Source organism: Quercus robur, chromosome 7 (genome assembly GCF_932294415.1).
Source record: "Quercus robur chromosome 7, dhQueRobu3.1, whole genome shotgun sequence".
NCBI lineage: Eukaryota > Viridiplantae > Streptophyta > Magnoliopsida > Fagales > Fagaceae > Quercus > Quercus robur.
In genome coordinates, this window is record NC_065540.1 from 492846 (window position 1) to 543941 (window position 51096).

The following is a 51096-nucleotide window of genomic DNA, read 5'->3' on the forward strand; positions in this document are numbered from 1 at the left end:
AGTGCACATAAGTTGTATTCTTCTTTTTTTGAAACTAAGTTCTATTCTTCTTTTTGTGTTTTCAAATTGAAAACAGTAATTTTATGTCACGGTTTTAATTGCTTTTTAGGTTATATATAAAATATTCTGCGTAATAAACAAAACATTTAGTATACACATCGTCCAAAAAATAACTTAATCATTGACTTTCTTTTCTTTTTCTTTACTTTTTTTTTTTTTTTTTTTTTGAGAAAGAAGATTTTTATTGAAAAAACTAAATAGATTTGGCCTGAACAAAAGGTAGAATGTGAGATGGAATATCCTCCATTCACACGATATAACTTGGTGATGTCAAAGTTAGTCTAGCTAAACTGTGAGCAATTTTATTATCATCTCTCCTTATATGAGAGTATGACAATTCTAAAAATAAACCAAAAAATAATGACATGTCATTGACTTAAAGTCATAATTTTTGAATTGAAAACAATAATTTTACACCGAGGTATTAATTGCTTTTTGAGATATATATAAAATAGTGTGTAATAAACAAAACATTTTGCTAAAAACTTCCTTTAACCTACTATATATGAAAGTTAAAAAGATCATTTAACAGTCCTATAACTTATTTAAATTATATATATATATATATATAGTCTTATAAATTCTCGTGCAGTGTTTTGGGTTGGAGAAAAACCTTAAGCAATATGGCATATCTAGAAAGCAGAATGGGTCGCTGAGAAGAAGACGAAATTTGAATTGGTATGCACCGGCACAGTCAGAGAGAGAGAGAGAGAGCAGTGGTTTGCACATTAAATTGCGTGTCCCCCGTAGCCGTAGGTTGACTCGCATAGTTTTTGGTGTTATGTGACGTGCAGAGATAGCATGGACTTGGCTAGTGCTAATTTTCACTATAAAGGTAGGGTCTGGAATTGAAGTGGACTATGGCCAGACCATTGGAACATGTTTGTTGATTTTCTTTTTTATTTGTGCGTAAACATGTAATGGGTAGTCAAGATTATTAAAACATGGTGAGACTTTGGGGTTGGGTTTTTCTGGATGTTCAGTGCACGTGGTCACAAAACATCACCCCATGTTTGACAAACTCTCCATTGTTTCCTCGTGACAGCGGTAAATTAAGACTTTGCAATTGTACTTTGAATTTTTTGTACGAGGAAAGGGAAGGTGTGAAACAGTACTATACTACTATTTAAGTATTAAACTTATGTTTGTCTTCTTCTTCTTCTTCTTTTTTACTAAATTATTTTTTTTATTCCTTTATGCTTGGAGTATTTTTATTTTGATTCCTTATGACTGAATTTTTTTATTCTTATCTTTAACTTTTGTCATCATTTTTTTATCTTATTCTTTCATTTATATTTGTAAGTGATGTGATGTGATCATGAAGTCTCAATTAAATGTCAAAATTTCTTATTTTATAAAAGCATTCACATCTCAGTTTTTTAAAAAATACTTATTTTATACTTTAAAAAGCTATTTTATCTATTCTACTTATTTAACAATACACCAAATCTCATTTTTTATTTTTACATACAGCACAATAAAATGATATAAAATATACAATCAAATATTATATATAAAAATGAATGAAAGAGTCAGGGAGGAGAGAGGAGAGAGAAGTGAGAAGTGAGAATAAAAATGAATAAAAAATAAATACAAACTTACTATAGTAGTTGCTATAAATACAAATTTACTGTTCACAATTGCTAAAATCTTTTATCAATACACATCCGGGTAAAACTCAATTTGTTGTGTTGCTAAAATAGCCATTTGGGGTGTAAAGGTTTTAAACCCCAAATGCTAATGCTCTTATAGGCATATTATCTTGGTAACCTCAGTTTAAGCAGTCATTGTATAATTGAAGTGACACTACACCAACTTCTAATTTTGTTGGTTGTAGGGCATCAAATCTAAAACTTGTTTATTCGTAGTAATTAGCAACTGTCTTTTTCTCGAGCCCAACCAACTACCAGTCTAGCATTATCCAACATGCTACGTTATGTGAGTTATAGACAATATTATATGTTGAGAGTAGATGAGACGCAGCACAAGATCAAAGCTGATCTTCATATGTAATGTAACAAATGATATCCAGTACAATCCCAGGCTATGAGTCATTCCTCAGCAAGTAAGGAATTGACTGAGCTTTCTTTTCTTTTTTTTAAGAAGAAGGAATTGACTGAGCCTTTTTTTTTTTTGGGAGCAAAATTGACTGAGCTATATAGTCATTAATATATATATATATATATATATTGGATAATTTGGGCATAGGGGGAGGGAGCTAGGGAAAGGAGGATATGTATTTTAAAAGTATCTACTAAAAAAACTAAAAAATAGTAGTTGAATAATTACAAGACTCTTTGTTAAGTATTTTTTTTTTTGCTGAATGACCCTTTGTTAAGTTATTATCACCTCATTGTGCGCCTAGACATTATTAATAACAAAGGGCTAAGTGAGAAATTAAGTAGTTCACGTCAATACTTATAGTGGTTTCAGTTATGGTAGTTTAAATTAATTAAAGTAAGTTATACGTTTGTTATTTTTTTTTTTTTATTTAGGGTATTTTCATCAAGAGTTTTGAAAATTTTAGCATTTAGCACCTAAAAAATCAATTTTATAACATTTAACACATCAATTTACAATATACCTAACATCAAACCTTCTATTTTTTTTAATCACTTCATTAAAATATTATTTATTTATCATTTTTTATTCTTTTTGAGATATTTTAGCACCTTGCTACTGTAGGCTGTTAGTAATAACATCCTACTGTAGCAAGGTGCTAAAATATTTAAAATTTAGTACAATTGATGTAGGGGTTTCTTTAGATTTTGTTGCTAAAAATAGCTTTAAGCATTTATACAATCTTGGATGAGAATGCTCTAATGGTTACAACTTACAACCAGAATTGTACAGTTGACCGGTTAGTTAGGCTTAGGTACGTGTGTAAACGCAAATCATTGTACGGAGAAACGTGTAATGAAAGATTGAATATGAGTGATGTTTCTCATTCATTTGTGCCTCTTTCTTCTTCTCGTTCTGTTTCTATTCCAGCTACTTTGTTTCCTTTTTCTCTGTATTCTGTAATACTCTTCATTTTTCTTCATTAATAAAGACAAGGTTGTACTTAGGATCAACATTTGTGGGGACTCAAACCAAACTTCAACGTCATGGAGAATGGAAACATTTTCAACAGCAAGCTACCATTATTTGTATCAAACATGACTAAAGAAGTTAAACATGTTGGTCTCACCGCATTTGTGGATTTCTTGCTTAGAAAGAAGAGTCAGTCGTGCAGAATGTCATCTTTGCATTAATTTCTCCAAACAACTTTCAATCACATCTAATGTGAAGTAATTTATGTTGAAGAAAAAGTCCTGCAAATGCTGCTGTGTTGAAAATAAGTTCTGCAGAAGCTGCTGTACTGCACGCAATTTTACTAACAGGCAAAAATGCTACAAGTCGTTTTATAGTTTGTTATATAAGCATGTGATGTACACGTAACTATGTAATTAGTTGGTTAGTGGAGTTGGTTATTTTCTGTTAATCAAGTTAGTTACGCACTCTGTTTTCTGTGATGTATCCTCTCTTTGGACCAATAATATTCAGTTAAGCATTTTCATCATTTGGTTCTAATTCCAAATCTCAATATGGTATCAGAGCCGAGTTAGCTCAGTGTTTTTTGTGCATTGATTTCCTGACTCAACTCGTTTCACCATTGTTCGTTGTTCTCCAAGTTCTCATTGTTGAATTCACCTTTTCTTCTTCAATCTTTCGTTTTCCTGGTCTTTGTTTCCATTTCAGAATCTTCATTAAAATCTTGCTTTAAGTTTCTTGAAGTTCTGCAATTATTTCCCTTCAAAACCTAATTCAAGCTTTTCTTGAATTTTAATGGCTTCCGTTTCTACAACTCCTGATTTTGCACCTCAAGTTCCCATACCTGCTTAGGAAAAACCTTCCAGTCCTTACTACCTCCATTCTGGAGAAAATCCTAGAACAATTCTTGTCAAAGAACCTCTCACTGAAGAGAATTACTCAACTTGGAGTAGGTCCATCTTGTATGCTCTTGATTCAAAGAACAAGACTGAGTTCATTGATGGTACTATTCGAGTTCCTGCAAATACCTCAGATACAATCTTTCCAGCTTGGAAATGGTGCAATAGGATGGTTCTTTCATGGCTTCTCAATTCCATGTCCAAAAATTTGCTTTCTAGTGTTATCTACTTGAACACTGCACATGAAGTTTGGACAGATTTGAAGAGTCGTCTCTCTCAAGGAAATGGACCTAGGGTTTTTGAGCTTTGAAGAATGGTAAGCAATCTTTCTCAAGATAATCTTTTTGTGAGTAGTTATTACACAAAATTCAAGATTGTGTGGGATGAATTGGCCAATTACAAGTCTATTCCTTCCTGTTCATGTGGAGTCTGTACTTGTGGTTCTACGGTTGCTTCTGCACAATATCAAAAAGAGGAATGCACTATGAACTTTCTCATGGGCCTCAATGAAGCTTTTGCTACAGTTAGAGGTCAAATTCTGTTAATGGAACCTTTGTCCTCACTGAACAAAGTGTTCTCTCTTGTTACACAAGAAGAGAGGCAAAGAAGGGTTGGCTCTAACCCAATGCCATTGAGACTGTTGTTGCTCTTTTCTCAAAAGGTCCTAATGGTTCTAACAAAGGCAATTATTCTGGTAAGCCTAATGCCAAGAAAGATAGGCCAATTTGTTCACACTGTGTTGTAACTGGGCATGTGGTGGATAAGTGCTATAAAATCCATGGTTATCCTCCTGGATATAAGTCCAAGGGAAAGAGTTATTCAGCAAACCAAGTTGCTTTCTCTCCCACTGGTTATGCAAATGGTATGGAAGAGTTAACCACAATAGCACTCACTTCATCTCAGTGTCAACAGCTGATGACAATGCTTCAATCTCATGCTTTGGGATCACACCAACCTAGTCTAGAGTCATCTCTTGGGACTCATCAAGCAGCTACTCTCATCACTCAACCTTCCAAACCATCTCAGCTTTCTGGTTCTTTCAACACAGCAGGTATTGTCTTTATGACTAAGGATAAAGATTTCGATAAAGTTGATTCTCTATGTTTGCATACTTCAATCACTTTAGAACATTCAATTTTTTCATCCAATCTTGTTGTTCCTTCTGATATTTTCCCACAAGATTGGATTATTGACAGTGCTTCAGACCACATGGTCCATTCAATTTCCTTACTCACAAAGATTACCTTAATTGTTCACATATCTATTAAAGTTCCTAATGGTGAATCTGTCTTACTTTTAGTTACTCACATTGGTCAAGTTCAACTCTCTACTAATTTAGTCCTTGATAATGTGTTATGCGTGCCTTCATTCTCTTTCAATCTCATTTCCATTGGCAAATTGACACACCATCTAAGGTGTTGTTGCATATTTATGTCCAATTTTTGTTTTATCCAGGACTTAGTGCAATGGAAGACGATTGAATTGAGTAGAAAACATGGGGGTTTGCACATTCTACAGCAATCCAATCCTGATAAGCTTTCTGTACCATTTCAACTCTCCACTTTCTTGCCTGCTAACCTATCTCATCTTGGTGTCTACTCTTGACGCAAGACAACCAGAACAAAACTGAAACAACAATAAAATAAATGGATATGACCTAGGAGTCAGCACCTAGGCCTTGCTTGGAGTCAGTACCAAACGGAGAAACCACTAGGAGTCAGCACCAGACCAAAAAAGAGACCAAACAACCATTTTTTCATTCATGAAAATATCAACTATCTCCTCAAAAAGTACAATAGGTTGCTTATAAAGAATTGTTAAACCCTAGTTCTAATTGGCAAGGAAACCCTAATTGCCTTATTACAAAAATAACCTTGCTTCCAATTTAAAATATTAATAGCCTAACTAGGACCTAAAACATAAAAAATACAATTGACTTGCAAACATAAATAATACTAAATAAAAATCTTCTTGTGTCTCCTGCATCAACTCTCCTCGAGCTTCTTCAGCTAGTTGTTTGTCTTTTCCATCTTGTAATAATGTTGGTATTACTAATAAGTCTGTTCTTTGGCATAATAGATTAGGTCATCCCTCTCTATTGAGAATGCATAGTGTTACTGCTATTGCTTTTGATGTGACCTTCTCTACTTTTGATTTTCTTATATGTACTATTTGCCCTCTTGCAAAGCAAAAAAGACTTCCTTTTCCTAATGAGAATAATGTTTGTTTCTCAATGTTTGATCTTATTCATTGTGATATCTGGGGTCTCTTTTTTGTACCATCTTTGAATGGTTTCAAGTACTTTCTTACAATTGTTGATGATTGCAGTAGGTGTATTTGGGTTTATTTGATAAAACTCAAATCTAATACACAAAGCATTTTACATTCTTTCTTTACCTTTGTTGAAACTCAATTTCAAGCAAAGATTAAATCCCTAAGATCAGATAATGGTCTTGAATTCTCTATGTCTCAATTTTTCACTGACAAAAGTGTCCTCCATCAACTGAGTTACGTTGATACTCCTCAACAAAACTCTGTGGTTGAGAGAAAGCATTGGCACCTACTCAGTGTTGCTAGAGCACTTCGTTTTCAAGCCAATCTTCCTTTAAAATTCAAGGGTGATTGTGTTCTCACTGCAGTTTACTTGATTAATAGATTGTCTAGTCCCCTTCTGCATAACAAGTCTCCTTATGAAGTCTTACTTGATTCCATCCCTTCTTACTCTCGCCTCAGGGTTCTAGGTTGTCTATGTTATGCTTCTACATTGTCTAGACATAGGTCTAAGTTTGATCCTAGAGCTAAACCCTGCATATTTCTTGGTCATCCATATGGTGTTAAAGGTTACAAACTTTTTGACTTAGAGTCCAACACTATTTTTTCTTTTCATTTTCTGGTTCTCTCTTTCCATCTCCTCCTCCTTTTGTTTTTAATACTAATTTAGATTCACCTACTTCCTCTATTCTTTCTTGTTCAACTACTGATGTTATTCTAGACACAAACCCCACTATGGATGCTTTTCTAGACACAAACCCCCCCTTCCATGACCACATCCTCTCCATCCAACAATGATCTCCCAATTACACGTTCCAAATCTAGTGACATTGTCCCATCTATTCTTGCTACTCACTCTCAGGTTCAACCCACTAGGCACCATAAAGCTCCTGCCTATCTAAAAGACTTTCATTGTAAGCTTGCTATTGCTGCTAATTCCCCTTTGCCTATTCAGCATTTTCCCATTGAATCAACTTTATCCTATGATCAGTTATCCTCTCCTCACATAGCTCTTACTATTGCTTTGCCTTTGCTACTGAACCTTCTTCATATTCTGAGGCTTATAAAGATCCAAGATGGCATGATGCTATGGATGCTGAAATCCAAGCCCTTGAAGCCAATCACACTTGGGTGCTCACTGATTTACTTGTTGGCAACGTTCCAATTAGGTGTAAATGAGTGTACAAAATAAAGCATAGGACTAATGGTAGTATTGAAAGGTTTAAGGCTAGGTTGGTGGCCAAGGGTTATACATAGCAGGAAGGACTTAACTATTATGAAACATTCAATCCTATGGTTAAGTTTGTTACTGTCAGAACCTTATTGGCTGTTGCTGCTGCCTTTAATTGGCATTTGGTGCAGCTAGATGTCAATAATACTTTTCTTCATGGTGACTTGGATGACGAGGTATATATGCTACCTCCATCTAGTTTTGGTAGCAAGGCGAAGAAGGTTTACAAACTCACCAAGTCCTTATATGGCCTTAAGCAAGCCAGCAAGCAGTGGTTCTCTAAACTGTCCACTACCATTGTCAATCATGGTTTTAGCCAGTCAAAGTCAGATTACTCTATGTTAACCAGGGTCCAAGATGGAGTGATTCTTATACTCTTGATTTATGTGAATGATATCTTCATGGCTAGCAATAATCTAAAGGTTGTTTCAGAATTCAAAACTTTCCTTCATGATCAGTTCAAGTTAAAAGATCTTGGACCTTTAAAGTATTTTCTGGGATTGGAAGTGGCAAGGTAGTTTGGGTGAAAGGAAGTATGTTCTAGAACTTCTTGCAGAAGGTGGTCAATTGGTAGCAAAACTAGCTAAGTCTCCCATGGAACAACATGCCAAACTCTCAAATTATCATGGAGAGTTACTACTAGACCCTTCTCAATATAGAAGGTTGATTGGCAAGCTATTGTACTTAACTTTAACAAGGCCTAACATAGCCTTCAGTGTGCATTAGCTCAGAAAACCAATTTCTTTTGCAACCAAGACAACATACTTGCAGGCAGCTCATAGAGTGTTGAAGTACTTAAAGAGATCACTAGGTCAAGGGCTGTTGTTCTCCACAAGTTTTGATTTGCACCTAAAAGGTTACTGTGACTCAGATTGGGCAAGCTGCCTAGATACCAGAAGGTCAATTACAAGATACTGCGTCTTCTTGGGTGAATCTCTCATTTCTTGGAAGTCTAAGAAACAACATACAATCTCTAGGTCCTCTGCAAAGTTTGAGTACAGATCCATGGCAGCTCTAGTTAGTGAGTTTGTGCCCATTTGGTTTGGACGTTTTACTGCGTTTAGCGTTTGCGTTTTGGGCATGGGACCCACGCTACAGTAAACGTGTCCTTCTTCTTTCTTTTTTTTCTTTTTTTTTTTTTTTTGTTTTCACGCGTTTCAGAGTGATGCGGCTACTGTTCATGCACTGTTGCATGAACAGTAACCGCAAATGTTGACTTTCCACTGTGAACAGTGATCTGTGCACTGTTCACGGACCCACAAATTCCACTTTTTAGCAACTTTTTCATTAAAAATGGGTCCCACGGCACTATTCACACATTTAAAAAATGTTTTGCTACAGTGTTTTCAGTTTCAGTTTTCAGTTTCAGTAAAAATAAGCTCAATCCAAACAGACCCTTTGTGTGGTTAATTGGTTTGTTGAAAGACTTTACCATCAATCATGATCAACTTGCACTTCTTTATTGTAATAGCCAAGCTGCAATTTATATAGCAGCTAACCCTGTGTATCATGAAAGGACAAAACATATCGGGTTGGACTGCCATTTTGTGAAGGAGAAGATTCAAGACAATACTGTGAAGACTTTCCATGTCTCAACCAAACATCGGCTTGCAGCCATTCTAACAAAGCCTCTTGGACACCAGCAATTCAATAACCTTCTTTCCAAGATGGGCATAAATAATATTTATGCTCCACCTTGAGAGGGAGTGTTGAAGAAGTCCTGCAGATGCTGCTGTGTTGAAGATAAGTTCTGAGAAGCTGTTATACTACACACAGTTTTACTAATAGGCAGAAATGCTACAAGTCGTTTTTTAGTTTGTTAAATAAGCATGTGATGTACATGTGACCATACAATTAGTTGGTTAGTTGAGTTAGTTACGCACTCTGTTTTCTGTGATGTATAGAAACCCTCTCTTTAGATTAATAATATTCAGTTTAAGCATTTTCATCATTTGGTTCTAATTCCAAATCTCAATAATTTATTCCCTCCCTCAATGTGAATCAGACCATTGAGTCATCCAATTGTTCCATGGACTTTACCAAACCGAGATGACATACATCAAATTAATCACAAATTAATCAGAAAAATGTAGGCTTTAGGACCCATTTTTAGAATAGGAAGGGGGGAGCAATTTGCGAGTATAAAAACCAACAAACGTGAGAAAGAGGTACACATTTGAAAACCCAAATAATTAAACTATCATTCCAAAAATCCTATGACTTTATCTTTGGAGTGACACTAGTGAACCCTGCTGAAACAAACTGATATAAACAAGAATTACTGCAGGAAATAATTGGGAGTGCTACGTTTTTTTTATTTTTTTATTTTTTTTTACTATTAAAATTTAAAGACAAATTAAAAGAGAATTTTACCCAAGATGCAAGAATTAAACATATATTTTTGCTTAAAATATATTTATTTTAGAGAAAAAAACAATGTTCGATATTAATATGTTTTAAGTTAAATTTCCATTAGTCACATAGGGATCACTGTATCTTCAGCCCATGTCCAGTAGAGTACAAAACATAAGATTAGGATAATAATTAACCAATCCTCCACTAAGGCCACTAAACGGGGCCTAAGTGGACTTCATATCACTTTCAGCAAGAAGATCTTTGCCTGTAATTATCTATGTCAGGCTTGGAAAATTTACAAGGTTAAAGGTCATTTCCTTGTATTCAAAGTTAAAACACTGGTTATAAGAAAATCAAGCAAAGCCAGATTATCAGGAAACATTGGTTTGTACTTCGTAAAAAGTAAGAAAAAAATGGCATTGAAAAATATAGTCCTGGTGATTAAAGAATTTATATACAACAGAATAAATTACACTGAAAAATCTAAATTGCAGCAAGGCAGCAAAGGAATCAGAAAAAGAGAATTCTTGAACCTTTACAGTGAATTTGGTGACTTCTAAGCATACTGCCATTTCTTCAATAAATCATGTACAGATCAACCAACCCTTCATAAGGAAAAGAGTGCTGATTTGTGGATCAAGTGAATATGAACATATTGCATAAACTTTCATTTACATAAAATTTCTATTGTGTCAATCTTTCACTTAATAATAACAACCATAGATCTAACTCTAACCCTTTTTCTACATGCTCCTTTGTACTTCTCAAGAACACAATGCCTCAGCTGTTTTGAGCTGTTGTCTAGCCTGATGCTGCGACCAGTAGGCATGGGCAGCTAGGACCCTGTCCAAAAGCTCTTGAGGAACAGGCTCTCCCCTCCTTTGATGAGGGGAGATTCTTGCTGTGTGCACCAATGTCTTCCATTTATCCTGCACAATCCCCATAACCCATACATTACATATGGACAATCTAAACCAACCATTATCATTTTACTTCAAGCGGCCAGAGTGATGCAATTGAAACCTCAACTACTAAACTCAACAAAGCATTGACTCCAACTACAGAGCATTTGAGAAGAATTAAATAAAACATGGCAAAAACACTAACACCAAAAGTGGAGTTATTTTTTTCTCCCATCTAGTCAAGAAATTGCATAAATAAAAACAATAACCAAAGAAAAAAGAAACAAGCACAAAGAAGTCCAGGGGGGTATCAAATGAACCATTCAGCTACAAGTTAAATATTAAATGAATCACTAACCTTTAAATCAACATAAGTTCGATGCTTTGCACTGTCAAAAGCACGCAATTTAACATCACGCCACCTAAAACCCAAGAAAAAAGCTTATCATCCAGACACAATCTAAGCAATAAAAGTAATCATAAAAAGAAAATAAACCTTCCAGTTCCAAGTTTCTCAACCGCCTGAACCAATGCTTCTACTTCTGAAACAGAGAATGGTCTCCTGATTCGGCGCCGTACAAACTCAGGATGTGATTTCTGATCAAATGGAACCACAGCCAATGGCTCCATGCTGGTAGCTGGAACTGCAACCAATGCCTGGGTCTCTGGTATGGCATTGCCAGTTGAACTATCAGCAAGAGAGGGAACAATATTGAGGTCTCTTTCAACTGAACCACCTGAATTCAACAATTGGCAATCTAGGGATGCATACGATGCTCCTGGTTGTAACGTCAAAGGTGCCAAATGCCTGATAATAGAACATAATAAACTCATTAGTAACACAATTAAATGCCTGATAATATAGAACATAGTAACACAATTAGAAGGTGACAAATCATAAATTCCCAGGCTTGTGAAATGTAAAGAATGAGTGCAAAGAAAAAAAGAGCAACTAAAAGATGATACTAACCATAAACTTGACATACGATATTGTTACCTAGATAAACTGCGAGGTTTGCCCCCAGATACCATAGAAGGGTGTTCAGTGCATGCAGGTGGAGTAATTTGTGTATGTCCGGGCTCCAATATAAAACCCAAACTATGACGCTTCTGAACTTGAGAAATCCCAGTCTGAAGCAGACTTTTGTTGTCATCTCTGATCTCCTTTCCCTGAAGCACGATACCAACATGCAATCCATCTCCAAGCACAGCAGTCACTGCCTCCATAACTGCCCTCTGCAGAAATTTAAATATCAGACACCACTGATACAATCAGATACGCACATGATGCTTGCACAGAAAAACTTTTTGCCCCCTTCCTAAGTGTTACAAAAAATGCACTTTGCAATAAGTTAGTGCTAAATTTTATACCAAAAAAACCAAAGTACCATTCAACAATAAGAAGTTCATTATTTTCCCAGATGACACAAGTATTATATGATCTTAAACCTGTTATGTGACATTGTTAATATATTTGTACCCTGATGAAATGAATGAAACATCCACAGCCAGCTTATTTCTCTTAATCGGGCATCAGAAGGAAAAGGCACCACGACAACTCCAAAGGTACTAATCCTCCAGTGCTGAGAATAAATTGTACAATAACTAATATCCTGGACCTAATTTTCCCCAACAAAGAAGACATAGAATGAGACAGAGAAGTTGTAACATAATATGAGAGAAAGAGAGAGAGTGCATAAAACCTGTATATTATAATTAGTCCTTGATTTGTGCAATTTTACAGTTATTAACTATCTAGAAAAAAAATCATAGACACTGCTGAATCTATAAACCATGCATCAACCTAAGCAATCCATCTAACTAACAACACTTCAAAGAAATTACAATCATGAGTGACAGAGACACTTGTGTATGTGCAACCATTTGTGGCTTTGAAACAAAAATTTTATTCAACTATATTCTTTGTAATTTCTAAAAGCCATACGTGTCTTTCTTATTTTACTGGAACTAAATTTATACACGCTGTTTTGACATAAAATCTCAATAGAAAAAATTTTAAAGGAAAATGATTTTCTTTCTGTTGTTTGGTTCAGGCATTGAAAAAAAAGATTAGAGTACTTTGTTGCATCAATAATCTCTCCAATAAATCCCACAAAAGCCTAAAAATTAATCGTCCAATGGCACTAATGAGTATGGTGGCAGTGTAGGGGTAGGGAGGAAATGAGGGATGGAGGGGGTGGTGGTGGTCTCAACACAGAGAAGTGGAGAACAGGAGTGTAGGAGGTGGTCACGGTAACGAAGGAGAATAAGGAGAGATGGTGGTGGCAGGGCTACTATGAGGCTTCATATGAGCATGTCTATGTGTGCATACATATATAAAATATGTCAAACTTAGGTACAGTTCCTTATGTATTGTACATTAGGTTCTCCAATTAAATCTAAACACGTGATTGCATTGAGCAATGAAACACAAACAATATTATCTTTTCCAGGGACAGTTAAATTCAATATATCAATTTATTTAAATTTAATTGAGGAACCTAATGTACTACACCTAAAGGATCATACCTAGGATTTTTCTTTATAAGATAGAACTATACCTAAATTTTACCCTATAAAACATACTTATATAATCTTAAGATTAGATTTCTAAGTTCAAAAGATATCAAAAAATTATTTTCAATTTATTAATAATGTATATATAATCCATTTCGTAGTAGAATTTATATAGGATTTATAAGAATACAAGGTTGGTGAATATAACTTTTACAAATTAATAGATAAAAATTAATCTATCTAATAATATAAACTTAACTACAATTTAGTTATTAATAATTACAATAAATTTGTGAAGGTGTAAAAAATTCTAGTCATAGTGTTTACTTTATATGAGAAAATAATAAGTTAATCAAGTTTAATGATTAACCTGCGCTCAAAAGAAAATTAAATAAACCAACACTAACTTTTAATACTCAACACGATTATAACCCCCAAAAAGATGGAAGCGGGGGAGGGAGTTGATGGTGGTAGTGCAGTGGAATGGAGGAGAGGTGGTAATGGCAACATGGAAGAGTAGGGGACAAGAGGTGGTAAAAGGCAATGCAGGAAGGTGGGGAGGGAGGGAGATGGCTATAGCAGGCATAGAGAATTGAGGCGAGCTAGGGAAGGGGTATAAGTTTTTCTGAAAAATGGTTTGCACTTCACCAAAGCATAAGCTGTTTCCACCTTCTTTAAGCATAATTTTCTGTTGATTGTGAAAAAAAATTTCTATTGATTTACAATTTTCAATTGCACCAAATACAAGAAAATAAAGAAAACATTTCACAAAAGTATTTTATACCAAAATACTCTTGGAGTTCAGCTGAGATGGTACTCCACATGATAAACTACCTAATAAAAAAAATATGACAAAACCTCCAAAATTCATGTCAAAAAGTTAAATTTTTTGCTTTTATTAATATGGAGTACAACGTGGCTGTACTTTGGAGTACCTAATAATTCTTCAAAAAATAGTATGACATATTCCAAACAGAAGGAAATGCATACCTTGAGAGAACCAACAGTTGCAGTTGCAGGAATCTCTATAAAGAGCTCTGGAACCTTGAATGATTTTATGCTAAGCTTCACTGAATAACAAAGAAAAATGCATAAGAACCTATCAAAGTGAAACCAGATCCTAAAGCTCAGTACATTACAGGATTTCCTACCATCACAACCCTTGGACTCATGAGGTACTTGTTGACTTGCTACTGAGGATGATGCTCCAAATGCTGCAATTAAGAGTTAGGAATATTCAGCCAAAACTGAATATATTCCTAAAGCCTAAACCTTGAACACAAACAGAAAATATAACAAAAAAGGAAAGCAAGCATCCATGTGTTGTGAACCTGCAGAGCAGCTGTCACCATTTATTCTCTTGTTAGGAAAATTAATTACACCTTCATGGTGTAATCCTCCATCAGATGCAGATATTGGACTTTGACTGAAGAACTTCCTCTTTTTGAAAGGATAGATATTCTGTGGTCTTTCATCTATATGAAAATTTCTCCCAGTGCAGTAAATTGGCTTCTTTTTTCCATCTGAAACATCAACCCAAGTTGAAACTACGAGTAATTATAGATCATAAATTACAAAAAGGATGATTGGTAATACTAAAAGGACTTGCACAAACAATAGTGTGTTATTCCTCATAATCCTCAACCAAAAACATCAACAAGAACCTATTATGAATTGAATATATATGAAGTTCAATGGACTGTATTATTTTACGTAATTTAATTTCAGTGACAGTGAGTGACCCACTAGTAACTAAAACATAAAGCATATTTCCAGTTCCAAAAAACCCCTACCCTTCAATTTTTGAGATTTCCTCCAGTGCCTGGAAGGAAAGAGTTTCTTCATTCTTCTCTGTTGAATATCTGGTGGTGACCTATAGGCTTTCGTTATGGTGCTGGTTTGAGTGCACCCAACAGAATTTTCGTCATCATCTCTACTAACTACTTTCATATTATCACAATGCCTGGGAAAAGGAACAAAATTTACACAGTCCCTTGACAATGTCACCTTTACATCACTTTCTGAATCGACCAGGGCAAGAGGCTCCCTGTCCAGTTTCATTGGATCCTCTGAACTGCCTGCAACAGTTAGACTGTGGTCTCTCCCACTTCTACTTCTATATGGTCCATCTTCTAATTTACTCTCAAGAATACCTCCTAGTTTGCCTTCATTAAAGTCCCCAAAGTAAGGGGGTCCACCCACTATTCTGCTTGAGGAATATCCACAATTATTTTTCCTACTGATTGTAGCCAACTTCTCAGCAGAACATGTCACCTCTGAATGATCATAAGTATTTGATGCAGAACCAACCTTATGACTAATATTGTCATGGGCCTGGCAAAATTCATTTAATTTATAGCTTTTATGGTGCCCTTGGAAACCTGGCACACAGGCAAAGGATTTCTCATCAAAATTTTCCCCTTCACAAGGATCTTTCTTGATTGATCGTCCTTCATCTTCTCTCTCTCCTTTAGAGTTAGCGTGGAAAATGTGATTCTGATCCTTAACTCCAGCAGTATTGCTTTGAACAGAACTTTCACTCTCCTGCAATATATTGCCAGCTACACTAGCTAAAATTTCAAATGCATGTATTTGATTGCCATCACACTTCTTCCTGATTGGTCCCCTCCCCTAGAACCAGGAATTAAAAAAAATTTATAGAATCAGGACACTGACCATTTCCATACAAAAAAAGGTCAATAAGCAACCTTGGAATGGAAGCATTTGTTTACCCTAACTGATCTTGAAGCTCGAGGAACAACAGGAACCTGGTAGCCATCAAAACCGTACTCTATCCTCCTTTGCAAGACCATATTTTAGACATTCATTACAAAAAGAAAAAATCATTAGATGAAAATAACCAGCTTCCTTGAGTTTGCAGACACCAGAACACCTGCCAAACCAAAATTAGTAATCATCAGGGGCTTTTAGACAACATAAATACCAAGCATACCAACATTAAGATGAAAACAATTACATAGATTCTTCAACCGTATTAAATAGGTAACAATATTTAGTACATATAACAATTTCTATATAAAAAATGTCATAATTCCAAAATGGCAAAGAGCATTACAGCCTGTGAATGCATTCTCTACTTCAGCAAGGGCATGAGAGTCAACAAAAACGAATAGATATTGGGGGAAAAAAAAGTCCACCCATTTAATAAAAGACACTTGATCACTTGAAACTTAATAATTTAGAAATAAAAACAGAGCCAATCTATGGACTCTGATTCCATGAAGAAAAGGAAACGACAGAAATGCAATAATTTAATAAAATTACATTAAAATTTACAAATGATCTTAGAAAATAAACATGATCCTATTATAATATTACTGGTATTGGAGTCTGTCTACCAGTTCCAATTTTTGTTTAAGTTCCTTGTTTATTAATAAAACCTTTTAAATTTGACTTTACCAAATCACCAGACAAATATAACAATACAATTTTTTTTTTTTTTTTTTAAGATTTCACGGAAAATTTTGCAGCCAAATGCTGCTTTATTCATGAATAAAAATAAAATAAAATATGCTCAACAAAAAATTAAAAAATAAATAAATAATAAAAAAAGAGTACCATTAATACACTTTCATATTATCCAATCTATGGATGATAATCCAAGTAGGACTTGAAAGTTGAAACTTGAAACAAACCAGGAAAAAAAAAAAAAAAAGTTCATTATTCAAGGAAGAACTAAACAAAAATCTAATCTTGCACTTAAAAATCAAACACATTTGAAGCAAAATGTAGTAACTGTCTGTTTGAAGCAGACAAAAAAAAGATAAAAAAAAAACTTACATTTACATGGGTATTTGAGGAACCTCCATTTCACCCCATCCTTGACGACAATTTATGCACACTTGAGCCTAATACATACAACCTTCAGTCACTGCAAATCCAAACAGAAATGACAATAAAAATCTTATCTTTTTAAAAAGAACGCCAAAAAAAAAAAAAAAAAAAATCTACCACTTTAAACCGTGACAGAGCCTGCAGCGCACGAAAAGGGGGGAAATTTTATAAAAACACAAAGACGCCAAAAGACATTACCACTTACCAGTGATAGAATAGTCTATGATTTTTCTTTTTTGTCCAAGTGGGTTTTGGGATCCTTAAACCCTCATGGATAACAAGTCCTGCCAAAACCAATTATTTTAATACCATTTAAGGTTATACACTTATTATACTTAAAGATCACACTTTTCTTTGTATATCAGTGAGAGAGAGAGAGAGAGAGTGAGGCTTTTACAACATGAGTCCATTAAAAAAATGCAACAAAAGAAAAAGGGTTCCAAAAATTTTATGAAAAACAAAACTACAAGAAACCAAATAAGATATGACTAATGAGTCTCCCTCAAAAAAAAAAAAAAGAGTCTCCCTCAAAAAAATAATAATAATTTAAAAAAAAAATGAAAGAAACTGAAACCGGTGAAATTTTAGGACAAAAAATGGAAAGAACAACAGTCAAATTCATCAAAGTTATTATCATTAGAAGTAAAAATCTTTGTCTGTTAAATTATCATATTATTATTTTTATCTGTCTGAAAACAGAGTTTGGTAAAAAGGGATATAATATAATTCTCACCTATGAAACTGGGTTGTGTCTGATCACCAAAAACCCCCTGAAAAACCACCTCAAACTTTTTTTTGTGTTTCATATAATAAAATCTTAAACCCCCACAGACAAAAAGTACACGTACAACCCCAAGCTTTATAGACTTTGACCTTTCCCAAGTAACTGTACCTGGGTTAACCGGTAACTTGGTGTAAAGTTTACTGGCTACAGCAGGTTGACAAAAACCACTTGGACCAGTTCCTCCGTTTTGGATGATCCACTCCTCTCCGTATGAGTTCTATGCTCACCACGTGGGAGGCTCTCCATTCATTTGCCTTCATCTTATCTCCTTCACATAAAATAAAATTCACTCACTTTCAACTTTCAAATTTAAATCTTTTTCGCACTTCTCAAAAAATAAATAACTTTTTCGCAATTTTTTGCTCCAAACCAAAGACAAATAATTATTCCTTTTTTTCTTTTCTAAATTTTATTGGTATTTGTATATGAAAAATCTCACTCTAATAAAAATGTAAAATGAATTTTAAATATATATATATCAATTTTTTTTTTTAAGTACTGAATTTTCCTCTTGACTCAATGGAGGGAGGGGACCATGGCCAGTTGATATTTCATTCCCTTCATATTGTTCTTAAGACAAAAAAAAAAATATTAAAAATATTTGTTAATTTGTTTTGTGTGGTTTTCCTCTCAACGATATCTCTATTTAGACTATCTTGTGTGTTTAATAATGTGTAATTTTTTTTTTATCAATATTGTATTAAAAAAAATATGGGATAATTACAGTAAACTCACCTGATGTAAGGCCCGTTTGCGCTTTGCCTACCCGTGGTTTAACACTTTACACTTTGCCCACCTGAACTTCAATCTGTTACTCATCTGTTACCCACCTCACTCCTCGCCGTTAGAAAAACACATTTTTAGAGAAAAACAAACATAACAAAAATAAAAAAGCTAGGGTTTTGATTCCTTAAGAACTTCTATAAGAACAAAGTACATGGAGCAAGGATGGCTTGGATGTCGATATAAAGTCACGAGCGTCCAATAAGAAAGGCCAGGCACGGGATTGAATGGAAGAGGGGCTCTGGAAGTTCTTGCAGCACTCCAAAACCTCTTGGGGTAGACCCAACTCGACGAAGGACTTCAAAGGAGCATTCTTACCCAATTTCACATTATGCCAGCTCACCACAACCAGACCATCTTTCACAGTTTCATCCTCTTCTTTTCCTTGGTGGGTTTTGCTTTCCTTGTCATCCTCTTTCAGTTTCTTATTCTTACTCTTCTTCTCTTTGGCCTCGATTTCTTCATGCTTTCGCTTGAGATTATTAGCTTCAAGTTCTTCGGCTTTGTCCTTGTTCCTTTGCTTATTCTTATTCTTCTTCTTCTTTATCTTACTTTATGGGTTTTGTGAGGGTTCTGAATCACTAGGAAGAACGCCGATGGTGGTGGAGTCCTTGAGTTTCCGACCCATCAAAAAGCTAGGATTGCCCTGAGTTTAGAGTGAGAGAGAGGGCTCAGTGAGATTTATTGTGGGAGCTTGAAGGGTCGGCCATGAAGGTCCAATGGAGGCTCGGCCTGGGAAAGCTTCAGAGATTGGAGTGAGAGCTCGGGATTGGTGAGGGCTTGGTAAGGTTTTTTGGTGAGGAGGAGCTCGCCGCTAAGGTGGCGTCGATGATTAAGGGAAACGAGCTTTAAGGGTCAGCCATGGAGTTTCATTTGAGGCAGCTCAAATGAAACCCAACCACAATAGCAAACCCAGCCCCAATTCCAACTTCAAACCCACTTTGAATCCCAGCCACAGTGGGGAGAGAAGCCAAGATCAAAGTGGGATTTGTGTGCTATTCCTCCATTTTGTTCTTATAGAAGTTCTTTAAGCAATCAAAACCCTAACTTTTTGATTTTTGTTATGTTTGTTTTTTCCTAAAAATGTGTTTTTCTAACGGCTGGGGGTGAGGTGGGTAACGGATTGAAGTTCAGGTGGGCAAAGTGTAAAGTTTTAAACCACGGGTAGGCAAAGCGCAAACGGGCCTTACCTCAGGTGGGTTTACTGTAATTATCCCAAAAAATATTTTATTTTCATTTGTCTATATTTTAACTTGTAATTTTTTTAGATTTTTTTAAAATTAAAATTTAATAATTACCATTTGAGATTATAAATGTCACTATAAATTCATATTATGTCCCTATGTGTGTCTTATGACTTATCAATTTATTGACATAGAAATAGAATCACTTAATTACAATGATATGAGTAGAAGAATAGAAAAGGAAATGTTGAATTTTACAAATTTTTAAAAGGTTCAAGATACATTATTATGCTCTCTTTTTTTTATACTTTGACAATTTGGGGAAAGAGGATTTAAATCTTGAATATCTCCATTGAAAACACCCAGTTGAGTTATAAGGCTTTTAAAACTTTTATACTAATTTATTTTCTCAATTTTTAGGTTATCAAATTGTATGTTTAAACTTTATTTATTTAAATTAATATCTTGAGTTGAATGTTATTAGCTATTAATTGATATGTTTATTGATTTTAATTATATATATGAAATATATGCTTGCAAAAATTAAGATTATGGAGAAACTTGAGCATAGTAATGAGTCCTAATGAAATTGTAAATAGACCCTTATCGAGTTAAATTTTGCAAATCTTCTTGTGGATCTCTGTATAAGAAGATACTTTTTTTTTGTTTTTGTTTTTGTTGTACGGATAGGGATCAAATTCAAAGGGCATATCTACAAAATGGACTTTGTCAACCAATTAACTATAATTTTCCACTAATAATTTAGCAAAATATTGCATCAGGAGTTGGTCGAATATAGCATTACAGAAGATGTTGCATATTGCTTGTATTGTTATATTTTTCGTTATGATATTGTTCATCATGCAATAATACACTTGGCATTGAATTTATAAACCTAAGGATTAGAACTATCGAAAAACCTGAATAAGCCGACCCACTCAATGAACCAAGGTAAACCCGTTGGGATTTGGCCAAATTCAATGAAGATTGCCAATCAACTATGAGTTAAATGATTTGAAACTTGCCTTTCATGGGTTGAGTGTTGAGTTTCCCTTGTGGAAATTCAACACACCTAACCCATCTTACCCATTATTTGCTTACCTCTATTTTCAAGGATATATTCATCTAGACCAATCTCCACCCAAATTTGGTGAAGATCTTGTGATTTCCAAACGATTGAGACTCTATTTCTACTTAGTTGATAGCAGTTTTTTTCTCTCCCATTTGACATGGTTGGGTTGAGTGACAGGTTGAGCTTCAACTAGACTTGACTATACCTAAAGGTACCCCTACTAAGAATATTCTTTGAAAAATAAATTTGTATAGAATTGCTATGAATAAATCAAATATTGATATCTCATATTTTTGATAATTTTATTTGATTCTAGTCAACCAAGACGTGGGCATAATTACATTCTAGGGCATTTAAGTTCTAACACGTCATGTTCTCAAGAATCTAAATGCTAGATTATATATATTAAAGTATTAGTGACATTCAATTTAGAAGAAAACTTTCTCCATTCTAAAATACTTTTTATTTACGCTTTTTTTATTAGAAATTTATTTACTTAAAGTAAAAGCAAAACTTTTCTCAAAAAAAAAAAAAAAAAAAAAAAAAAAAAATGTAAAAGCAAGACTAAAATCCTAATTTTAAAAAATAACAAATTATTTGACACGATCCTAAAATGAAAAGTATAAGACTTTTTTTTTTTTTTTGAATTGTTAAAAAGAAAAAGAAAAGAGAGAGAGAGAAAGAGAGAGAAACAGGAAAAGCTTCTGGGTTTTCCAATCTACAGGTTTAAAAGGAAACAAGAAACATGGGTCCTATTTTATTGTTTGTTTCCAACTTTCCATTTTTTATGCTAGATTTCCTTATCCAATTGGACCAACTCAAGCACCATCACCGATTCAATATCCCATTCACATGCAATAAATATGCTAGGAACAAACGATAAATCTATGTTGCTCACTTTTTATATTCCTATTCTCTTCTCACCTGTCATCAGGAACCGTAGGGGGATTTCGCATAATTCAAATCTATGTTGCTCACTTTTTAATTTTTGTAAGTCCACTTCATTTGTTTATGATTTTTGTGGAATTAATTGCGCAGTATTGATATATTACCTTAAAATTGTTGTTTTTTTTAAAAAAAAAAAAGAAAAGATGGTCAAACAATTCCATTTCACATATTCACCTGTACCTTTTTATTTATTTATTGAATTTAAGTAGCCTCCAACGGAATCTAATTTTTTTTTTTTTTTTAAGAAAGGAATCTAATTGAATTTGAATGAAAAATGTACAACCCAAATTAACAAAACAAAAAATAATACCGTTCATTTATAATAATACTTTTCACTAGGAAATAGGTAATTGAAGTGCTTGGAATGTTTGCTCTTCGCGAATTCTAACACATGTTTTCAGTTTTTAAATAATATTACACGTATTTTTATATATTTTTTCATCCTACACGTATTTGTAAAAAAATTAAAAATGATTATTTAAACACACGTACCAAACAGACCCTAAAATCTATATGACTCACTTTTATAAGTCAATTTCCTTCATTTTTTTTTTTTTTTTTTGGAAATAAGTCAACTTCAATTGTTTAAAAAATTGTCGTATAAGATGCACATTATTAATAATTTAATATATGAAGTTTTACCTTGAGGCTGGCTTGAAAATATTCTTTTTTTGGGGAAAGGGGGAATTATTTCATTTCACAACGCCCGATAGCTATGTATCAACCAAAAATAAATAAATAAAAACATAGCCTGATAGCCACCTCATAATACCTAACTTTTTAAATTTTTGTTAAAGTTGTGAAACCTCCAAGAGAATCTATTTGACTTTGCATGTTCATGTACTTGGTAAATAGTAGAACTTTTTTCGAACAATAAAAGATCAATGAATTTGCAAACCATACTTTTCTAAGCTGCAAATAAAAGGGACATAGAAACCTATCCTTTTAATCTACCATATACCATACTCATGCAAACAACACCTAACTTTGTAAATACAAAGATAAAGTTCAACAACGTATTATATTCATCATCATGTTCTTATTATTAATTTATCATCATTTTTTTTTCCAAATACAAAGATAAATATGGTCATAATTAATTAATTATCCTACCCACTCTCTTCACCACTGTATTTTAATTAAAGAAAGGGTTGAGACCACTTTCTAGCATCATTGGGTTTAGAATGTCTCAAAAGAACTATCATACTTGAACGATTAATCATATTCAAAACTCAAAAGCATGTCCCTCCTCATTTCAAAGTTTTGAATTAAAGCCATGATGTTAGCATTCTGAATCTAAAACTGCCTGATTCAAAAGTAGCCAGAAGTTGCATAAAAGACACAATGATTTGTCGTAGTGACAAAAAGTAAGGGAACTTCGAGATAAGGGTGGTTTTATTTTTGTGGTGTGAAAAGAAGGTTAACAGTGAGGGGAAACATGTGTCCGAGACTGAGTATAAATCGGAGAGACTGATACGTACTCACCACAGAGATACGTACTCGTCAATGGCTGTGCTCATTCGTACGTACTTTGTAGCGTTGGTTGACGACACTGCCCATGCCACCCTCTCTCGACTCTCTCGCCCGATAACGTGGGCTTAGCTTGTTGCCACCTTACACGTGAGGTCTACATCCTCATTACACTTGTCCATGCACGAATGGAACATCAATGGCATATGTCGTTCTTTTACAACTACAACTTTTAGAGCATCCACAACAGTTGTGGCATAATTTATGTCATTTTGTCACATCAAATGTCTACTTTATTATTTTACCATATCATTTTACAATATCTCATTTATCAGATGTTTTATCATTCAATTCTATACATTAAAATAATATTTACTACACATTAAAATAATATTTACAACTCATCAAACACAATCAACAGCCACCACACTACTGCCAACAACCAACAGCCACCACCACACAACCACCACATTCTCCACAACCAAAAACACAACTCAAAGAACACCCAAACAAATCCAGCCAAATTCCACAACAAACAACCATAACCCCAACCCAAATAACCCATCAAATCCCAACCAAATCCTCCACGACCCAAACAAATCCCAGCCAAACCCCAACCCAAACAAATCCAGCCAAACCCCAGCCAAATCCTCTACAACCCATCAACTGCCTCAACCAATCACCGACCCAAAACCTTCATCACCACCACCCATTGATACTACAACCAAAGCAAAAGCCCCACCTTCAACCGAAAACCCAACAAAAAAAACTCACCTTCAACTGAAAACCCTTCCACCAAAAACTCACCTTCAACCGCCCCAAAACCCTTCCACCGAAAACTCACCTTCAACCGCCCCACCTTTAACTGAAAACCCACTAAAAAATAAAAATAAAAAAAAAACCCACCTTCAATCAAAAACCCTTCTCTGCTGACACCCAGTTACAGCTCAATCGAAACCCGCCTCCGCCGACACCCAGCCCAACTATCGAAACCCAGCTCAATCGAAACCCACCTCCGTCGACACCCAGCCCAACTGCCTCAACCAAATCCTCTACAACCCATCAACTGCCTCAACCAATCAATTGCCCCAACCAATCGGCGTTGGCATCGGCATGCAGTGAGGGTTGGGGTTCAAAGGAGAGGATTGGGGTGAGAAAGTGAGACTGATGGAGAGATGAGAGAGAAAGAGGAATAAAAAAATAATAAAAGCATTTGTCACATCTGTCCATACAGTGGCAAACATGTGAAGATACTGTAGCATATTACAAAAATTATAGCATTTGGAACATCTGATAAAGAGGGTTTTTTTTATGTTTGGTGTGGCAAATGTGCCAAATATTTGGCATTTGGCACATTTACCACATCTGATGCAGGTGCTCTTATGCCACAATTCTGACTTGACAAATAATCCATCGCTCTTTTCTTTTTTTCTATAACTCATGACAATCGACCATATCAAAGTTATAATAAAAGTTATGTCCACATATTCTCTTATTGCCTATTCTTAGAGAAGATCCATGCACACAACTTTGTACCACATTTTTTGAGATATGTTTTACTCTTTTTTGCTATTTTTGTAAACATATTCGTTATGTGATGGGAAACAAAACATATTAGTTATATTGCATTATTTAGAACTCGAGTCTCTAAAACTCGTGTTTCGCTAAAAAGTATATGTGTGTGTGTGTGTGTGTGTGTGTATCATATCATGTTTTTCTCCATAGAACTCAATTCTCATAATTCAAAATGAGGCCACATAACTAATATGTTTCATTTTTTATGCCACATAAGTAATATGTTTGCAAAAATAGCATAATAGGCACACAAGAAAACCCACAATCATTACATATGCTACTATGAGTAATGGGAAAAAAAAATGGTAGGTCTATTTGAAAGTAATAGTTTACTAATCACACGTCATCAAGTTGTGACAATAGTGTGATCTTAACATAACTATTATGCTTCCAAAGAACGGAAAAATATATTATACATCTGATTCATATTATACCTCCTCTCAATGTACAGCTTCCAATCTTGCGATCTTGCCAAAAGACAAATTGGTTCTACAACACATACACAAAATTTTCACACTTCTTTATAACTCGTTAAGAGTGGCAAATTTGGTTGAACTAAAGTCGATTTCACATAGATAAATCACTTACACAAGTTATCTTCAACATCAATTAGAACTTACCACATCAATAAATTATAAACAAGAAATTAAAAAAAAATATCATGCAAAATTATGTACATAGTATACATAAACTTTTATATCACAAATTATATCTGCTTTACGTTAAAACTAAGTGAGTTGGATCAATCCGGTAGAAAATGTTTGGATCACAACTTGCTCACGTGGCAAGTCATGAGTGGTGGAGTAAAAGTGGTGCAACTCCAGGACTTGTCACATGAGCAAGTTATGGCAAAAATTGTGACAAAATTTTTGGTCCTAACATTACTCCCAATCCGACTTATAATTTTCCACCCTCTTCTAAAAAAAATATAATTTTCCACCCATCAATAGCCCAATTATATATGCTATTCTTCATAGGTATATTACATAAGTAATTTAATTGACCTTGCATATTCAAAATTTCAAACATTAAGGTGGCATTTGGGTACTGATGAAACCAAACGTGTTTGTGTCTACGTCTCCTTTTTTTTTTTTTTTTTTTTTGTGCGTTGAGAAGTGCGTTTCTATTGGAAAGTGGCCTGTCAATGGGTCACTGTTCATGAGACCCACAAATCTCTTTATTCAGCAACTTTTTCATTAACAATAAGTCTCACAGCACTATTTACACATCTAAAAATTATTTTGCTACAGTATTTTCAACAGTATCCAAACGAACCCTGAGACTAATTGGTAGACTTGTTTAAACACATGTTTTCAGTTTTTAAATAACATTATATGCATTTTCACACACTTTTTCACTCACACGTATTTCCACACATGTTTTCAAACACATGTACCAAACACCCCCTAAATTTCGCCTCACACATTCACAAATGTTTATAGGCTAGGGGGCTACTTCACAGTTCCGACTGATCCCCTCGTGTAAATACAAAATGATCTCCCCAGACCATGTCGACCAAAGGACCAGAGTGATCAAAATTAAGAAATCAAATGCTTGAAAAACCAAAACTGCATATCAAACTTTAAAAAGTTTTGCAATAATATATTAATATTAGAACTAGCTAAAACACAATATGACCTAATGGAATAAATAAATAAATAAATTTACGCAAACATATACGTGGCATACATCATTCAGGGCCCAAAATTTCATATTGCCAGGGGTTGAACTCTGTTGATGTAACATATATATGGCATAGATCATTCAGGGCTCGATATTTCATATTGCCAGGGATTGAACTCTTTTGATGAAACATCAGTCTCTTTGACGCCATCTGAGCTATCAATAGCAGCCCGGTGTTCAGTATATTTGCCATTGTAGCAGTATATTTCCAAGTCACCCCAAGGTGTAGGAGTAACTTCACTGGTAGGGTCAAACCATTTCGGAGTGAACTGATGGCCCTTGGACTCTCGGCTTCTCTTTTCAGCTCTCTGCCTCTCCTCCAGTCTGCAAAAGATTAACCAGACATATTAAGGCTTCTTTTTCTATCCCAAATTGAATAGAACTCAATTCACCAATCAAAATTTTCAACCAAGAAGCAACGAATCCCCCTTATCTACCCATAATCTAAATGAAAATGCTACACTTAGAGACCTGATTATTTCAATGAACAGGAAAAAAAAAATAATAATAATAATAATAAACATTTTATCCACAAGAAATTCGTGTTTCTAGTGGTACAATGGGTACAGTTGTGTTTCTAAGTTTAATATCTCGTATTCATTATGTTTGTAAAGAGAAATGCTAGCAACAGTGCCCAACTGCCATGGCCCTACACATTAGCATGGTACCACCCTGATTTGGGCTAACTATCATGGAGTTCACAATTATCATGAGTAGTCTTATGATATTTTATCCATTTGTTTCATGTGCACGTGTGTAAGTATATGTGTGTGAGCGCATGCATGTTAGAGAGAAAGACCTGCTCTTCTCAAAACCAGCTTGGGATAGGTCACCGCTCTCGAGTGCCGATCTATCAGGACGCAAACGAGAATCTGATTCCAATAACTTATTGGGAGCAGTGTCAAAGCTGTTTAGCTTGTGTGCAAAATGTGTATACTGGAATCTGTCATTTTCCGGTGCTTTAGCAACTCTCCAAGCCTGCAAAACAGAATAATAGAATACTTCTGATGAGATTTATTCACAGAATAATTTGCATGCTAGTTCAACCCGAAGAGCCTAAAAATTACAACTGCCAAGGATTTAGGGAGAGCTATAGATCAAAAATCATCTCATAGGTATTTAGCAGCATCATAAACATCATCACCTCACCACCAAGGCAGTGATTTTATATTGCATGTTACATGGTAAGGAATTTCTTGACCAATAATTAAAATTATAGGGGGAAGTGGGGAACTTTCAAATCCTTGATAGGATATAATCCCCATCATGCAATATAAGTTTATTACATGATTTTACTACATGATCATCTTAATAATTTTTTTATTTATTATTATACAAATATGATTGTCTTAATAATTGTTTCCAAAACTATATGTGATGAAAACAAAGACAGCCTCCAGGTCCTCCAATAGACTCTGTAAATCTTTTCTTACTTTTTTTTATTTTTTATTTTTTTACTTGTAAATAAATTCATTATTAAAAGAAGGCAATCCCAATACACAGGCTGTGTACAGAAGAAAGCACAAAAAAAGAAATGAATAGATTGTAAATCTAAATAAGCAAAAATAGCTATTTCTTGCTGAGTTATTCTTAAACATGATGTTCTCTAAAAGCATATAACGGTGATTCTCATTTTTAAATAAGGTACAAAGATATCCAGTGCGAGGCAATTTGATACCCTTTTGGAGAATCATTTGTCTTTCCTCATAAATGAGAATGAACCAGATCAACTGCCAACAGAATTAAGCTTATCACCCAGCTAGGACCTATATGGTTTAGCAGTATCACAATTAACAAATTCTCAAATTCAGAACAGAATTTGACCTTTTAGCAGCATGTAATTGTAAATCAAAGTCTTAGCATATATACAACTTCAACCACTCTATAAGAAATAAGATGGTCATAACATCTCAGCCACCAACAATTTTGAACATGATGAGGCCACAGCACAACAGAATGGCCAAGGTATCACCATATATTAATTAATTAATTTTTGTATCCCCACGTGTCATGTATTAATTTTTCAAGAATTGCCATGTTACCATATCCCATGCCGTGTCATGTCCGTGTCAATTCTGTGTTCATGTTTCTTAGAATCTATGTAGTGAATGGTGCAGAGTGCATACAACGAACAAAATTTACAGGTGTGTCCATGTCACCCGTCAAAGAGTACAAACAGCCAAGAATAGTTGAAAAGCTACCTCTTTCAGTTCAGTGCCAGGAAGTGGTTCCCCTTCTGAGTCACAGGGTTGATAACTCATTGATTCATTCCATTTGCCAGTCATCAATATCTTGGGTTCCTCAGCAGCATCATATACATACCCATCCACTTCGTAGCGACCAGCTCTGTAGACACAATTCCCTATATGTCAGCATAGGTGTAAAATCCTAAAAGGCAATACATAGATTGATGAAATACAGCTAAATATTCTTAATAAAAATTTTTAAAATAAATATAATCAAGCTTCCATAACGGTCAATCCATTCTAAATGTTTGATTCAATGAGACTATAAGCATATACACATGCAATAAGTATTGCAAGCAAGTCCAAATAATTGTTAAGAGAATGCTGCAGCCCGCAATAGAATGAATCAACAAGTATACGATCTGGATTCTGGACTACAGAACCAGGAAATAATTCCTGTCTCTTTAATGGAAAAATGTTCATATAGGGCCAGTAGGTATCTTAGACAACCATATTAAGGTGGCATACTAGATCTGCAACCTTGCCTGTATGTCCAAAATGTCTGACAGAGGATACTATCTTTCAGAATTAACAAATATTTGGACCATATTTCTGCCAGAAGGAGAAATTAACACCACTTCAAAGGAAATAGACTATACCCAAACCAGCCACATGGTTGAAAATAAAGCACAACTTTGTCTCCAGTGGTCAAATTTGTCAAGACCATCTCCCCTGGTGAGTCAACCCAAGTTCGTCCAAAGATTAAGTTGTTTACTTTTGTTGGAGGGGGCACCAAATCAAGGACTACACCATCTCTTTTGAGGGTTACTCGAGACCTGCATACAAACATGTAAATGTCAGCAACCTCTTGTAAAATAACACTTGCCACTAAGATGTATAGCAGACAAAATCAACACTATGCAAAGCTTATGATGTAGAACAACAAAAACTCTGATACCATATTTGACAGAAATATATAATAAACTTTGGAATCAACACCTAGGGTTGGCTAGAGTCAACACTAAGCCATTGGAAAAAATTCTAACTAAAATTTTGTTCATAAAGCAAAACTTGTCTCCATTGGAGTACAATAGCACATTTATATAGACTACTAAGATTAAACCTTAATCCTAATTGACTTCGGTCAAAACTCAATTCTTAAATTATGAAAATAACTTTGACTCTAGGAAATTGAATGATATACTAATAACCTTACTAGCTAATAAGACCTAAAAATAATCCAATGTACAGACAGTAAAAAAAACTGTAATTTACGATTTTGATGTACTCCTTTCCATGTACACTTCCGGTGTACTTGGGTCTTTTAATTAATGATATTTCGTTATTTATCCACAAAAAAAAAAATGAGGTAGCTACATTAAAGAGCAAAGTCAGCCATTAATTGCAATTTTCCACTCCAAACCACCGATCTAAAAACAAATCCTCTCCAAACCATAAGATCAGTTGCAATATCCCTTAAACTATAAAATCGAGCAATCAACCCCCATTGATTGGCAATAGAAAATTGGCCCCCACCATTACGATTTTCTGTTAAATTCAAAAAAAATTTAACGGAAAATTCAATTTTCTTGAAATGCATTCCCAATTCACAAATATTATTTCAATGTAGATTTTGCCTCCAACTCAAAAGGGTTAAAATGGGTCCAAAAAGTAAAGTAAATCCCACACCCCAACCACCCCCCCAAAAAAAAAAAAAAAAAAAAACTTAGACAAGCATCTCTCTCTCTCTCTCTCTCCACATATTTAAATTTTGGATATTAAGATCAATAGAGATGCTAGCGTTTTTTTGGCAGTTGGCGGATTGATACTCATAGATGGTGGGGAAGGAGCTAGTGTAGGGCAAGAATGGGGTTTTCTATTCTCCAATGAGTATCTGAAGCCTCCTACTGCAAAGCTCTAAATGAATGGATTTTTTATATGTATAAATTTTTGGGTCTCAATTTTGGATGCCCAGAATAAGGCTCTTGTTTTTATTTGTTTGATTTTGCTTTATTTTATTGTTTTCTGGTATAAACATCTAAATGTTTGTTTAGAAACACACCAAATTTGTTTGTTAATAATTTGACATGTGATGGTATATTGAGATTCTGAGTGAGATTATATTTATTTATTTGTACAAGACAATACAAGGACTCAAGTAAAAAAGTAAGTTTAATGGAAGAAATTGCATTTTTCTTTCTGATCCAACCTGTGGGGTGGTTGGCCAATGTTTAAGCAAGCCCAATTTTTTCTTTTCTTTTTTATTCAATTTTTGTAATTGTTTATGAATGGTTTGATGGGCATTTCCATCATGGACAGATGCATGAATTTTGAAAATAATTACACTTAAAGTTAAAATTTTGAAAATCAACCAAAATTACTAATGACGGCGGATTATATGTAAATCGACAATAAATCAGGGGGTTTATTGCTCAATTTGTAGTTTAGGGGAACATTGCAACTGACCCCGTATTTTTTTTTTTTTTTTTTTTTTGGGGGGGGGAGGGGGTGGGGGGAGGTGCAATTGACCCTTATGTATATTATTGAGTTAGGAAAAAAAATTATAAGATATTATATATATATATATATATATTAAAAAATAGCAATATATATAAACAGAGCAAAAGATTTTTACCTTCCAATAGGATAGACATCAACTGAGTTCCCTAAAAATTTGGTTTTCACCTTTGAAGTTATGTCATAAATGAAATGTTCATTCTCAGCATGTCCAGCACTTATTGGAGGGTGATGACTAACCTGAAAGGAAAAATAATTCATAAGGGATATTAAAAGTAGGTAGCATCAACAATGCAGCACCAACTGAATGATAATTGTGAAAGCTTCAGTTAATACCCACTAATCTAGAAATGATGTAAAAAGAGTTTGAAAATGAATTGCTTCTACTTCCATCAAAAGCATCATGACAAATTTTTTATAAATATCACGACAATAAATAAATAAACAAATAGACACCTTAAAACTTACCTGTTCTGATATGAATGTAATGCTACCATGATTAACCATTTCATAAGTCTCACCAAGAATTGGATTAAATGGTTTCCAGGTTCTTTGGAGCGCATAGTAGACAGATATAAACCATGTTGCTGCAACCAGCAAGCATAAGTCTCAGATCACACATACACACACAGAAACAGAGACACAAGCACAAACACAGACAGACAAGAGTAAGACACGCATGAAAGAATACTTACTAGCATACATCAATCGCATGTAGGGATCTTCACATTCATCTGCCAGATCTAACAGGTAGGAGTATTCCATCAGCTGTTACAAACGGCATAAAATTTATGAGTTTCCTCAACAGCCCAAAATAAAGTAAGAGCTTCCCTACAATGCAGTTAGAATACAATAAACACAAACCTCGGCCATTTTCTGCAGCATTGACATTGGTTCAAAAATAAGTACTGGAAGTGTCACCATTGATGTGACATCGGAGCCTACATACTTTTGCATTATTTTCCAATAACTATCCCGATCCTAAAAAAAGCCAAGAACAAACTTGAGAACTGAGAATGCATGTATGCATAAATAATATAGAAGAAGACAATTTTAAAATAAAAAATCAAATTTTAATTTTTTGTTACATAAGAAAAAGCACCTTTCTCTTATTTAAATTTTAGCTGAGCAACTGTGCAACTACCAACAAAATCTAAGCTTTTATAATTACATATTTACATTCTTAAGCATTGCAAAATCCTGCCGTATGATCTCATTTGTGTATTGAAACACATTGTATGATAATTATCACAAGTCATACAATACTTTTTGGCATAGCAAAATAGGCCTCAAATGCACCAAGATTGAGTTTTCACCATTCCTTAAGATGTGGATGTTAAAGGCTAGGAAGCACGAACACGGGTACAAGTATGATACGGAAACAGGTACAAGTACGATACAGAAACACGAGCAATTCTGAAAAATTATAATATGACACAACAGATAGGACACAGGTACGACACCGCAAATGAAGTGCCCCGTGCTTCCTAGGTTAAAGGTTACTGCTTAGGTAATTACTGCATAAACTCAGCATGATATTCCAGAACTGCAATCCAAGTACATGTTTTTATAACCAACTCACTTGGGTACCGCAAAACGAGATAAACATAATTGACAAAGTAGTGTACCTCCTGTTTCCATCTTCCTTTTCTTGCTTCATCTTCAGCATCTTCAGTTCCTCCTTCGGGATTAACAACTTCAAGTCCTTCGTAACCAATTAAACTGGATATTTACAAGTATCACAAATTGTCTTAGATTAGATTCTTCAAAACAAGGAACTATATTATGGGTGCATTTGTAAAATGAGCGTTTTGTTAAAAAAAAAAAAAAAAATTCTATTCAGAAATTGTGGTTGCAAAACAAAGTTCTGGGTTTTAAAAACGGTTTTTTAGTCTCCCAAATGCCTAACCAAACGGACCATATATTCAATATACATAACAAACCCTTAACATTGGCACCTCAATCAGCACAAACTTCTAAAAAGCCCGAATTCAATGAATATTGAATTAAATATAAAAGGATTAAAGGACTAGCGCAAATAATTCAAGGCTGATTACTGAGCTCAATATCAAACTATATATTTATTATATTTTAGCATCATTAAGATCCAGAAACAAAGAACAATTAACAGTACAAATCATCGTGTACAAGAAATCAAAAAAATTGAACAAAATTTAAGATCACGTTAAAAAAGCGAAGGTTATATAGTATACCCGTTGACTGATTTGCTCATAGCGCTACCAAAATTCGATATACTCGCAGCGATGGAGGAGAAAAACCCACCGCCTTTCTTCGGATCCGTGGAATCCATTTCTCAAAACCCTAGCGAAATTCTCAGCAGAAAGAGAAAATAGAAAGAGAGACTTTGATCTTTGAAAAAAAGGATTTAGAATTTTGGATTAGCTTTATAATGCGAAAAGCGAGGAAGAGCACCTTTTAACGAATCTCGTTGGCGGTTCGTTTGTTTGAAAGTCAAAAAAAATTTGAAGGAGGAACTTTCTCTGGCCCATGCGGATGGAATGAAAAAAAGGAGAAGATAAAAGATTCTAAGGCACACGCGTTTTATTGAGGAGCGTGAGACTTTTCGTGCGCATTGGGCAACTGATTAATAGCTAGTACTTTTTTGCTGAGATTATCTATATTTTGTGGATTCATATTACTTAGCTTTTAGCTTAATTTGTCTAGAAAATTAATTATTTTTTAAAAGTAGTATTTTTTTATAAAATTATCTTATTTTTTTATATTTGATGGTAACTTAAATGAGTTAGAAAATAATTTTTTAATTTTTATTATTTAACTTAATGTGAGATAGAGTTGTTTATTAAAAAGATTTAGTAAAAAATAATTTATAAAAATAAGCCATATTTTTTAGTTGACCAAAAATAATTTTCTTTTGACTTATTTTTTTCTAATACTACTAAACATTGAAAACATGAAAAAATATATTTACATAAAGTTTTCCATTAAAACAAACGGAGCGCTAGTGTAACTTTAATTAATATTACACCCTCGATTTCTTTTTTAATTGGATGTGAATTTTGATAAATCCGCTATTATATTACATTATCTTCATATATTCTTTATGCTTGTAAGATTTAAATGCGATCAAAGATGAATAGTAATATTATTAATCAATTATTTAAATTCAAATTTTTGTAATTTAAAATAATGCATAAAAGATGAATTTATGAATCAAATAGTAAATAATAAGTTATTAGATAGTATAATATTACTTAGAGATACACTAAATAAAAAAAAGTATCTTCCAAGCCGATCTCATGAAACTCATATCTCACTAACATGCAAGTCTCGCGTGTCCCGACATACAAGATTTTTCCCAATTCCCACAAAGTATACCTTTTAACTCATCTTATTGCACACTCCTGGTTTAGCTGTTGTTTGAATGACCAATAAGAAACTAAGAAGAATCCAAAAAGGCGGCCTGGCCAGCCCAAAATGCTCTCACCCTCACATGCTTGCCAACTTGCAAATGTATTTGGCTGCTTTGCTTTGCGTTAGCCGGCGAGAGATTTGAATCATTTGAGATTTCTCTTGCCTACAGGCAGCGTTGCGTAGCATTGACAACTCAAAAGGTAGCTGCGTTAACGTGATACAGTACGTGGGTGGGGTTAATGTAATGTTAATTATCACATGGGGCCACGTACATGGATGGATCACAATTCACAATAGCAATAATAATATTCTTATTCATATTCCATCTTTGTATTAAAATTGAATAATAGACTTACTATATAACGATGGCACTATGATTCGGTATAAATTAAGTATACTACAAACACTTTCTCCAAAAAAAAAAAAAAAAAGTATACTACAAACATATGATCTCATGCTTCATGATTTTGTACAAAGCCATCCAATACATCAATCTCATTCACAATATTGCTCAAAAAAAAAAAAATTTCTCATTCACAGTACTACCAGGGCCGGCCCAAGGCCCATTACAAAATGCACTCCCCATCTTATACAAACGTATTAGTGTATTGGGATTGCAAAAGAAATTTTGTCTACTTTAACATAAAAACGAATAACTTGGGGTTTTTTTTTTTTTAATATAACTACTTAAAAAAAAACACATTATATTATTTATTTTACATTACATTTCAAAAATATTATTTTATTATCAAGTTTTTTATTATTTTATCTCTCTCAGAATAAAAATATTAAAAAATAAATTTGTATATAAAGTTATAAATATTAATAGTGTATATTTGCAAGGTTACTATAACTAGAATCTTATTTTGACCAACTATGCATGAGTTGATGTGAGTATTTTTTGGCGTTAGTTGGGCAAATTGTGGGATTTATGCTTATTAATTTTTGATGGACTTGTGTGAATCCTCTTACCCTTCATTATTAAAAGACCCAAATTTTATGACAATAATTGGTTTTTTTTAATTAGTTGTACACTATTTTTTCCACATATACCAAAGTTTCCAAAATATTAGACCAACAAAAACTCAACCAAATTTAAATCCTAATTGAGACTTTAATTTTTGTAAATTAAAGTAAAGGGTCCATAGCTGAAAATTCTTGAAGAAGCAAGTGCTGATAAGGAAGCCTTCAAATCCATTTATTAGGTTGCACCATCTAGATCCAATATACTAATAGCTGTTAAGAGATTGGTATAAGAGATTGGTACAATTTTCTTTATGTAGTTCAACAAATAGGACATGGCACAATGAAATCCCAGCCATGCTCAATGACATGTTGTAATTCCTTTTACATTACTTTAAATCAATACAATTTCTATCTTTTACCTCAAAAAAAAAAAAAAAAAAAAAAAATTGTCCAAGGGCAAATCACAAAGCTCAAAAAAGTACCACGCTAAAATGCAAGCAAGGGTCTCCATGTATTCATAAGTTCTGAACCTCTTTAATGTTATTGCTGGAGCACTGAAACTTCTTCTAGCCCACCGCAAATCACAAAGCACCTTCAACGCTTATTCTTAAGATTATAGGAAATCACTTTCCTAGGTATTGCTAGCAAAAGATTTTCCTCCTTTTTTTTCTCCTTCAACTAAGCACAATAGACGGTACACATAATTTTAAGTGCGACCACCTTCCATCTTTGGGAATTTAAGTGTCACAAAATTAAGATCGCCATTGTATTTCACAAACCAATCTAATTTGTCTCTTTGCATTTCATTCTTATGGATAGTAAATTGCAAACAAGATAAAATTATATATCAAAAAGACTTCTAGCATCATCGAAGCCGACCATTTTTCTGGGTAGGTCGAACTATTGGAAGCAAATGGAAAAGGAACACCGAGTGGGGATCAAAGAAACTAGCGGACTGATCACTAAATAGATACAAATAGGTGCAAATTCCGACATTACCACAGCCCACTTTGTTCTCTCGCTCCTTGCTCACGGAGCGACATACCTGGAAAAAAATCAAGAAGAAAAAGCCCATTCTTCAAGAAGAAGGAATGCACGTTGTAATGAGATGTAAACAACCACTTGACTCTCCAAAATACTCTAAATTCATCTTTGGTTTTGGCATTATATTTAGACATTCTTTATCTAAATCAAAGTACAAAATCACAACCTTATTGCTATCATATCAAAAAATTGCACCATTCCAATAAACCCCTTTATTGTTGAATCCTACATCATATGGCACGATAAGATCTTCATTGATAGACTTCCAAGATCTGGTTTCTAATGAATATATCTCAATCTTGATTAGCCGGTATAATTCTAATGAAGAAATTTGACGAAAAACGATAAGCTTATAATGAATAGACTTTTAAGGATCAAAAGTAATATTCACAGCTCTCAAATTTGCTACTGATGGCTTATCAAACGCATAGATTCTTGTGGAATGCCCCAACATAAGATGACAAATGAAACAAGAAGTGCTTATAGAATCATCAAGATTATGTGCTAGTACTACATCAAGATTATGGGACACTGAATAACACAAGAAGTCCTTGCAAGAATATAAGATTACAATAGCTGGGTCGTTGAGAAATTGGCTTGTGAAGACCTTGGGAGGATGATAAACCTCAAGAGGTACCAAAGAAAGTGATGGGGAGTTCAGGGTTTTTAACAATAACCCATTAGGCCTAGGTTTTTTACAAGCATGATTGACTATAAATTGTGGATCAGATATAATAGAATTTCATTGCTTGCATACCGATTTGAATTTGACAAGAGGCTTCACAGAAAGATGCATAAAAATCTATATTAAGAGATCTTCATAGTCACAGCTAACAGCAGCCGATGTCTGCATCCTAGTTGAACAGGAATTTAGGGTTTTGCGGGGTCTTTTTATTGGTACCATTCTCACAATATTCGGAAACTTTGTTGGGTTTTATTGTTTCGTGATCTTTGTGTAGCATTGTAACTCTTCTTTCCCTTCTCTTCAATGTTAGCTTTATATGACATATCAAAAAAACCCTAATGCAATTTCTTTGTGAATTACCAATCCCGAAAGAGTGATTTTGCTTATTGTAGGAAATATTTCTTGTATAAGACTATAAGGATTGTCCTATTCCTATAAGGAAAAGGATCTCTCCATCTTGTAGAGAGATGATCATGATTATGCTTATGCAAAAGGATTCTCTCCTCTTCAATGTTAGCGTTATATGATTTATCATGATTAGGATTATCTTGGGTTTTTTTTTTTTTTTTTTTGGGGAGAATTAGTTTCTTGAGTACTCAGATTTCAAGGAATGCAAGATTTTGGATTAAATAACTTCCCAAAAACTGCTGAATTTTTTTCCCCTTCTAAACTTAAACTTAATAAGAGAAGTGGTAAAGTAAATTTTTGTGCATTTGATTGGCAACTTCAATGGGGCTATCTTCTCTAAGAGCTCTATGGCAGGTATTGGGGTTGTTATTCGGGACTCTAATGGCTTAATCATTGCTGCTATGAGTCAAAAGCTTTCCCTTCCCAATTCTGTTGTATTTTTAAAGCTCTTGCAGCTAGTACAGCAGTTCAGTTTGCCAAGGATCTTGGTTTGCATAGGCTCGAATTTGAAGTTGATTCTCCTTTGGTCATCTCGACTTTGAGAGATAGCAGATCTTCCCTCACTCCTTGCTTTGCATGGAAACATTATTGAAGAGACAAAACTCTTAGCATGTTCTTTACAATGGTTTAATTTTAAGCATGTTAAAAGGGTGGGTAATTGTTTAGCGCATGCCCCCGCAAGAAGGGTAGTTTATTTGTAGGTCTAGATGTTTGGGTAGAAGAGCTACCATCCGATTTGGAAGTTGTATTCCATTTTTTTTTTAAGGAAAAGACAAGAACTTTTATTAAGAGAAGCCGGCTATATTAGCTTGGATTACAAGAAGGAATTGTGGTTGAACATTCTATAATGTTCAACCACAATTCCTTCTTGTAATACGTGGATTGTTGAAGGGTTTTAAAGTTTTGTATTTTTAAGAAATTGTACTACTGCCTTTCAAGATTAATGAGAGTAAATAAGTATTGTTTGAGTTTTCAATTTTTTACTTGCATGCACCTGAGAGACAAAATTAAACATACAGCAACAAAAGATGATACTCTATTGGGAATGAAAATAGACAATGGATTATAGACTTTTCTCTTCAAATAGGTTGGTCAAGTCCTTCTCAAAAAAAAGAAAAAGAAAAAAAAAAGTTGGTCAAGTAGTATAATTGTGGATTTTTTTTTTTAATTTATTTATATTAGTGGAATTCTGGGCCATTAGATTTGGTTTAAATTTAGCCTAATACAGGGGATTTAAAAAATAAATGTTAGAACCACTGCACACTCTTGGTGCGATAGTTACTTTACAAGTATAAGTGCTTGTAGGTTGTGGGAGGAGTGAGGGCCGTAATTTAAGTTTATAAGAGGAAGTTTCACATATATATACACTTAGATTTTGTATATATATATTAAAAAATAAAAAATAAATGTTAGAAATTGATTAATTACTTCTTTCAACTTGGCTAATTACTAACAAAAAAAATTTATTGAAAAAAAAAAAAAACAACTCTACTAACAAGCATCCTCCACCTCGGAACTCTGATATCAAATATTATGTATGAGCAAGAACGAGCCAGAAAAACCATAGCAGGTTACCAACTTACCATTAAACACATCTGTCAGGAGGCAAATGGATGTACAAATATTTGGCAAAAATGGGTTACCAAAAATTGTAAAGGGAAATGTTCTATGATATACTTTTCTCAAATTTTTGTTACAATGTTATTACACTGGAGCACAATTGGAATCCCTATGTTAAAGAGTTACTTAAATATTTTTTGCTTATTTTGTAATGATTTAGTTACTATATCATACTATTTTAAGGGGATATTGACATGTCATATCGATAAAAATCCAAACAAAAATATGCATGAGAGGTTTGTGATTTAATAAATTTCATGCTTGCAATACCAAAACTAGCAATTTAAATTCCGAGGAAAAAAAAATCAACTTCAATTTACATATATATATATATATATATATATATATATATATTCTTTATGGTAAATTACACCGACTTCACTTGAAATTCTTCAAAAAAAAAAAGACTTCAATTGAGATTTAAACACACCCCTCAACATTTGTATAAATGACACTCTCTTGCTTAAGGTGTCTATAAATGCAACATATAAGTTCTTGCCCTCTCACGTTGTTACTTCACTAACAAAATATTCAATATTTAGAAAAAAGATTGCTACTCATTCATAAAAACCTTCAAAGGGGAGTGATATAAAAGCAATCCTAGAGTATGTTTTTCGAGACTTTTGGGGAGTCATGTTTTGTACATGAGCATTGGAGATTTCCCAAATCTCTAGGAGCATCAGTTGAAGATCCAATTTAAGTTCTAAAGATCTAGGCCAGTTTGGTACATGTGTTTGAACACATATTTTCAGTTTTTAAATAATATTACACGTATTTTCACACACTTTTTCATCTACACATATTTCCAAAAAATACAAATAACGTTACTAGTATAACATTACCAAACGGGCCCCTAGTGATTGAAGTGAAGTTTCTACAATCTAGTTTCATCAAAGTTGTTGGTACAAATCTTCAAGTGGGTACTATGAGCAAGAGGTTGCAAAAAAGTCCAAAATAGAAGAGTCCATAGGTTTTGATCTGCATGGGGTTAAGTTAGTAATTATTACATGAGATATCAGTAGATTTGGGATTAAATCTATTGTATAAATTTCAATTTGATTCTAGTGAATTTTGTTTACCTTAGGGTTGTAAGGTTAAACCCTCCCCATCATTTTTTGTTGTTGCACAAGTTATTCTATTGGTTTTTCATGGGTCATCATCTTGTTGTCTCATGGGTGATTTAACCATTGTGGCATGTTGTTTGATTTAACCAATTGAGAACCAAAAAATTAATAAGTGGACTCATTAACTATTTGGTTTAAAATTGTTAATTTTTGACACAACTTGAGCCTAAAACCCTAACAATATATGTCATAAAGAAAGTCATGCATGGATTTATCTATAAAATTTATAACTTAAGGGGGAGTGTCATTTTTACAAAAGTTTGAGAGATCAACTCAATAAATTTGAATAAATTTGAAAAGAAGTTGGTGTAATTTACCCTAATATTTATCAGGCTAGAACTAGCAGTAGGTACTATTATTCTTAAAGGTGCAATCAAATAATGGATTTTAAGTTTTAACCACTCAGGGTGTAATTCACGACTCACTTCTTGAGTTAGGGAAAATAATCTTTGTCTAATTAATCAATCGAATCTATTTGACGATGCATTAGTAGTGAAAAAAAAAATCCATATCAATCAATTATAGATACGCAGCAACAATTTCCTTCTTCAGGCAGTTTTCAGGCCCATTGATCTTTGAGGTATATTGATCTTTGATCACCTTACTAAAAGAATCAAAGGCTTTATATATGGATACCATTCTTGATGGGGTCATTGTGCGAGTTATCTTGGTGACAAATGAAACCAAACCATATTCATTGATTCGGCATCGTGCAAGTTGATTTGGAGACTAATGAGACCGTATTCATTGTAGGCATTGTGTGAGTTGATTTGGTGACTAATGAGAAGGCACGAATGCTATTAATATTGATTAATATACTTATTCACTTTGGACTTATGGTAATTAAAGAGAAAAATCCTTTGAGAGAGAGGTTTAGTTTACCGTGATGTTATATTACGTCATAATATTACATTATTGTAATCTTACATTAATGTAAGCTTAATACAATAATAGAATTTCTATCTCCAAGTGTGATGATATTTTTTTTTTTTTTTTTTTTTTTGAAAATGAAGGTGATGAGATTAAGATAATGTGATATTTTTTGTAATTTTAAATTATGGTAATAGAAAAAATAAAATAAACCAGAAACCTTAATGCCACATCATCATAATGTGCATCATTAAAAGCACATTATAGTGAACCAAACGCCTCCTAAAGGTAACTTTCAAGCCATTAGAAAACTTGAACTCAATGACTTGGGATTATTAGGAAAAAAGAAGAAGAATAAGGCTTCATATACAATTATTTTCACATTAATTGAATTGGGGGGTTTTATTGGTTTTTATATGGATCTACTACTAACATTATGCATCTACCATTAACAATTTATCATCTCTCATTAAAATAAATAAATAAATAAATAAAAATTGTCATCACAACATTTATGAAATATTTTGTAAATTTTATTGTATCCAAGAGTTAGGCCATTTTGGATATACACCACTATAAGTTTTTTTAAAAAATCTTCTCTTCTCTTTTCGTGTGTGTGTTAAAAATACTTGGTATTCTCAAAAGAGTTATTAAAAAGAAAGAAAGAAAGAAAAAAAGAAAAAAAAAGAAAAAAAAAAAGACTTAGGATTAGACACATCACACATGTCTGTTTTGGCAAAAACTTTTACTCGCTTTTAACTAAAAGTTTTTGCTTTTGTCTCATTTTTCCCCCTTCTAATTTACCAAAATTAGTTTTTTAATTTATTTATTTTAAGAAGTTAGCTTTTAATTTTTTATAACGTATTTTAGTTTTTTTTTTTCATATATTTAGAATAAAAATGATCACAAATTATATATTTTTGTATTTTCTGTGCAAATAAGGTACTAACTACGAGATATCTAAATGGATGTTCTAGGTTTTTTTTTTTTTTTTTTTTTTTTTTTGAGAATGAAATGGATGTTCTAGTTATTACTCATTCCAGTTTATGGATGCCTAAACGTTGACCTGATTAGCATGTTAGGCTGGTTAGCTTGATTATTAACGTCATGACTACCTACTACCTAGTTTTATAGTTTTGAGCCTAGACAAAGAAATTATTGTTATATTTTTTTCCTGTTAAATTCCTCCAAATATCTTTATAAAAAGTTTTTTTTTTTTGGAGGGGGTCTTTATAAAAAGTTAAAACAATATTTCATCCAAATCTCAGTGACAAATGGAGTGAATGATTGATTTAAGGGGGAAAAAAAAAAAAAAGGACTGACTGATTGATACAGGTTGCAATTATACATCTCAATTATGATAATTTCAATTCCGGACGCTATTGGACCAAATCACCAAATTGTCATCTAGTAGGTCCATGATTTGAAACCACAAGAATAATATTTATATAATTATATTATTTCCTTTGCCTTGAATATTGAGATGTTTGACTTGGCGCATGTATCATGAACAAAGGAAAATTTAGGTATTTTTATTTTATATTTCAGGCTATTTTGATAATAAATTTAAAATTGTAAATTGTTACCTGTTATTATTATTAATAGAAAAAAATAATTTTAATAAAAAATTTAAATTAAAACTAATAACAACTTATCAATGACTTGTCTTAAAATATTTTTATATTTAGAAGATTAGGTGGCCAAATTTACTAGAGAACACCTATCATCGTGGGTTTAATTAACTTCTAAGAAACGCAACCTGAAATTTAGTACTATTTTTTTTAGTTTCTTATCTACAGGTGGGCTGTTGTGAACAACCACAACCAAATCAGCTCAACGATTCTGAAGCCAAATTGATATGGACCCAAAAAAAAGACAGACAACAGTAATAGGTGGATAAGATTTGCAGCTTTATACTAATTGGATTTCAGAGGAAAATAATTCACGTCATTCCAAAATTGGAATGATGTGAATTATTTTCCTAATTTTGGAATGACGTGAATTATTTTCCTAAAAGCTGCAAATCTTATCCACCTATTTGGAAATTCCAAATGGGAATAATAAATATCATAGGCAAGGCAAAGAAGAGATTTTTTTTCTTTTCTTTCATAGACAAAAAGACAAACAAAATTTTCCTTTTTTTTTTTTTTTTTTTTTTGGCAAAAACAGTACATAAAAGCATTACTTTTTCATCTTTGTTGTATTTTTTGTTTTGAGTAATGCATAAAAAATTTTCATATTTAATTGTTAAGGAATTATGAATGATATAACATTATTTTGGATTGGGTTAACTACTAACATCACTTTATATTTTATAATTATAATCGTAATTATATTTGAATCTATAATGCTTCATGAGCATGAGAATATACTGCTTAACCATCACATCAGAGTTGGAAAGTCTCCAAATTATCCCGTAATTGGTTTTAGTGGATGGATTATTGTATAGTATATTTTGCGTTGTGCAACTAATGTGAGTAAAGTTCTACTACATCATAAAAAAATATTTTTTAATCTATAATATTGGTTCTATGACCATCATATCAAGACATCATTTAATTTTTAATACCAGCAGAGAAGTAAACTTAAAGTTTCTTGTTCGAAACATTTAACAGATGAGTAAAACTGAAACCAGTTTATATGTTTATGCACAGTACAACAATCATAATAGGCCATGTGGAACAAGTTCCGGGCTCTCTTTCTTTATCTTTATAAAAAAATTAGCAGCGGAATCTGTCGATAGGGTAGAGTAGCTTCCCAGCTAAAAGTTGGTGGCTGACTAAATAAACAGCCACATTTCTCTGACCTTTACTCTCTCTCTTTCTCTAAGTTCTAATCCTTTTACTTTTTCTAATCATTCACCTTTTCAGAATTCGCAACCTTCATCAATTCAGTTTCAGCCTAAACCTCCTTCTTTTATAGCTGATCCTCTAAAACAGTAATAAAAAACACTTCCTAGCTTCATTGTTCTTCAATGGCGGGTGTTCAACCATCAGAGGTCCACATAAGGATCAATTCCAAGCGTCACAGCAGAAGGATGATACACCCAGTTGAGATAGACCCACCTCCACTTCCACCATCATCAGCATCAGCAACAGCAAGCCCTGTTGTTTACCAAGAAGTCAAGCATTTCAAGAAATGGGTGCCTTGGATGATACCTGCTGTTGTGATTGCCAATACAATCGTGTTCTTCATCACCATGTACGTCAACAACTGCCCCAAGAACTCTGTCTCTTGCATTGCTACCTTCTTGGGTCGCCTCTCCTTCCAACCCTTCAAGGAGAACCCTCTTCTTGGTCCTTCCTCTTCTACGTAAGCTCTTTTCTTGTTTCTTTGCACAACCAATTTGACTGCGACTTCTAGCACTTTTTTTTTTCCTGCTAAGTTATTGTATAATTAATAAGTAACTTTTGCATGTTTGTGGGTTTAGGCTAGAAAAGATGGGGGCTTTGGATGTGAATAAAGTGGTACACGGCCACCAGGGGTGGCGCCTCATTACTTGCAATTGGTTACATGCTGGGCTTTTCCATATTTTGGCAAACATGTTGAGTCTTTTAGTTATTGGAATTCGGCTTGAGCGTGAATTTGGCTTTGGTATGTATCTTTGAAAATCAAATTTTCATTTTTATTTGTTTGTATATTATAGAATAATTCAGTCCTCAATATTCTGAATATGTGCTAAATGATCTGAAACATCAGCATCACTTTTTGGATTCAGTTCAATACTCTTAGTGCTTATAAGCTGAACATTTACCTTGTTGCTAACTACTCTAAATTGAAGCCTTTAGGTTTGCTTCCAGATAATCAACCTCAGAAAGAGACATTTGACTTCATCAATTTGAGAGAGTCCTAAATATGTCAAGTGTAATTTCCAATCAACCAGCTCCAAATGTTCATAATTGATTGAAAAGTATATCCAAATCACTGAGATACACTGAATAAGCAACTATATAATCTATCACAACCATAAAGCCTTGCAGCAGCATATTAACAAACTATAATGCACAAGCAACATGGATTGGATTTTTCTCTCTCTCTCTCTTGATTATTGTTTTTGTTGGAAAAATAAACTTGATTACCTTCAACAACTAAGAAGAATAACAAATATAAATATAAGTAGTGAAGTATAGGTTTGGGTATTAAGTGATCACATCTTTGATTGTTGGTCATCTGATTGATGTGTGTAGCTCAAGGCTGGTAATGTCTATAAATTTTTCATCGGTTCTAACTTGGTTGGTGAATAATCAAGGGTTACAGTCTTTCTCAGTTCTGATTGATCTGCAAATCATAATTAAGCTTCATGATTTCGCATGCATTGCATAAGCCATGTGCCAATTATGTGTTATTGCAGGTTTATATTCAGAGAGTTTAGCTCACAGTACTTGCCTAACGCTTGTATGGTTATATTACAGTACGAATTGGGTTGCTATATGCAATCTCTGGATTGGGGGGGAGCATGTTATCTTCACTTTTCATCCAGACAAACATCTCTGTTGGTGCTTCTGGTGCAGTTTTTGGCTTATTAGGAGGAATGCTTTCTGAACTCATAACTAATTGGACATTGTATGCTAATAAGGTATTTATCAAAATTCTTTTACTTGAGTTATGGACTTCTAGAGTAATTGTGACATTCTTGTTAGTAATTTTGTGCAAATGTCCAGTTTGCAGCATTATTGACCCTCATGATCATCGTTGTGGTAAACTTGGCAGTGGGAATCCTCCCACACATGGACAATTTTGCTCACATTGGAGGATTTTTTTCTGGTTTTCTTCTTGGGTTTGTGTTTCTGATACGCCCGCAATTTGGATGGGTTAGCCAAAGATATGCTCCTACTGCTTCAAATAAACCTAAATTCAAGATGTACCAGTGCATATTGTGGGTTATTTCTCTAGTCCTTTTAATTGTTGGGTAAGCCCTGAAGTCAATTTCTCCTTTTTCAGCAGTTATTGATTTACTAAATTGCACATGGAAAAATATATGAGAAGAATACAAGGAAACACGCCCCCCACCCCCCCCCCCCCCCCTCCCCCTCCCCCCTGGCGTGGGTTGACAGGGGGTATAGATATAAAAGTAGAAACAGATAATGGTTCTGTTGAAAAGTAGAAAACGCTGAAAGCTCTGCTGATGATACTTCTGTAAAAATGCTTGTGGGTCTTCTTCTTTCCGTTATGAATTATTTGTAGTGACTTTTGATCTTCATGCCATGGGAAATTTAAATTCTGTTTAACTTGAGTGTCTATTCTTAATTACTATTTTTGACAGGTTTACTGTTGGCATGGTTTTGCTCCTCCGGGGAGTTGATGCAAATGATCATTGTTCTTGGTGTCATTATTTGTCTTGTGTCCCCACTTCAAAATGGAGCTGCAACACGCAGCCTGTATCCTGCTCGGTAACTATGCTAACACCGATTTTGTTTTTCTTTGTGTATGTGTCTAAATATTTAAACTGGGATGAAAAAAATGGGAAATGTACATGACATGTGCCAACCATTTTCATTTTTAGAACACTTTGTTGAAAATTGCTCAAATTCTAATTTTTCTTGGTTACCTAATTGAGTTTCTTGGGTGTTGAAGTGTTATTATTATTATTATTAAAGAATAATTTTAGTATTTCTTGTCTTTAAATGAGTTAAAATTGGAGGATAATATTAGGCACTATTGTAAATGTTTTGATGGCTTCAAACTAAGTGGGGTTTTAGCTTGAGGTGGTCCTGTCTGATGGTGAACAATGTGGTAGTTCTTTAAGATGCTTGCATTGAACATACTTATTATTTTAAAAAAAAAACAATGCTTGCATTCTTACCCATAGTGTGGCAGAGGTGGAAAATGCTTACTACCTTTTGGGTTTGAAACTTGAAAGATATCGGTATGTGTATGTTTTGATTTTACACTAGTGGAAGTGTATTTTATACAACCATTTGATTTATCCAAACTTGAATTAATTATCCTTCCTAGTGAAAAATTAGAGAAAAATAAGAAGTAAGAATTGTTGAAACATAAGTTCAAAATAATCTGTATTTCTTAAATTTTGTGCAACATATATGGATTAAGCCAATGCATATTTTGACATGTACGGAACTTAGGACTAAGAATAAGAAGTCTCTGTTAAGTCCACTCTAATGGGGAAAAGGTTTGGAGGTTTCCTTGCCCGTCTTGATTACTTATATGAGTTTTCTTGGTAAGGAAAAAAAAGGTTCATTTATTGTAAAAAAAGGTTCATTCATTGTAAAAAGAGAGCAATGTTGTCTTCATTTTCCATCAAGAAACGTATTCCTTGTCCACCAAAGAATAGATATTGAAATCTTATATGTAGGTAGCACTAAAATGGGTTTTGCTTTGATGTGTGTGAGAGTTTGAAGACCATGTTTTGTTTAGTAAGATAGTTAGAAGATAATCTTTGTTTAGTTTGTATTGTGTGTTAGTATGGGAGTACATATGGCCTGTGGGTGTTTTGGGGATTTGCATAGTTAGATGAAAGAGTTAGAAGTCAAATGTTTCATCTAGTAAGATAGCCAGAAGACTAAACTTTGTCTAGTTTGTCTTGTGTTTTAGTGTGAGATCACGGTTTGTGGTGTATTGGGGATTTGGATAGTTAGAAGAAAGAGTTGCAAGAAAAAATTTATCTAATAAGATAGTTTTGAAGACCAAACTTTTTCTAGTTTGCCTTGTGTGTAGTGTGTTAGTGTTAGAGCACTTAAAGCTGTGGGTTTATTGGGAATTTACTTTAGATTAGTTTATGTAAGAATTTGTGAGTGTGTTGTAATCCTCGTCATTGAAAGTGGATATTTTTTTTGTTAGTGTTGTCCAAACCACATTAAATTTTGTGTCATGTGTTGATTGACTTTTATTGTTTTTGCGTGTGTTGATTTTGTTCAACAGTCTCTATGTTAGTTCGATTGCGTTTATTTATATCATCTAGCTGTGCATGATGTTACTGGAATATATTCTTATATGCAGACAACCCAGACAGGCAACCAGTTGAGCATCACTTGCTCAAACAATGGTAAATCCGGTACATATACATTGCCAAACGCAACCAATTCTGAAATCCAAGGGCTATGCCTTCAGCTTTGCAGTTGATTTAAAGTTGGCAAGAGCACCTAGATGCATAAACTTCTTATTGCAGGCATTTTGAATTGATATTCTGTTAATACCTCTCAGCTGTTACGTGTGTTTATCTCCTTGTATTAAATTGTTCTGTACATTGCCATTACTATGGATGTTATATTTGAGTTATTGTTTTAATTTAATTTAATTTAATTTTTGGTAAGTGAAGATTAGAGATTGAATTTGCTCCCATTTGGACAAGGTAAAAAAAACTTGCTTGGTGATGGATGACAGGTACACACGTAGAAAAAAGTTCCATATGTTCTTGTTTTTTTTTTTTTTTTTTTTTTTTAGAGAATCAAAGTTCCGTAAGCTGTTTGACTAAGCTTCATGGCAACTGGCAACTGGCAACTGGCAAGCAAGACCTTGAGTGTGTAACAAAATGGGAATTTCCCACCTTTTGATATGCCATGTGATGTCTGTTGGCGAACTTCTTTATGTTTTTTGTTTAATCCGAAGTCTGAATTGAAAAATCGGAGAGCATTCCCATTTGGAGAGAAGTATGATTTAAAGTCCCAACTCCGAAAGACTTTATTGGTTAAAGTTATGGAGTAGGTTCTGTACTTCACCTTTTTTGGGCTAAACAGTAGCCCTTTGTCCACACTATTCTTTTCTTCTTCTTCTTCTAGAAACTTTTATTTTTTCTTTTCATTCGGCTACCTAATCGTGATGGATGATCCTTTTTTCTAAATAAATTCCTCCCCATTTATTGTATTTTGAGACGCAAGGAGAGGTGTCACTAGACCAATTGGTTACTTAGGTCGATACACAAAATGGAACGTTATCTTTTTTATTTCACTTAACATGAAAGAGATTTTACTTCACGATTAAAATTTTATTTTATAGATTTGATGGTGTATAGAGTGCTATGTCATTTAAAATTTACAATAATGTGACATTGAATACACTTTTAGATTTATAATATTGAATTTGAATTATGAAATTAATCGGTTTCAAATGGAGAGAATCTTAATATCTTGAAGCACCTTTTCATAATATGCCTATAAATTCAAAAGAGTTCAGCTATTAGGAGTCCTAATTTTTTTTGTTATAGAACCAAAATTCTAGTTAATTTATATAGATTGAGGTTCTGTGCAATATGATACCATCTAAGGGCTAAGGCTGCGTTTGTTCCATTGTAAAATATTTTCAGGTGAAAATATTTTTGGGAAAAGAAAATATTTTGAAGTGTTTGGCTACATTATGAAAATTGTTTTAGAAAATGTTTTCAGGTATATGGTTGCATTCTAAAAACCCAAAAATCTACTAGTTTCTTACATTTTCTCAGCTTCCCAACAAATTTTATAATGGAAAATTTCAATATATACAGTTAACAAAACAAAAATCTATTAGCTCCATTCATTCGCAAACTGAACTCAATCAAACTAAGAGAGAGGGAGGAAGAAAGAGTGAGAGATTGAGGAAAAAAGAGATAGATCAGGAAAGAGATGGAGATCGGGTCAACGAGATCGGTCTTCAGCGGCGGCAACGAGATCGGTCTTGGGTGGTGACGACGAGAACAAGATGCAAGGCTCCAATCTAGATGGCAGTGATGTTAAGCAAGAGGGAGAAGAAGAGTTAAGGAAGAAGAGAGAAAAAAAAGGAAGCTTGGCTGGCGCGTGATCTGGGCGGTGGGGCGACGTGATCTGGGCAGTGGGGCAGCACGATCTGAGCTGGCCGGAGCTTGGCTGAGGTGAGCTTGGAGATGGGTTTTGGATCGTGTGAGGACTGTGCTTGAGCTCTCTCTCTTCAGGTGTGGTTTCTAGAAAATGTTTGAAGGTAAAATCAAAGCGTAAATGACTTTACGCTTTTAGTGGCTTATTTTACGGTCAATGGGTTGCTAAATTTCCATTTGACCGTATTTTTTGTGGGTACCAAAAACACCCAAGGGTGTAAAACAATTTCCTGAAAGCATTTTCATGTGAAATGAACCCAACCTAAGATTCAAAGTTAAAAAGTTAGTGTTTTCTCTTTAACCCTTGGAACAAATTCTTTAAAACTTTTATGATCTAAGAGCTGACTAAACACTATAGCAAAAAGAGATGAGGGATTGAGAGATCAAAGAGAGCTTGATAGGGAGGTTGGAGAGATCAGAGAAATTCATTGAGAGATCGAAGGAAGGAGTCCTTCTTCAGATGAAGCTAAGAAATCTAAGGTAGGAGCCCTTCTTTGAATGCTAGACCTAGAGACAGAGATGAAAATTTTGATTTTGTGTGTGGGATGAGCAAAGCGAAAGTTTTTTGGGGTGAGTAGTGTGTTTGTATAGAATAATGAGACTTAATTGAATTTTCAGCAACTCACAAAGAGACATTGGGGCTCTTAAGTATGGTCTGACTTGATAGAGTCATTGAGAGGAGTCATGAGAGTGGGTCCTAGCGGTTTGTTTGTTTGTTTGTTTTTTTTTTACAAGACTGTTACTATAACTCAATTTTTATAACTTGAAAACTCACAAAATGTGTTTTCGGTTTCCACAACTTTAACTTAGTTTTTTTAGTAATGAGTTATGAGAATTGAGAACAAAAACTAAACCAAATAAGCAAACTTGACGTTAGGC

At 33.8% G+C, this 51096-nt stretch overlaps 3 protein-coding genes and 1 long non-coding RNA gene across 7 annotated transcripts; 2 read left to right on the plus strand and 2 right to left on the minus strand.

The window, feature by feature from the left end:
• Nucleotides 1-3066: 3066 nt before the first annotated feature.
• Nucleotides 3067-9445, plus strand: LOC126691589 (uncharacterized). Its single transcript, XR_007644805.1, has 2 exons — nucleotides 3067-5043; nucleotides 9011-9445. It is a non-coding gene; the product is annotated as an uncharacterized LOC126691589 (long non-coding RNA).
• Nucleotides 9446-10383: 938 nt separating this feature from the next.
• Nucleotides 10384-18009, minus strand: LOC126691590 (telomere repeat-binding protein 5-like). Of its 4 annotated transcripts, XM_050386620.1 has the most exons (12): nucleotides 17857-17950; nucleotides 17329-17407; nucleotides 17070-17160; nucleotides 16001-16161; nucleotides 15062-15899; nucleotides 14600-14791; nucleotides 14420-14482; nucleotides 14259-14338; nucleotides 11749-11987; nucleotides 11248-11559; nucleotides 11110-11173; nucleotides 10384-10778 (listed from the first exon to the last, which is right to left on the minus strand). In XM_050386620.1, exons 4-12 carry the CDS (start codon nucleotides 16079-16081, stop codon nucleotides 10614-10616), a joined length of 2034 nt encoding a protein of 677 aa, XP_050242577.1. In that variant the 5' UTR covers nucleotides 16082-16161; nucleotides 17070-17160; nucleotides 17329-17407; nucleotides 17857-17950; the 3' UTR covers nucleotides 10384-10613. The 4 variants fall into 4 exon arrangements, with proteins under 4 accessions (XP_050242577.1, XP_050242579.1, XP_050242576.1 ...); XM_050386622.1 differs by lacking the exon at nucleotides 17329-17407 and having other exon boundaries at nucleotides 14651-14791; nucleotides 17857-18009; XM_050386619.1 differs by lacking the exon at nucleotides 17329-17407 and having other exon boundaries at nucleotides 17857-18009.
• Nucleotides 18010-26490: 8481 nt separating this feature from the next.
• LOC126691591 (oxysterol-binding protein-related protein 3A-like) lies at nucleotides 26491-33894 on the minus strand. Its single transcript, XM_050386623.1, has 11 exons — nucleotides 33759-33894; nucleotides 33539-33647; nucleotides 32954-33047; nucleotides 32190-32306; nucleotides 32021-32093; nucleotides 31794-31912; nucleotides 31444-31565; nucleotides 29468-29644; nucleotides 28824-28968; nucleotides 27422-27600; nucleotides 26491-26946 (listed from the first exon to the last, which is right to left on the minus strand). Exons 2-11 carry the CDS (start codon nucleotides 33634-33636, stop codon nucleotides 26700-26702), a joined length of 1371 nt encoding a protein of 456 aa, XP_050242580.1. The 5' UTR covers nucleotides 33637-33647; nucleotides 33759-33894; the 3' UTR covers nucleotides 26491-26699.
• Nucleotides 33895-44082: 10188 nt separating this feature from the next.
• Nucleotides 44083-48705, plus strand: LOC126691592 (RHOMBOID-like protein 2). Its single transcript, XM_050386624.1, has 6 exons — nucleotides 44083-44747; nucleotides 44866-45029; nucleotides 45848-46011; nucleotides 46097-46344; nucleotides 46699-46825; nucleotides 48393-48705. Exons 1-6 carry the CDS (start codon nucleotides 44410-44412, stop codon nucleotides 48513-48515), a joined length of 1164 nt encoding a protein of 387 aa, XP_050242581.1. The 5' UTR covers nucleotides 44083-44409; the 3' UTR covers nucleotides 48516-48705.
• The last annotated feature ends 2391 nt before the right edge of the window (nucleotides 48706-51096 follow it).

Excerpts from the sequence above, each read along its gene's own strand:
- LOC126691590 (XM_050386619.1), bottom strand. The coding sequence starts at position 16,081 with ATGGTCTTGCAAAGGAGGATAGAGTACGGTTTTGATGGCTACCAGGTT. Across the intron at positions 11,988-14,258 it reads CAACTGTTGGTTCTCTCAAG|AGGGCAGTTATGGAGGCAGT; the intron begins GTATGCATTTCC and ends AAATTTCTGCAG. Across the intron at positions 10,779-11,109 it reads GAACTTATGTTGATTTAAAG|GATAAATGGAAGACATTGGT; the intron begins GTTAGTGATTCA and ends GGGATTGTGCAG.
- LOC126691591 (XM_050386623.1), bottom strand. The coding sequence starts at position 33,636 with ATGGATTCCACGGATCCGAAGAAAGGCGGTGGGTTTTTCTCCTCCATC. Across the intron at positions 32,094-32,189 it reads TGCTGCAGAAAATGGCCGAG|CTGATGGAATACTCCTACCT; the intron begins GTTTGTGTTTAT and ends CGTTTGTAACAG. Across the intron at positions 26,947-27,421 it reads GCTGGTTTTGAGAAGAGCAG|ACTGGAGGAGAGGCAGAGAG; the intron begins GTCTTTCTCTCT and ends AATCTTTTGCAG.
- LOC126691592 (XM_050386624.1), top strand. The coding sequence starts at position 44,410 with ATGGCGGGTGTTCAACCATCAGAGGTCCACATAAGGATCAATTCCAAG. Across the intron at positions 45,030-45,847 it reads TGAGCGTGAATTTGGCTTTG|TACGAATTGGGTTGCTATAT; the intron begins GTATGTATCTTT and ends GTTATATTACAG. Across the intron at positions 46,345-46,698 it reads CTAGTCCTTTTAATTGTTGG|GTTTACTGTTGGCATGGTTT; the intron begins GTAAGCCCTGAA and ends TATTTTTGACAG.